Genomic DNA, 70,696 nt, shown 5'->3' on the forward strand with positions numbered 1-70,696 from the left:
ATTTACATAGCAGAGGAAATTAGCCAAGGGAGGCACCAAACATACTTGCGCACAGGTGGTGTTCAAGCGTTGATCTAGTAGGTTTGAAGTCCTGGAGCTACCGTTCTGCACTAGATGTTAACCCCTCATGCTAGTTTGTGAATAGGGGAGTCTTAGGGGAGGGAATTGTCAGGAGGCTTGCGGCAGCAGCTAGTTACCAGCTAGTACAGGAGTATATTAATATTTTAATAGTATTATAACCGGTAACAGTCATACTAATTGGTAACATAGGTAACAGTGCCTATATTGCACATAGGCAATATTAGTCCTTGTAGTCTTACCAATATTCTTTGCCCCTCCCTTTCTTACGCCTTCCTTCCCTGTCTGGCCTGTCTATAGGAGATTATACTTCTTACCCTCATGTAATCAAGTTTAGCCTTCTTTTGATCAATGAAATATGAATAGAAATGGCATGAGCCACTTCTGAGCAGAAATGCAGGCCATTTCTTGATTCTCCCTTATTATTTTTCCTCTGCCATGAGAGCAGCACATCCCAAGTAGAAGTACTTAGCTCTGGTCCCAGAATGAAGATGTGCATAGCCACGTGACATGTAGGAAATAAAACCTTTGTTGTAAGTCACTGAGATTGTTTTAGTTGTTACTGCAGCCTAACCTGGCTAGCCTAAACTGACTAGTTGACTAGTACAGCCCTGAGATTAGCTGTCATGTGGGGGTAAGCCAAGAGCTTGTCCACAAACATGTTCAAAAAACAAGCCAAATTCTGATACAGGTCATGTAGGAGGAATCAAGAAGACAGATGTGATTGTCATTTAGTAAAAGAAACTTTAATCAATCTTGTCAACCAATTGTTCTGTATCCTGTTTGAAGAGAGAGTCTGTGAACCAAAGGGCTTAATTAGCCATGACAGCCAAAAACAAGGCAGTCCCAGAGATGGGTACTAACACTGCCCCTCGGAGCCCTGCCTCCGTAAAGCCAGCCGAGCATTCTGGTTTCCTTGTCCATGCCATGCCTGTAGCGGGTGAGAACATTTCAGGTTGCCTCAGCTAAGAAATGCTTCAGTACACTTTCCTGGTGTGATCTAAGCTCACTCAGCAAATAACCAGAGGGACAGAATTTAGTGATCTGCCACCTAGAGGATTCCAGTTCTTTTGATAACTGCATTTTTTTCATATAAATTAGTCTATTGGATTGTTTTATATAACTATCCGTTTCTGTAAACTTTGTGAATACAAGAGCCCCCGGAGAGATGGTTCCACTCTGCTATGATAAATCAGACTTATTGAGCCCTGGTCGGGTGGCTCCACTGGATGGAACGTCATCCTGTGCAACACAAGGCTGTGGGTTTGATTTTCAGTCCAGGCACACACTACAGGGCAAGTTGACACCCAGTTGGGGTGCGTATGGGAAGCAAGCAAACGATGTTTCACTCACATCAATGCTTCTCTGTGTCCCTTCCTCTCTCTCTAAAATCAATAAACACGTTCTCAGGTAAAGATTAAAAAAAAAAGTGTGCTGGGGTTAGAGCCAGTCAGACCAGCAATTACCTGTCTCTTAGATATGTGCTAAGTTTCTTTCTCCTGGAGGGGGGTCCCAGGTAAGGAGAGATAAGGAACACAAAAATCTCTTAATCCTGGTGGTCTCATGGAGAGCTGAGAATTCAAAGGCACTTCCTGAGTTATAGCTGTAAGGTAAAGCCAGAAAAGCAGAATGGGAAACACTGTCAGTTGTGGGGTCTGGGGCTAAAGATGGGATTGCCTAGACCTAGGAAGCCATGAGGAAAGAGCACCCCACATACATATCTTCATTACGTAGCATTTACTGGGACTAGTAAATTCAAGGGTCAGAGCCTTGTTCCTCTGGGTATTCCTAGCATCTGGGAAATTACTGGCACCCTAATAAGTGCTTAATAACTGTAGAATGAATGAATGCAAGTAATCAGGCTCACTCCCTGGTACACAGTATTCACTTTATAAATGTTAAGGTATTAGAGGGGGAAAGTTCTGCAGTGAAAAGGTGCCAGGGAATTCTTGGCTTAGAAGCTGTAAGGTCCTCAGCATACTGCCTGGCACTGAGGGACTGCTCAACAAGTGGTCACTGCTAATTATTATCAGTGTGGAAGTAAGGTTTTGTACAAGGACGGGGGAGGACCTTGATAATAACAAGAGCTGTGTTGATCTCATTTAATCCTTAAACCCATTTGGTGAGATAGGTTTTAATTAGACTAATTTTACAGATGAGAAAACTTCAAGAAGAAATGTGATTTATCTAAAGTTAGCCAGCTTAGAAATGGCAAGCTGGTGTTGAACTTGAATTTAACTGTTACCAATGTCCAGGCTCAAGCAACAAAGATTCGGAGCCAGTGAGCAGGATTCTCAAAATGGGAGTTTAAGGAAAATAGTTCTAGGGACGAAATTCACCACTGATTTCTATCCATTCACACAAATACTGATGTCTTCTCCTTTTCATACCCACTACTTGTCTTCTTGCCAAGATTCTCATCCATTCTACTGAGTTCAACTCTAGGCCACCCATTCAACCATGCCTGCTCTGGTTTGGCTCAAGGAAGTGGGGGTTGAAATGGAGCCAAAGAGAGCTTTTTGATTGTTGGTTTGTTTTTGGTTTTAAGAGAGAGATTCTAGAGCAATTTTATAAACTAAATATTCCAATAGAACAGCAGAATTTGACAATGCAAAAAAGGAATATGTACAGATGCAAGTTCTCAGGGCCCTAAGCACAGGTTGGGCAAAAGTTTGCCTCCAATAGGCACTTGGACTTTTCTTCAGAACAAAATGAAGATAGAGAATGTGCTTCGTACAGAAGCAGGAAAATTAGTGAAGGGTGAGATGCTTAAAACCAAGAGTTAAGTTTTATAGTAATTGATGATGGCATGGTATATACAGGGCAGTGTTTTCAAATTGTAAATTATAACCCTTTAGAAGATCATTAAATCATTTAGAAGTTTGCAACCAGCTTAACTTTTTTTATCATTTAAAAAAATTTTTACCCAAGGACATTCACTCATTGCTTTTTTTAGAGAGAGTAAGGGAAAGAGAGAAACATCAATAAGAGAAACATAAGTTTGTTGCCTCCAGTACATGCCTTGACTGGGGACCAAACCCGCAACCTAGGTATGTGCCCTGCTTGGGAATCAAACCTGCAACCTTTTGGTTATAGAATGATGCTCCAACCAACTGAGCCACACTGGCTAGGACACTGGCACCAGCCTTATTTTTTTTAATGGAGCAGGATAGAATTGAAAATTTAAATTAAGCCCTGGCTGGTGTAGCTCAGTGGATTGAGTGCGGGCCTGTGAACCAAAGGATCATGGTTCGATTCCCACTCAGGGCACATGCCTTGGTTGCAAGTCAGTTCCCAGTGGGGGACACACAAGAGGCAACCACACATTGATGTTTCTCTCCCTCTCTCCTTCCCTTCCCCTCTAAAGATAAATGAATAAGGTCTTTAAAAAAAAACAAAGATAGATGTCTTCCCTTATAAAAAAAATTAAATTAGGATTGAGCGCAGGCCTGCGAACTAGAGGATCGCAGTTCGATTCCCAGTAAGGGTACATGCTTGGGTTGCAGGCCGGTTCCCTGCAGGCCAACTCCCAGCAGGGGCCGCACGAAAGGCAACCATACATTGATGTTTCTTTCCCTCTCCTTCCCCTCTAAAGATAAATAAGTAAATAAAATGAAAAAAATTAAATTAATTGCACATAGCAAGGGTAAATATGATGAAAACTATTGTGAAACTTGTGTTTGAGTTATATATACAGCTATGTGTGTACTGGTCACACTGTGACATTTATTTTTTATTGAGGGTACAATAAAAAAATATTTAAAAGCCCTAGTCTATGATGTGACCATGGGAAAAGTGGCCGATTCCTAGAACTATCTCTTCCAGAGTTTTCCATGATGCTTGTAAATTGGTCTTTTACCAATTTACAGATAACAGGCATCCCGAGGGGCACAAGCCTGATCAACTACACCAGAGCTTCCTAAGCAGTGGCTACGGGTTGTGGGTTCCATATGTACCCCAAATAAATTTCCTTGTCTTCAGGGCTACTCTTTCTTCCTGGTTTCTGCTCCCCTTACTGCCCCAACACGATTGCCATGAGATCCCAGGGGCTGCATTTCTCCTCATTCATGGTTAGCAAGGAAGAGAGTCTATGTGCAAAAATCCTGAGAGTCCCCTCTGATTGGACTGGCTGAGTTCATATGACCACCCTGAACCAATCATTCCAGTCTGTGGGATTGACTGACTAGGCCCTGCTCTACCCAGGTGCAGTCTGCTTCCTGGAAACCCACGGATCCTGGAAAGGAACTTGGGTTGTTGGAAAGTAGGAAATGGAGAAATGAGGTAATCACCTAATGTCCAATACATATGGCCTCTAAAGTGCCAAAACTAGTTGAAAGGTGTTTTTTTTCACCTTTTCTTGAGGATATATACATTGATTTCAGAGAGAGAGAAAGAGAGAAAGCCGGGTGGGCAGGAACCAACAAATTGGAGATAAACCTGCCATCTGCAACCTGCTGGTGAACAACCTGGCCAGGGCCAATTGAAAGTTTTGGGTTTGTTTTTTAAAGATTTTATTTATTTATTTTTCAAGAGAGGGGAAGGGAAGGAGAAAGAGAGGGAGAGAAACATCAATGTGTGGTTGCCCTTCGCACACCCTGCACTGGGGGCCTGGCCCACAACTCAGGCATGTGCCCTGACTGGTAATTGATCCTGTGACCTTGTGGTTCACAGGCCTTTTCTCAATCCACTGAGCCACACCAGCCAGGACTAGTTGAAAATTTTAATAGCATTTGTTCTGGTCATTTGCCTATTCTAACCTTTCCATGCCCTGCTTTGTACTGGAGAGTTCTGGATCCTGAAAACTACATTTCCCAGACTCCTCTTGCCAGTTGGCCTCTTGTCAGATTCAGCTAATGGGAAGTACTGGTGAGAAACTGGATGGCTGGAGATGGGATGGTGAGAGAAGAGGGGAAGCCAGTGTTCTCTCCTTATCCACCTGACACTCTGGCAGCAGCTGGTAGTTATGGGCTCAGAGACCTTTGGTGTTTCCGGCAGTGGTGGGCTACTGCCACAGGCTCCAGCAGCATCTGTGGTACTGGAGGGGCAGCCGTGGGTAGCTGTAGGCTCCAGTTACCTGTCCGTTCTGTCAGTAGCATCGTTTCAAAAACAGCACTCCAGCAATGTCAGCAGCGAGTGCACTTCTGGGTCTAGTAATACCTTCCATTTGATTGGCCAGGCCTAGGGGTGGTAGAAGCTTCTTACAGCTACTAATCTCTGCATTGCCTGCTTTATCATTTTGCTCCTTCAAGCCAACATGTTTCTAACCAGTTCTCTGAAATAAATTCCCTCCATTTGAAATTCCAGGCACATTTTCTGTTTTCTTGTCTTCACCTTGACTGGCACAGTGGTGCCCTGACCTCGGGCTAGGCCGACTGCCATGACTAATTTCCCAGTGCTGCTGGGCAATGCCACAAGCAAAACATACTATGCTCTCCTCTGGAACATTAGGAAAGGAGCAGGGGTGGACCCTGAGAAAGCACAGATAAAGCCTCCTACTCCTTTTCCTTCATGGCCTACCCCTAACTATTGGGACTATGTGATGGAGAACTTACTGCTTGCCTCCCTAGATAACTTGACCTCATGTTGTGCCTGGGAGGGATAGGCTCCGGAATGACTGGGTAGTAATGAAGCAGTGAATGCAGTTGGCAAAGGGGGTTGAAACAGAGGAACCAGGAAAGGTCGTCCCTGCTGCAGAGCATAGTTTAGGAAGGGAGGAGGGACAGGGACTATGACTTCTGCTTCCTCTTTTCTAGAGGTGCTGATGGAGGGAATGACTGATGGTTCTCCGCCTTCCCTGCCTGCCCTTCCACCAACCACTCTTCAATCAAACAAAGAAAACTGACCCTTCCGGCAGCATTTATTCTTGCCAGTTCCTGGAGAACTATCACCAAATCCTTACATCTAACCTGGCTTACTTCTGTGGGCTCTTGGTACTACCCAAGCCATTAGGGGGTAGCCACATCTGTGTAGGGACTGAAGGGGTAAGATCGTGAATGACTTCTGGAGGCCTCAAAGGGGCAGCAGTGCCAGAATACCATGTCGATGAGATTCATCTTGCCGTGGCCAGTAGCTTTTTGCAAGGTGATCTTAGGCAAGTCCTGCTGAAGTGTGATCCACAATTAGAAAGCATCTGCATCCAACTCAGTCATTAACTTGCTCTGTGATTTTGGGCGAGTCGCTTCATCAAGCTCAGTCTCAATATTTCCATCTGTTTTAAAAAGAGCAGAGAGATCATTTCTCTAGCTTCTTTGAAAATAAATTGTTTTAAGGGGGTGAATGGGATAGAAGAAATGATAGGTATTATCCTCCATCCCTCCTTCTTGTCTGGTCTCCCTGGTTTCTGTATCAAATAAGATAACATGCATTAAAATGCTCTGAAAAATACAAAGCACTCACTATACAAAAGCAAGAGTGTAATATTATCAACATAGTTTTTAGCTTAGAAGGATGAAGGCATGGCACAGGCCCAGAGCCAAACAGCTGGAAGGCAGGAGAGCTTAACACCAAAGAAGGAAACTTTCTTTGTTCGAGTTCTTCCCAGAGGGGCACTTTCTTTGGAGCAGACCTGGCGCTGGTATCCTCTGAAATGCTGAAGTGGGTCCAGGAAAGCGTTAAGAAGGCAGGTAGGCATTCAGCAGCCAAAAGACCCTGGACCAACACCAGCCCTGGCTCCTCAGTTCCTTTGTGCTTCATCAAAGGATGCAATGGAAGGCAGATTGTAGCAGCAGGGCTCAGGTTCAAAGCCAGGTGTGTGTTGGATCCTCCCATAGGCTCTTTAACCAGCTACCAAACTATTTTGGGAGCCAGGATGTCATGACATCCTGTAACTAATACTGAATTTAGTTGCCAACAACCTGAAAATCATGTTCTCTATGTGGTGTTTAAAGAGAACATTGATTTGGAGAAGACCTCAGAGATGGCCTAGTCAAACTGAGGCCCAGAGAAAGGCAGAGACCCACCAAGATAACAAGCAGAATTGGTCTCATTGAGCTGCAAGGAACAGAAACCTCCTCAACCAGCTCAAATAAAAAGAAGTTTCTTGCAAGGGCCGAAACTGAAATGCCAGCTGAACGAGGCAGGTCTAGGACTCACGACAACCTCCCTCTCCTCACACCATTCCCGTCTCTCCTCAGGGTGGCTCCTTTCCCCTGTACCCACTAAGGCTTCTGTTTACTCTTGGTCTCTGCTCCCTGTTATCTTGGTTTACACATGGTTTTACTGGCCACGGCTCACTTGTTTCTGACCTTCCCATTTTAATTCCCTCTGCCAACTCATGATTTCTTTCTGTTCCTTCCTTCAAGAGAGCTTCTAATTGGCCTGTCTCAGACTGTTGTGCAGGGCCATTAGTTAAACGTCACCAGCTAATATGTGAAATGGTAACTCTTGGCTCTGGCGCCAGCCCTGTCCATTTGCTCAAGTCCAGAGACTGGAGGGTCCAAGTGGCCCCAAGCATGGCCCCAACAGAGTTTGTGGTCTGGGCAGCTTTTCTTCCAAGTGGATGTGAGGTGGGCAGGCACTGTGCCATCACTAGGGCCACGTCACTGGAGTCCAAGACTCCAGGTTTTCTGCCCAGAACTTTTCCTATGGAATTTATTATTTCTTTATTTATGCAGCAGACATGTCCTAATGCCGGTTAAATGTCATCAGTAAAGATCTTCTTCCTCCTCTTCCTCCTCCTCCCTGCCCAGAGGAACTTACAGTATAGTAAAGATAAAGGCAGGAGATAATTAGGATATCTGAGTGCTTTAGAAGAGGTATAAACGAAGGAATGATAACTACCATTCATTGAGTGCCCTGCACCAGTTGCTGCTGATCGCTTTACATGCATTTCCTAATTTAATCTTTCTGGCTCCCTGAGAGGTCAGCACCACATTGTTCACAGGTGGAGACAGGCTCAGAGAGCAGTGCACAGATGATGAAAAGCACAGCAGGACTCTGGTGCCACAGCCGACCCCCTTAACCACTGAGCTCTGCAGCCTTTATCATGCTGTTAGTGCCCCACAGCCCGTCTTGGCCTAGGCAGGAGGAAGGGACCGCTGGGAAGAGCAGTAGGCTTCCAGGAGGAAGTGGTAACTGAGCTGAGCCTTGGAGCAGTGCCAGCTTTTACCAGGCACAGGTCGGTAGGGACCAAACAGCAATATGTGAGCACAGAGGAGCACCTTGAAAGTCTGGTGTGGGGACGCGAGCAGGGAGAAGGGTCAGGAGCACATTGCATGCCCAAGAGTGAGAGCTGTCTTAATTTGTGCCCTAGGTGCCTCATTTGCCCCACCCTTATCCAAGCCCTGGCACAGACTGTGGAGTTGAGGTCGTGAGGAGCAAAGCAGACAAGGATCTAGGAGAAGACATTAACAGAGCTTAAGAAATTCAACTACGATTGTTTGGCCCTTTGCACCTGAAGTGGACCGGAGGTAGAGGGGTGGAGCCCAGAGTGAAAAATTCAAGAGGGATAAAGCTCTTTAAAATAACCACATGAGCAGCAACCACACTGACAACCCTCCCAGGCCCAGGTTCCTCACACAGCTTGCTTCTGCCTGACTTTCAGGTCTTGTCTTGGACGTCGCTCCCTCTAGGAAGCATCCCTTGGTCTGGGCACTTAGCTTACTATAGTCACGTGCTGCGTAAGGAAGCCTTTGGTCAACAACTAGGGGTTCAGGAGGAGTATTTTTCCCCGATGGGATCCCTACCTGTAGCGCTGGGCACCCCCTCTCACCCACAGCACCTCACCTGCCAGTGCACAGGTGACGTCCCCGACATGGGTCTGTTTCAGCAGAGGAGCCTGCCCCCTCGGCGCTGCAGCCCTCCCAGGTTTGCCTCGACGGTCTTCGGAGTAGGTTCATTGCATGAGTCCTCTGTTGAAGGCCGCAGATCCTGTGCAAGGACACAGGTCCCCAGGGACTCCCTTAACAAGTGTTCAGTGTCACTCCACGTGAGTATAAAGGGTTTCTGTGGCCGTGTGGAGGCGGCCTGTCCCTCTGCACTTTGGAAATATTTTCAGGTTGTAATGACGTAAGGAAGTGATTTTCAACCCTTTTCATCCTGTGGCACACATANCAGGTTTGCCTCGACGGTCTTCGGAGTAGGTTCGTTGCATGAGTCCTCTGTTGCAGGCCGCAGATCCCGTGCAAGGACACAGGTCCCCAGGGACTCCCTTAACAAGTGTTCAGTGTCACTCCACGTGAGTATAAAGGGTTTCTGTGGCCGTGTGGAGGCGGCCTGTCCCTCTGCACTTTGGAAATATTTTCAGGTTGTAATGACGTAAGGAAGTGATTTTCAACCCTTTTCATCCTGTGGCACACATAAACTAATTACTAAAATTCTGCAGCACACCCAAAATATATTTTGCCAAACTGACAAAAATAGTTATAATGTTGATTGATTTGCATCAGTCATCATAATTACCTACCCTTTTTACTACAAAGTGACTTTAAAAAAATACCAGGTGACTATACTTGTACATAATAAGATTTCCGATACCAAGAACTAACCAATCAGATACAACCTTAGTATGCAGCATGACCAATAAGATGCAACCCTATTTATTATATGACCTATATGTCTATGGTTTAAGACAGGGCAGTCACACCAGATGGCCATCGTGTTGGCTATTGTATTTTATTTTTATTTGACACTCTAAGGGAAAAGAGGTCAGTGCCCCTGACTAAATAGTCAGGTATTATATGTTTTAAAAATTCAGATGGCCCATTGGTTGCAAATCACTGATGTAGAGCATAGATAAGTTTTATTTTGCCCATCTTTTCAAAGCCAGAGAGAACCCTTCATGCAAGATAAGGTCAGGAAGGCCAAAACAAATGTCCAAAGTCATTTATTGAGTCCTCAGTTCTATACCCTCTTTATGTAAAACACAATCTAGCTCAAATACAAAGGAGTGGCTTTTTTCTCCATAAATACTACAAATATAAATATAAATAATACAAATAATAATGTCTATAAATAATACAAATTTCCTTAACTGGTCCACTGCTCCAACATGCAACCACCAACACGACATTGCTATGACAATCCCTGTGCTCCTGAATTGTTGCATCTGGATTTCGTATCCCTGCTGCCCCTCAGGCCACCTTTCAGACTCTCACAGTCAACATGATGATCTACACCTTACCCAGCCAGGTCCTCCTCCCGATAACCTCAGTCGGTCCAGGCCATATCGCTGTTCAGGGAGCAGCAGCATTGACAGCTTCTTTGATGCTCTGTTTCTGACCCTGTCAGAAGGAGGCAGGAGGAGGCTTTTTGGACAGTGTTTGTAAAGTCTACAGTAGTGTTCAGTGATGTTCTGGGTCTTCACATTCACCTGCCACTGACTCACTGATTCACCCAGAGCACCTTCCAGTCTTGCAAGCTCCATTCCTGCTAAATGCCCTATACAGGTGTGCTGTCTTTTATGTGCCATTCCTGTGCCTTCTCTATGTTTATGTTTAGGCACACAAATATCTAGCCTTGTGTCACAGTTGCCTCAGTATTCAGTGCAGTGACATGCTGTACAAATTTGTCGCCTAGGAGCACAAGGCTGTACCATACAGCCTAGGTGCATGGTAGGCTATACCATTTTGGTTTGTGTAAGTGCCGTCTATGATGTTCCCATAATGACAAAATTAGCTAATCACCCATTTTTCAGAACATATCACCATCACTGAGCAGCACATGACTGTATTTTATAATTGCCCTTTGCCTTGTCTGTCTCCCCACCAGGCGTGAATACCCTCCCTGCAAGGGCTGGGCCTTCTTCGCCCTTTTATCCACAGAAGACCAAGTGGCTTATAGTAGCTGCTCAGTGAAAGTCAGGTGAAAGAATGAAAAATAACCTCTAGTGAGTCTCTTCCCAGTTTTTTAGGCCACATGGATTTTTATTTTGTCTCTGTCTCTGGGGTCCTACCAACTTCAACGCTTGGACACCTACACATTTTGGAGCCAGAAGAAACCTTAAAAAATCATTTAGCTCTCTCCTTTCTCTTGTCATTTCAAAGATCAGATGACTGGGGTCCAATGTTCATGTATTTGCCAACAATCTCAATTTAATCTCTGCAGCCATAATTTTTCCTCTGAACTCAAGACCTAATCAGCTGCCTCTGCAGGCCCTCACCCAGGAGGGCCCACAGTTCCTGTATCTGAATGTGTCCAAGACTGGACTCAGCCCTGCCCTCAGGCCTGGTCCTCCCCCAGGCCTGGTCCTCCCCCAGGCCTGGTCCTTCCCCAGGCTTCCCTGACCTGGTAAAGAACATCACCCACCCTGCCGCTGGGGCCAAAACATCGGGAGTCCCTCCTACAGCCTCCCACCACCAATCAGGTACCAAGGCTGATTTCATCCTCTCTGCCTCCTTAGTGTAAATGCCCCACATCTCTTAATGGACTCCTGTAAGAGTCTCCTCATTAGTTCCCCTGACTCTAGACTTTCCTTGTTCCTACCCATGCTCCTCACTGCAGCCAAAGCAACCTTTAAAAAATCCTACTTTGTCATGTAACTTCTTTTCTGATAGGCCTTCAGTGGCTCTCTACTTTAAAAATTAATAAATAATAATAATAATTGTTGTTATAGCTAACACTTATGGAAAATTTTATTATGTCTCAGGACCTATTCTAAGGACTTAATACCTATTAAGTCATTTAATCCTCAGAACTATAAATATCCCCATTAAACAGGTGAGAAAACAGACTCAGAAAAGCACCTTCAGGGCTTTTGTGTAAGCTCTTACCCAATCCTCAGCTCTTTTATCTGGTTGACTGCTATTCAGACTTCAGATGGGATACCTTGAGGAGCATTCTGCAACCTCCCTTACTGGGCCAGGTCCCCCTATGGCAAGAATCCCAGTTTGTAATTGCACATGATTTGGGGAGGGGGTAACTTGATATTTGTCACTCCAACAGGCTTTAAATTCTGTGCTTATCAGTACTCCACATGTGACCAATAGTTGCTCAATATTTGTTGAATGGATCAATGAGAAGCATTTTTAATAGGAGAGCAGTCATAATCAAATCTGCCTTAAAAGGATTTCTCTTGAGCAAAAGTTTGGAAATGGTGAAAGGGAGGCCATCTGAATGGAGAGCAGTAAATGAACCTGGGGAATATGTAGGAGGCAGACGGGGCAGACCCTGATAATTAACAGGATAGAGGCAATGACAAGGGAGGACTCGGAGACTCCCAGACTTCTGGCTTAAGCACCTGATACCTTAAACCCAAATGGGGAGCATCTGGAGGGAAAAAAGCAGGTTGGGTTGGCAGCAAAGGTGACCACTAGACCAAGTGAACCGAAACATAGAAAAAGCACTCAGGGACTTCCGACCAAGATGGAGGTGTAGGTAGACACATTGTACCTCCTCACATAACCAAATTAAGGACAACAAAAATTTACAAACAAAAAAACAACCAGATCCAACATAAAATTGAACTGTATGGAAGTCTGACACCCATTCATCCAGACCGGTAAGAGGGGCGGAGCCGGCATCCAGCAGAGAGGGGTCACTGCAGGAAAAAGCGGTGGCAGACAGACCCCAGGCTTGCAGGCAGTGGCTGGGAGATCCCGGGCATGGGGTGGCAACCGGCAGACCCAGTGAGGCACGCCAGGTGGCTGGCTGACCTTGGACACACATTTGGGCACAGATAAACCAGACGAAAATGGGCAGCAAGACAGAGCATGCAACCCAGGGCCCCAGCACCAGGAAATAAAGCCTAAAAGCACCAATTGAAAACACTTGTTGGGGGGCGAGATGCAGGGAGAGACTCCCAGCCTCACAGGAGAGTTCATGGGGGAGACCCACAGGGTCCTAGAAGGTACACGAGCCCACCCACCCAGGAACCAACACCCAAAGGGGCCAATTTGCTTGTGGGAAGCAGCAGAGGGGACTGAAATCCGAGAGAGAGCAGAGCAAGGGCCATTGTTACCTCTCTGACCCCGCCCCCACATACAGAATCACAACCCAGCAACTGGGTTGCCCTGCCCTGGTGAACACCTAAGGCTCCATCCCTCATATGTAACAGGTGCAACCAACTCCCCCCCCAAATGGCTTAAACGGAAGAACAGATCAAAGCCCCAGAGCCAATACGTCTAAGCGACCAAGAGATAGCCAATCTATCAGATGCACAGTTCAAAATACTGGTGATCAGGATGCTCACAGAATTGGTTGATTTTGGTTGTAAATTAGATGAACAAATGAAGGCTACATTAAGTGAAATGAAGCAAAATGCACAGGGAACCAATAGTGATGGGAAGAAAACTGGGACTCAAATCAATGGAGTAAACCAGAAGGAAGAAAGAAACAATCAAACAGAAAAGAACGAAGAAACAAAAATTCAAAAAAATGAGGAGAGGCTTAGGAACCTCCAGGATGTCTTTAAATGTTCCAACATCCGAAGTATAGGGGTACCAGAAGGGGAAGAGGAATAGCAGCAAGTGGAAAACTTACTTGAACAAATAATAAAGGAGAACTTCCCCAATCTGGCAAAGGCAATAGATTTCCAGGAAGTGTAGGAAGCTCAGAGAGTCCCAAAGAAGTTGGACTCAAGAAGGAACACACCAAGGCACATCATAATTACATTAGCCAAGATTAAAATGAAGGAGAGAATTCTAGAAGCAGCAAGAGATAAGGGGACAGTCACCTACAAAGGAGTTCCCATCAGACTGTCAGCGGATTTCTCAAAAGAGACCTTGCAGGCAAGAAGGGGCTGGAAAGAAGTATTCCAAGTCATGAAAGGCAAGGACCTACATCCAAGATTGCTCTATCCAGCAAAGCTTTCATTTAGAATGGAAGGGCAGATTAAGTGCTTCTCAGATAAGGTCCAGTTCAAAGAGTTCATCATCACCAAACCCTTATTATATGAAATGTTAAAGGGACCTATCTAAGAAAAAGAAGATAAAAAAGATGAACAGTAAAAAGACAGAAATCTCACAGTTATTAACAACCACATCTAAAACAAAAGCAAACTAAGTGGACAGCTAGATCAGGAGCAGAGCCACAGAAATGAAGATCACATGGAGGGTTAGTAACGGGAGTGGTAGAAGGAGAAGGGGGAGAAGGTACAAAGAATAAGTAGCGTAGATGGTGGGGAGAAAATAGGGGGAGGGCAAGAAAAGTATGGGAAATGTAGAAGCTAAAGAACTTATGACACATGGACTTCCGCCAAGATGGAGGCATAGGTGGAAACACTGTGCCTTCTCCCACAACCAAGTTTGGATACAACAAAAGTTTTGGAGATCTAAGACACACCCAGAGGCCAGAAAACCGAATTATACGGAAGTCCGACAGCTACAAACCGTTCACCGGGACGGTAAGAGAGGCAGAGCCAACAGTGGAGCAGGGTCGGGAAGGACAGACCTAGGAGCGCAGGCAGCCCGGACCTAGTCAGGGTGCGGGGCAGACTGACCAAGGTCGCATATTCCCGCGCAGTGAGACAGACCACGCAGGCCCCAGGGGGCGAACCCAGTGGTGGAGGGCTGATGGCGGTGGCACACTCGCGTGCAGTGGAGCGGGGCGCATGGCCCTGGTGACAGTGGTGGCTGCGGTGCTGGTGGGGGTCGCGGCAGCGGCGGGCACCGGAGGGAAGCCATTGTCCCTCTTTGACCCCGCCCCCCATATACGACGTCACAACCCAGCGACTGAGTTGCCCTGCTCTGGTGAAAACCTAGGGCTCCGTTCCTGCTACTTAACAGGCACAAACAACCCAAAAGATGGTGCAAGAACTCAAAGTCCCAGAGCCAATAACTCTAAGCGACCAACAGATTGCCAGGATCTCAGAAGCCCAATTTAAAACACTGTTTATCAGGATGCTCACAGAATTGGTAGAGTACAGTCACAAATTAGAGCAACATATGAAGGCTAAACTAATTGAAATGAAGGGAGATGTCCAGGAAACCAATAGTGATGGAAAGGAAAATGGGACTCAAATCAATGGAATGGACCAGAAGGAAGAACGAAACATTCGACCAGAAAGGAATGAAGAAATGAGAATTCAACAAAATGAGGAGAGGCTTAGGAACCTCCAGGACATCTTTAAACATTCCAACATCCGGATTATAGGGGTACCAGAAGGGGGAAAGAAATAGCCACGAGTGGAAAATGTATTTGAACAAATAATAAAGGAGAACTTCCCCAGTCTGGCAAAGGAAATAGACTTCCAGGAAATTCAGGAAGCTCAGAGAGTCCCAAAGAAGGTGGACCCACGAAGGAACACACCAAGGCACATCATAATTACATTAGCCAAGACTAAAATGAAGGAGAGAATCCTAGAAGCAGCAAGGGATAAGGGGACAGTCACCTACAAAGGAGTACCCATCAGACTGTCAGCGGATTTCTCAAAAGAGACCTTCCAGGCAAGAAGGGGCTGGAAAGAAGTATTCCAAGTCATGAAATCCAAAGACCTACAGCCAAGATTGCTTTATCCAGCAAAACTTTCATTTAGAATGGAAGGACAGATAAAGTGCTTCTCAGACAAGGTCAAGTTCAAGGAGTTCATCATCAACAAGCCCTTATTATATGAAATGCTAAAGGGACTTATATAAGAGATGATGAAAAATATCAACAGTGAAAGGACAGCAAACACACAGGTATTAACAACCACACCTAAAACAAAAGCAAACCAAGAGGACAGCTAGATCAGGAGTGGAACCATAGAAATGAAGAACACATGGAGGGTTAGAAACAGGGGGGTGGGAGGGGGAGAAGGGGGGAGAAGGCACAGAAAATAGCATGGATGGTAGGTAGAAAATAGATAGGGGGGAGGGCGAGAATAGTGGGGGAAATATAGAATCTAAAGAAGTTGAGACACGTGGTTATAAACTAAGGGGGGAGAAGGGTGGGGGAGGGAGTGTGCGGGTAGAGGGGAATGAAGGGGGGAATAGAACAACTGTAATGGTATAATCAATAAACTATATTTTTAAAAAAAGGAAAAAAGAACTCATGACACATGGACGTGAACTAAAGGGGGGAAATGTGGGTGGGAGAAGGTGTGCAGGGTGGAGGGGAGTGAAGGGGGAAATGGGACAACCGTGATAGCATAATCAATAAAATACACTTAAAAAAAGAAAAAAGAAAAAGCTCTCAGAATCTTTTTGCTCTAAACTCTCTGTGCCCAAATTCTCACTTGGTCCTGGTGTACTTGTCCAGCCTCATTTCCAAGTACAACAGCCATAAGGCACATAGACCACCGCCCCGCCCCATAACCCCTTTTCCTCCTTCCCGGCTTGTGAGTGCCCCACACTCCTTCATCCCTCCCTCAAGCCCCACATGATTCAGCTTCAAGCACACCTCTGGGGTTCCTCCCCACTGCCCCCACCCCTTCTTGGGGTTAGCAAGTTCTCTGCAGTCTCCAGGATTCACTGTATCTCAATTGTTTCTCTCTACCTGTGTCCCCTAATGGCTTCAGAATCCCCCGCACCTGGGACAAGGCCTGGATCAAGATTAACCTCCAAAAATGTTCTTGAGTTCCCCCAAGGCCTTGGCTTTCTTGCATTAAGAATGAGACCAGGAATCAGACATTGAATCTTGAGGCCACCACTTAGAGATCGGACAATCACTTTCTTAAAATCCCGTTTCTTTGTCAAATGGACATGATAATACAGTGGACTCGCCTAGGAGAGCCGTTTTTGAGTATCAAATGAAACACTCTACCTTAAGTGTTTAGCACAATGCCTAGAACATTTTTCGCTCCTTCAAAAATTCGGATTTTTTTTTTTATTTTAAGAAAAAAATTGCCGCCTTCACGAGGGGAAGCTGCTTGAGCGGAAACCGAGGACTGCAGTTCTCAGGATGGCCACACGAGGGAAGTGGGGAGCAGCCTCGGGGCTGGCTCCGCTGGCTGCGCGAAGGCACCTGCTGAGGAGCCAGATGGCCTAGCGGGGATTTCCGGGGCTTCCTTGCCCCTGAACAGGTGGGCGCTGGCCGGGGTGCCCGGGGAGAAGCCGCAGAGATGTGCTCAGCCTAGGTCCTCACAATCGTCCCTCCAGCTTGACCCCTTCTTGGTCTCCGAGAAGGACTGGTGGGCCTGAGGGGACAAGAATGAATGTCAGCTGGGTTTTATCCCCTCTGGGTTTGTCACTTTGTCTTTCAAACCTGAGTGTGACCACTTCTTCTCTCTGGACACTTTTAGAGTCATATTTATTGATGTTCTCCCTTTGGCTTCTAGGTTTCATTGTGCCTAGAAGAAAGTCTTGTATTTCCAAGATTATTAAAACATTGAGTATATTTTCTTCTGGTACATTACGGTGTTATTTAAGTATACACTACACAGGGAATTTATTTCCCTGTAAGAAAAGAACACATCTTTCTTTTATTTCCCCCAAATGACTTGCCAGTTATTTCATCCATTTGTCGAAAGGCCTCTACCTCACCCCCCGCCCCCCCCCATTTACCCAAAGTGCTGTCTTCATCAGGCACAGCACTCCTTTGTGCAGCTGGCCATTTCTGTTCTTCACTGTGTCCCACTGTTTCCCTTTGGCCTGCTTCAATGCCATACTGCATTCAACACGTCGACTTCTTAATATACCTTAATATCAGGTACGGTGAATCCTTGTCCATTACTCTTTTTTTTAAAGATTTTTAAATTCCTGAATGCTTATTCTTCTATATGCACTTAAGAATCAGCCTCTACCACTACCCAGCCCCCAACACTTCTGGAAGCCATTATGGAGTTTTGGAGCCCCTGAAATTTGGAGCCCTGGGAAGTGTCCATGTGCACATGTCTGCAGAGGGAAATTCCAAGTTTTCATCAGCTGTGCAGAGGGACCATGATTCCAAAGGGAGCCCCTGGTTTATGTGTGTCTGTGATAGGATGCCTGGGACAAGCACAGCGAAGTCTCAGTTCCTCCCTTCTCTCCCGCATCTTCCCAGGCTCTGCTCTCCAGCTCTCCACATCCTTTACCCTCACCATTGTCTCAGCTACTCCCTGGCCCCATTTCCTGGCCCGCAATCGCATGCTCCTTGCTGCTCCAGAGCAATCATTCTACAACACAGGCCTATTTCTAGGCCTGATGTGGATTAGATGATAATAAAAGTTTGGCTGATACAGGAATAGAGGTGTGAGTCCCAGCACCACCGCTGGCNTGTGTGTCTGTGATAGGATGCCTGGGACAAGCACAGCGAAGTCTCGGTTCCTCCCTTCTCTCCCGCATCTTCCCAGGCTCTGCTCTCCAGCTCTCCACATCCTTTACCCTCACCATTGTCCCAGCTACTCCCTGGCCCCATTTCCTGGCCCGCAATCGCATGCTCCTTGCTGCTCCAGAGCAATCATTCTACAACACAGGCCTATTTCTAGGCCTGATGTGGATTAGATGATAATAAAAGTTTGGCTGATACAGGAATAGAGGTGTGAGTCCCAGCACCACCGCTGGCCAGCTGTGACACCCAGCCTCGAGCACTCCACATTGTTGGGTCTCAGTTTTCCTTTCTCACAGACCAGGTGAGAAAGGGTGAGACAGTGAGAAGTACGTAGAAGATAGAGCTAGCTACCTCAGGAGAGTCATTTAATCCCAGTCATTTCCCTTTCTCCACACCTTTCCACTCCCCATTTACATTTTAATCCATGCCTTCAGCAGGGAATACTACTTGCCTTGCCTGCCTCCAGCAAACAATTAGGAAGGCAAATTCTAAGAATATCGTCCCCTCTGTAAATGAGTGGAGTCAAGAACACTGGAGCCCAGAAGTGGAATTGACCAGCTGAGCAAGGTTAAAAATGGCAAGCCGGGCCCCAGACTGGTGTGCTCAGTGGATTGAGTGCCGGCCTGCGAACCAAAAAGTCCCCAGTTCGATTCCCAGTCAGGGTACATGCCATGGTTGTGGGCCAGGTCCCCAGTAGGGGGCGTGCTAGAAGCAACCCACATTGATGTTTCTCTCCCTCCCTTGCCCTCTCTATAAAAATAAATAAAATGGTAAGATGGGGACACCCTACGAGACACTTCATACATCACCCTCAAGTTCCCAGCTGCCAGGGAACCCAGGACTCAGGGAGCCCACTTGGAAGTTCATCTAGGCGGATCCCAGGTCTTAGAGCAGGGCTCTTCAGCCTTGGCATCGTTGACACTTTGGCCTCATAAGTTTTTGGCATGGGGCTGTTGTGTGCATTGCAGGATGTTTAGCAGCATGCCTCATCTCCTCACTAGATGATAGTAGCAACCCCCAGCTGTGGAAACCAAAGAGGTCTCTCTAGACATTGCCAAATGTTCCCAGAAGTGGAGGCGGGGAGCAAAATCAACTGAAGTTGAAAAACACTGCTCTAGGGGAAGAAGAGAGGGTAGGGGAGAAAGGTTAACTTGGGTCTCAAAGCAGGAAACCCTACAACTTGACCCTTTGTGTGGAAGAGACACCGTAAAGCCTCTTTTCTCATAGCAGGCACTTGGGCAAGTCTTTTCCTTTCTGGGCTTCAGTATTCCCACCTATATATTGGATTCGATGTTTGTAAGTCATTTGCCTCTTCATCATCTGACATTTCTCGATCTAGTCCAGGGTGAAACAGGGGTACTGTGGTGCCATTGAGGCGCCCCAAGGGAAGGCTAAGAAAGAACAAATAGAGGTTGGGGAGCGGACGTAAGGTTCGAGACAGGAAGGTTCTAGGGATGTGAAGAAGTCTGAGGCATCTTCTAGACCCCACCCCCTCCAAGACCTTATCAGCGTAGATGGCCCCCAATCTGGCAAACCCACGCTCTCCGGACTCCACCAGGCCCCGCCCACAATAAAAGACCCAGCCCCCCGGTTCCGCCCACCCACGGCCCCTCCTTCCTCATGCCCCGCCCCCACGAGGCCCCGCCTCCCTCTTCACCTCCCGCCAGCCGGGGCTTGTGCTTTGCACCCCGCGGCGGCTGAGAATCGTGGCGGCTGCGGAGCCGGCAGCGCAGGCGGACGGAGCAGAGCTGCCCGGCCCGGTGACGGGCGATGCCCCCGTGAGCTTCTCTCGCCGCCCCTCCCCGCCCCGCGCCCCTACCTCGTTGGAGTCCACCGCCCGCCTGGGACCGGGCCGCGCCTACCGCCGGGTCCGCGGGGCGGGGTCCAGGGGCAGCACCTGCCCCGCCTTGCAGAGCCGCCTCGGCCAACGGAGACCACTCCCTATCTGGCCCCTGGCCCCACCCCAGGTAAGTCGGTAGGCCTTGTTCGCCTAGGACCGGACGTGGAAAGAGAGCTGCGGAGGTCTGAGGGACCACCCGGGGAGGGGAGGGGAGGGGAGCTCCGGCCGGCAGGCGCCACGTAGGGATCTGAGCGTGTAGGGTCTGGGGGGCGGGAGCTGGGGCATGAGGGCAGATGAGAACTGTGTTTGTGATGGTTCTGGGGTGGGGACTAAGGTATACGAAGAGAACATGGGATGTTTGGGGGAGCCTGGAAAATGGGGTAGAGGGCTCCAGAGTCTTGAGTGTTTTGCTGAAGCTCAGAGCATCTGGGGTCCTGGTCTTCAAAGGCATTGCCTCGCATGGCATTTTTGGAAAGTGCTTAAAATTCCTCCTGGAAAGAAAGCTGGAAGGCAGCCTGCCTTCCTCTGTCCTGCCTGTGCCCTGGTTGACAAGCGGCCACTCTTTCCTTCCAATGAGACACCATTGTGATGCCTAGAAGACACCCCCACTCTGTGAAAGAAAAGGGGTGATGCTCACTCCAGCCCTAGGGTGGAAAGAGGGGGGTTTCTGGGAAGCTGGGAGAGGCTGTTGGTCAACCCATGGTGCGGAATCTAGGGTTTGGGGAAGCTTGGCAAGATCCTTGGTGAGCAAGCTGGGCACCCTCTCATTCAGACGAGGTGTCTGCACCGGCTGGCCTCCAGGCTGCTGGACTCATGCCCAGATCACTTTCTCTGGACCGCCCAGCCTTGAGGAGTGGGTTTCTTCCCAGTATGCTGGGCCTGGAAACCCCGCAAGGGCTCATCGCTCCTGTGGTTCTGGATGAGGTGGGCAGTGCCATACCCAAGGCCAGAGAACAAGGGGTGCTGGTTGGCACTGCCACCTGGGGGCTGTTCGGATGTGGTCCTATGGGGCTGGGGAGCCTAGGGTAATGTCAGCATCCAATCCCTGCTCCTGGGGTGTTTCTGGGTGTGGCGAGAAAAGCTGCTGTCCCTTTGGTCCTGTCCTTGGCCCATGATGACTTCTTAAAGTCTAGAGTCCTTGGGTTTGGGGCCTGAAGGGGCAAGGAGAGGACCTTTCTGGGCTAGGCCTGGTCATTGAGGGGTTAACTAGCCAGCCCCACAGTTGCTGCCAGCCACCACCAATTGGTCTATAAACAGGCAGCTGCCAACTGTCTCTGGGGGTATGTGAGCAACCTAATGGGGCAGGGGTTAGGGAAGGGGGTCTGTGAAACCTATGTTTAAGCCAAGCACCATGCCTTTCAGAGCCTGTTTAGGAGCCACAGACCCCTTCCCTGCTCTCTGTGCCAGGCTACTTGGCTTAGGGATCTCCAGCCCTAAGGTTTGAACCCTACCTGATCCTCTGCAGGATACGAAGCCCAGAATCGGGCAAACTTGGCTTCAGACCCAGGCTGTGCCACTTTCTGGCTCTGCACTATTAAGGAAATCACTTTCTTTCTCTGAACCTCCTTCAGTAAAACAAACCCACCTTCTAGGTCTGCTGGGAGGAGTAAATAAAATGGTGGATTTGAGCTGCTTAGCACAGTCCCTAGAACCCAGGGGAGCTCAGTAAGATAACTGCTGAACTCAGGAGCAACTCTTGTGCCAAGGACTTGATGGGACAGGCAGGCAGGAGTCAGGTGCTGAGGACCCAGCAGGGACCAAGGTCCCTCCCTCAGGGCATGTGTTCTCCTGAGCCAAGCACAGTCTCTGTCTCATTATCTTTCCCTCCCTTCTTGCTCACAGACACTTCTGGCCTCTGGACATTAATTGGATTTTACTCTGCAGAACTCAGGGCTGAGCTATTCCTTTCTGGGCTCCCCCTACCCCTAACCAGGTACCAAGCTCTAGGAAGTCTGTCAGGGGTGAAGGTGATGTCTTCAGCTGCAACAGCATCTGGCCCTTTAAGGGGGGAAGAAAACAATTATCTGGCCTGGGCATTGCATCAGCTGGAGCCTAGAGGGTCCCTGGGGAGCCTTGGGGGGCGGGGGGGCAGGCTGGTGGTTGATTTCATTAGTGCCATGTGAGAACTCTCACCTCAGGCTGCCCCACTCCCCAGCCACACGCAGCCTTCTCCCCCAGGCAGCAATAGCAGCTCCAGCTACTTTGCCTTCCCACACCCCAGGAGCACTATCTGTGCACCCCTAGCCTATGTCATGGGCCCAGGCAGACGCTGGCACAGGGAATTGCCTCTCACACTGGCCTTTTGTTGGTGTGCCTCCTGTACCTGTACTTTGCTGACGATGGGGGTGTCTCCCCCATTAGTGTTCGGCTGACCTGGGGGGTATTTCTCCCACACTGGTGTTTCGCTGACCCAACAGAGGAGCTGTATTACCTGGGGCGTGTGTGAACTGAGGGCATGGGTGGGAGATAGTTGCTCTCTGGCTGGAGGTGAGCTGGCTGGAAACAGTGAGTCCAGGGGCAGAGAGGACACTGAGTATTTAGGCAGCAAACAGACCTGGGTTCAAATGCCACGTCCTCCACTTCCAGACTCTTTTACCATTCCAGGCAGGTGGTCTCAGACACACTGGAAAATAGGAATAATTTTCACTCAGCCTGTCTCACCCCCATCTGGAAGGTTCTTGAGGGATGAAACGTACTAACTGGATGTTCAGCACCCAGGCCAGTGCTGTGTACTGTACGATGATCCTCTTCCCTCTGCAAATTTGAGCTCCTCACACCTTGGGCTCGAGACACCTGGACAAGAAAAGGATGGCTGGGGAGGAGTAGAGGGAAGGGCGGAGAGTGCAGGGGGATGCATTCAGATACCTGATGTACCAAGTGCTACAAGCCACGGGCCCCTGCCTCCAGGAGCCTACATTCCAGCCAGGGGAGGGCCCAGAGCAGGTGATGTGTATTGAAAGGAGGGATGCGGGGAACCTAGGGTGACAAGGAGTTGAGGAGACAAAGAAGAGACGAGGAAAGGGAATGGTGTGTGCTACAGCCTTGGTGATGGTGGGAACAGGGCTGGTGTGGTGGGGGAGAACAGCCGTGGAGAGAGGGCAGGGAATGGGCGGGTGTTGGCACAACCACACCAGAACTCCCTGGTCTAGCAGGGTACTAAAGACTTGGGAATTATCCTGTAGTCAAGGGTAGCCCCTAAATCGTTTTGAGCAGAGGAGGCAGGGTCTGATTTCCAAAGACTGTGGGCTGGGGTCTATGGCCCTCAGGCAAAACCTTCTCAAGAGTGACCTTTTGCCCTCCCCTACCCCTTTCCCTGTGCAGCAGCTCCGGTGCTTAGGGAGCTGGTTGTTTATGTTGCTCCTCCCAGGAGAGAGGAGGCCAGTCTCAATCCCTCCAGGTCCCTCTCTCTGGGCCTGTTGACGAAGTTCATCCCTTGGGGTCAGGTTCTCCTGACCTCCCTGTGGAGCCAGAGGGCATCAGGCGTGGCTTTCGAGCCAACGGGCCTATGCTCACACTCCAGCTGGAAGGCACACCTGTCTTTGAACCTCAGTGTCCACGACTGGAAAACGGGATCGATGTTATTTCTCTATGGGAAGTATAAAACGAAATTCAGATGGAAATCACAAAACCCTCTTTCAGTTGTCGGCTGTCATTTTTACTCTGTTGCATGGAGGTTGACACCTACCTGGACCAGGCCTAGCCCCACGGCTGGCTGAGGGCGAGGACAAGGTTGGTTGTATGAGTCTGTGGTTGTGCAGGACCCTCCATGAAGAAGGATCCCATGCTTGGTTTAATATTCTGCTGTCACCATCTTGAAATTCTTAATATTGAACAAGGGGTCCAGCATCTTCATTTAGCACTGGGCCCTGCCTACCATTTAACCACACGAATTGGGGAGGGGTAGGAAGAGGTAGGGAGACACACAGACCTGCAAACAGTTCCTAAGTGGAGGAGGTATAAGGTGGAAGACGTGACTAACTGCCCCAAGGTGGGTGGGATGTTAATAATAGTAACATTTATTTAGTGCTTACTGTGTGTAAGGTTCTCTGCCAAGCACTTTGCATATTCATCTTCAAACAGCCCAATGACATAGGTACTATTATTATCTCCATTGCACAGATGAGGAAAGTGAGGTTAAGTATCTTGGCAGAGTCACTCAGCCATCAAGTGGCAGCGCTGGGATTCAAACCCAGGTTGTTAAACTGCAGAGCACATGCCTGAACCAGGGCAGTCTTCACCTAGGAGGAGGGGCCCCTGAGCTGGGTCTGAAGGATAACTTGGAGTTTGCCAAGGAGGAAGGTGTTACGGGGAAGGGAGAGCTGTCTCAGCTGGGAAGTGCCCGTGCCAAGGCGTCACACTTGGCCAGGAAAGGTGAGGCCAGAGCCACATGCCTCCCAGGGCTGAGCGAATTACCTTTTGGGTTTCATGGTTCTGATTTTCCAAGCTCAGGGATTGGTCCTTCTGTCCCAGGCCCTGCTGCTACCCTGATTTCTCAGAGCCACCCAGGCCTCTGTTCTCACTCTGCTGCACACTTTTCCCCACCACCAGGGAAACTCACTTACTGGTTTGACTGTGGCTTCTGGCCTCAAGACCTGCAGATATAACTGCTTTAGATGTCTTGCCGTGAACCTCAGGTCCAAACCTAGGCCCCCAGCTCCGCCCACAGGCACCTGCTCTGCCTCCAATGTCCACAGCTCTTCTCTGTCACCGCCATCCACCCACCTGCTCAAGCTGGAAAGCTGGAAGTTCTCCTGGACACCTCACCCCCACATCTCACAGCCAATCCTCGGCAAGCCCTGTTCGTTCTCCTGACTGTCTCATGAATCTGTCTCTCCTCCCTCTGCCCACCGCCCTGTTTTAGCCATTAGCCCTCAGCCTTCACCTGGACCACTGCGACAGCCTCCTACACAGATCTTGTTATGTCTCTGTTCTTGCTTCACTTCATTTTTCACACTGTGATCTTCTAAACATAAATGTTTATATCATTTCTGTGCTTAAGACCCTTCCAAGACTTCCTGAAAAAAGAGCCAAACTCTGACGTCATCTACAAGGCCCTGTGTGATCTGGTCCCTGCCCATCTTTTTGTGTTATTCGGCACCATTCTCCCTCCCCCTCAGCTGCAGGACTTCAGACCTGTTCCCTCAGCCTGAAATATAATCCTCCTCCTGGTGCCCTGTGAACTCCTACTTATCCTGTGCGCAGATACCAGCTCAAACCTCATTTCCACAGCAAAGCCTAAAAACCAGAAACTAAACACCACCCCCCTCCATAGGACCTTGTGCTTCTTTGTGATACTCATCACACTTGAATTGCTTTTTCCTTGTCTCTTTCTTGCTCAACTATAAACTCTGTGGGGTCAGGAATCCCGATTTGCCTAGCCCCAGCACATAGTAGGTGTGCAGTGAGTTGTTCAGTGAATGAAGGAATAGATGAGTCATTGCTTGGCCTCCTCACTGGCCTCCCTGCCTCCCTGTCTGCCTGCCTTCTCCAGTCCTTTTTCATTATGGCCCCAGAGCCATTTTTCTAAAACACAGAACTGACCCTGTCACCCCCTGCTACTTAAAATACTTCAGTAGCTCCCCATTGCTGACAGGGACGGCTTCAGTTTCTCCGAGGGGTATTCAAAGAAAGCCCTTTGTGATCTGCGTGACTGCCTCTCCGGGCTCGTCTGCCCTGCCCCCCTCCCACCGCACTTTGAACTCCCAGCGGTTCCTCTAACGTGTCAGGCTGTTCTGGGCCTCTGGGCCTCAGCACTTGCTGTTCCTTCTGCCTGTAATGCCTCCCCACCCCTGCTTTGTCTCCCTAGAAAGTCCTTTCTTCTTCAAAATTAGCTCGGCTGCCACCTTTGCTGTGAAGCCTCTGAGGAGCCCTCCCGGCCCCCAGCGGGGCTGACTTAGCTCGCCTCTCTCAGCCAGGTCTGCAGTGAGTCCATTGTCTCCCGTTAAACTGAGCTCCTCTGGTGCAGGCACAGTGGCTGTTTTTCCTCAGGATTGTTCATCTTTGAGCCTCCAGCTCTCAGCTTCTCCCTGTCTTAATTAGGTCTTTGCTTGTATACAGAAACCCCCTCAAGCCAGCTTCAGTGTCCTACGGAAGGGATTCCTGGAGACTGGCGGGCAGAAAACGCCCTCGCCTCTGGGAAGTGGGACCTGTAGGCCAGGAGAAGTTGAAGCAACCTTACTGGCCGTTTTTACCTCTCCGTCTCTCAGACTAGGCTTTCTCGGCTTTTCCAGACGCCCGGCCACCTATAGTTCCTATATCGTGTCCCTCAATTCCAGCCGCATCCAGAGATAAAACCCAGGGATTAACAGATCCAAGTCCAAACTTCCAGAAGAAGATCTGATTGGCTCTGAGTGGGTCAGGTGCCCATCCTGGTCCAATCAACTACAGCCAGGCTCACAAAGTCAGACATGCAAACATGGCTCTTGACCTCCCAGGAGAAAGCAGGGCTCTTGATTATCAGGGCAAGCAGTTCAAAAGACATCCGCTAAAACCCTCAGAGTGCTGGGCAGGTCTGGCCTCCAACCTTCCATTTGGACAGCACCTGGGGGAGAGAGACTGGGCATTGCGCCTTGAAAGGGTGTCTTCCTGGGGCAGCAGTGCCCACCCAGGGCAGGCTCTGAAGACTATGTCAAAAGTCATTCAGAGGCCTGATCAGAGAGATGGGGAGATAAGACTTTGAATTTCGGAGAGGGAGGAGGAGGGCGTGAACAGTCAGAACAGTTCTCCTGACCAAAATCATATTTATCCTCTAAGACTTAAATCATTTCCTCAGTGAAGAACCATGCCTTGCCTACTCCCCCTGCCCCAATCCCTTATTCCTTATCTGCATTAATTCTGTTCTTTGTACGTCCCTAGCAATAAGTATTTTTGAGCACTTTGCACCAGACATTATGGGCATGTCCTGTAAGATAGGTACTATTATACCCATTTTACAATGAAACCGAGGTTCAGAGAGGTGCCATTTGCAGACTAGGAACACACAGCTGTGTGATTCCAGAGTAAAAGCTCTTGATATCTCTTAACCTCAGCTACTTACTCACTTGCCTGTTTGCCTTTCGGGATTGCGAGAGCCTCAGTGCCAGGCAGACACCAGGATCCCATTCTTCCTCCACCCCCCCCCACCCCCCCCCACCCCCGCATAGGTGAGCCTAGAGCCAGGGCTCCTGGCTGTGGGATAGATGGACGCAGAGGGAGCGGACAAGGCATCTGGATGGAAGCGGAGGTCCCCTATTCATGGACCTCCCTTGTGGAACTGTGTGACTCTGGACAAGTCTCCACCTTCGAGAGCCTTGGTTTTCTCATTAGAAAATGGGGATGATAATTCCTTCTGTGAGTCTAGTACTTGATGTTCCCTATTACAAACTGTCCTAGTTTGTAATAGGGAAGAACTGAGCAGTTTCTAAGGACTGTCATGACCAGAAAGGACCGTGGCAACAGAGTGCCAGCTGGCCATTGTGCCCAGACCCCTACAGGAGGTGGAAGCTCCCCCCCCAGAGCTTCCTAATGTGGGGAGTGGTACCTTCGGTGAGACCTGAGATGACTTTCAGTGGCTCATGGACCTGCTATGACACAGCATTGCTCACATGGTGAGAAGGTTGGTTCCCTTTCAACTTCATCGAGTCCAAGGCTGTCGCAGGGAGAAAGTGTCAGCGTAGTGCCAGTGTGTCTTCACCAGCTTCCCAGTGCTTGCTGCCCTGCCCTTTTGAACGGGGAGATCTTGACTGGCAGCTCCGTGTAGCTGAACTTTAATAATAGAGCCTTGTTGATACTGTATTTATTTTACTATATTTTCTAGTTATTAAAAAAGTGATACTGACTTTCTGTGTATAGTAGTAACACAAAGTTTCTAATTAAAGTACATGCTTTTAAGTTAAAAGTGTGAATTTGAAGACAATAGTAACGAGCACCTCAGAAGTGTGTAGACTTGGCAGATACCACGGAGTGGCACCTAGTGTTATGGGGACGACGCAAAACTGGGGCATGGTGCGGATGCACCCGAGAGTGGACCATTGGTCTGGACAGTCTTGAAGGCTCCTTCCTCCTACCTAGAAAATTTAGGGATCTCTTGCTGCTGTGCCAGCTTGCATCCCTCTCCTTATCCTGTGCTCCGGCTTGGCTTTCTTTCAGAGAATCCTGCCGTGATTGTGCCTGCAGACAGGAGAATTTGTGCCACTGTTCCCTCAGCCTGCTTGGGGGTCTCTTGGAGTTGGGGTGGCAGGGTGTGGATAGGATGTCCCCCTGTCTCTGAGTCAGGGCTTGGGCACCCCTGGGGGACCAGGAGCTGCAGTTTGCACAGTTCTCCTGGTCTTCACACAGAATACAGGTGTCGGGGCCACCCAGAGGTCTGGAGTCCCAGGGAGAGCTGAGGCTGTCCCCAGAGCCTCCACCCCAAGAATTGGGGCCTAGGGACAGAGAAGCCAGGAGGATTTGGGGTCTCAAAGGTCTCCTTTAACTTGGTCCCCCATTCCCCACCTGTTTGTGCTGCTGACTGCCTGCTCCTGGGGATTGGGCATCGACCTAAGGAGGAGGCCTTAGAGGGTACAGGATTTATCCACAGGGCCTGAGGTCTGCCTGACCCCGCCCTCCAAGGTTGGAGGGCAGGCCCGAGCTCTGGGAGGGTGGGGGGCCTGGGTAGTGTGGCGCATGTGCCATATATCTAGGTGGACATCCGAGGGTTCCTGTGAAGGTATATTGTATGTGTTTGTATGTGTGTGAGAGAGTTTAATTTTTCATGAATGTGTGCATGTGATGTGTGCATGCCTGGTGAATATAGTAGCTCTGGATGACATGTCCGGGGGTCTCTCTGACAGCATATAGTGCATGTGTGTGCATTTGCACGTGTGTGCGGGAGTGCATTTGCTCATGTGTGTGTGTCTGTGGTCGAGGCATCTTTGTGTCATATGTGTGAGGTTCTCTGTAGCATTGTGTCTCCTGTGTCTGTGTGTGATCTGCATGTGGGTGTATGGTGAGTGCATCTCCACATAATGTGACTGTGAGGCCTGTGGTGTGTGTGCTTGTGTGTCTAGGTGGCTTGCTTGCTGGGTGTGGTGTGTGCCTGTTGTTTCATGTATGTCTTCGTCTTTGTACAGCACATATCTGGCTGTGTGGTGTGTCTGAGTGGCTGCGTGAAGGTGTGTGCTGTGCACGCGGGTCTTTGTGCCCTGGAAAGGGACGGGGTGGGAGGGGCCAAGGGGTTTTCGAGAATGCGGAGTGCACTGAGGGCGGTGTCTGTTTGGCTGGGGCTGCGGGTGTGCTGAGTTCCCGAAGAGGGTCCCTAGAGCTGGTGGCAGGCGCAGGCGGCGCCTTCCGGCTTGGCGCGGAGCTGGTAACCTGAGCCCCTATCCCCATGAAATATTGATCAGGCTAGCGGTGGCAAAAAAAAAAAAAAGCCATGGCTGGCCGCTGTCCTTGGTACTCCTGCGTCTCCCCCAGAACGGGGTGGAGGGGCGGGGGTGGGGGCGGCACTGAGCTCGGTCTGGGGCGGGGCTGGGAGGGGGAGAGACTCCCCCATCCACCAGCATCCTCAATGGGGCTCCAGCCTCTGAGGATGAGCTAGTCTATCCCTACCACCTGTTTGTTAGTCCCACCACTTCATCTAGAGGGAACAGGGACCAAATGGGTATTTTTATTGAGATCTAGCATTTCCCAGGGCTAGGGTGACCACACAGCTGGATTTGCCTGGAATAGTCCTGATTTCCACCTTCGGCCCCTGTGTGTTGTTAGTAGTGTCCCTGCTCACTCTCAGAAAAGTCCCAGTGCAATGACAATTTATGTGGTCCCCAGCCATAAGGCTTTGTTCCAAAGACCTCTTTCCCCACCTTCTCTCCTCTGCCCCCTCATGGAGGGGGAGGAAGAGGGTTTCTGTAGGTGTGTGTGTGTGGAGGGGGGTGCAGGGATAGTCCTTCCTGAGCTTGGGCTGAGCTAGGATAAGTGCCTGGGAGCCCCAGAACCCTCAGGGTCCTGCTGCAGGCTAGACCCCCCCAGGGAATCTCACTCCCTTCTCTAACTGACCCAAGTCTGCTTTCCATTCAAGCTGTGCTCTCATCAGACCTGGGCTCCCCCTGCCCCCTACTGACAGTCAGGGTGCTCCCAGCCTCCCTCCTGCATCCTGGGCTGTGCAGGCCTCGGTCTCCGTGTCAGGGTGTGGTGGGGTCTCCAGGTGGACCGTCTGTGTACTCACGGCACCTTCTCTGAGTCTCCCCACTTTTAACCACGGATTCTCCACCCTTCAGTGGATTCCACTGTCCTCCTTCCCCTAACTATGGGTGTCATGTCTTGCCCTTTCCACACTCTATACTCTGGGCATTCTCCTTCCACTCCAAATCCCACTTTCCCCCCAGGGGAGCACGCCACATCCTGCACACTCACATTGCTCTTCTGAGCTGCAGTGAATCTGCTCACCTGCCCGACACCTCCGTGTGGGAGTTGCAGTATTATCTCAGACTTACCATATCTAAAATGGGGATTCGTCTTCCTCCTAAACTGACTTTTTCCTCTGGGACTTAAGGCTCTGCTGATGGCACCTCTCAGTCCCCACCCTCCCTGTAAATCACTTTGGATTCATTTTTTTCTTTTTTTTCCTCCTCTCCCCAGCCTTGTCCCATCACTAACTCTAGTCCGAGCGCGCCCATAAGCCACGCCTCCCGGTCACCTCTTCCTCCACACTCGCACCATGGGAGGCAATGCAGCCCTTCCTCCCTGCCCCCTGACTGCTCTTCCCGCTATCAGTCTTTCTTCTGGTTCTGCGCTCAGCGTCAGATTGATTTCTGTAACGCATTACATCTAAGGCATGTCGGATTTCACTCCCTTTGGGATTAAAGCCAAGCCTCAGCCCTCCTTTGGAGTCCTTCATTGGCTGTCCCCAGCCTCGCTTCCCAGCCCTCGCTTCCCAGTTGTACTTACCTCCTGCTCCAATTGCGCTGCTCTCTCCCCCAGGCTCTGAACATAAAGTTTTCTCTCTGGGCCTTCGCTCGTAGTTCTCACTTCTTTCCTGCCACCTCGACCTTTCCAAATCCCTTCTCTTGTTGAGGTGTTCTGTGAGGCTTTTCCGCAGGATGACTTATCTGGACTCCCCATCCTGAGGAGTTCAGTCCTTCTGCAGAACAACCAGTTTATCTCTCAATGCCTTGGTCGGGCCATGGACCAGCAGCACAAGAGCCTGTAAGAAACGCAGAATCTCAGGCTCCACCTGGGACCCATGGAATCAGAATCTGCATTTCAATGATGTGCCTGGGGGACTTGTGTGCACATTTAAGTTTGAGAAGCACTGGACAGCGCACTCACTGAGGACAGGAACTTGCTTTTTTGGGGAGTGGTCTTCAGCCAGGGCTGGTGGTGTTCTCACATGTCAAGTCAGGTGACAGCTGCCCCGTCTGGCCAGACCCCATGAGCTTTGAGAGACACTGGGCAGTAGAGATGGCCGACAAGCACGCAGACTCCGCCTGGACGATTCCCACCTGGACTCCATGCCCCACGGGGCCCCGAAGCCCACACTCTGTACTTCTGACTCCAGAAGGCACTCTGGCCACATGAGGAGGAATTGATTAATCAGTAAAAATGCAGTTATCGAGCATGCAGCAGAACCTTTTCCCTCTTCACAAAACACACAGTGGTTAAAAGTGCCTGTTATTTTAATGTATGCTTTACAAAGAAAAATATGTATTTGCTGTTTTCTTTATGACAACATTAGTACAGTTCCTAAAGCGGTAACTCTAGAAAACACAATATGTCGCATGAAGAAAATAAAAATAACTCACAAGTCTACTCCCCAGCTATAAATACTATTAATTTCATATTTATTATAGGTCACCATTCATTCATTCATAAACATTTACAGAGCCCTGCTACATGCCAGGCCTGTGCCGGGCACTGGGGATTCAGGGTGGAGAAGACCACAGGGCTCCCGATCCCAGGCAGCTCACACCCAGGGCAGGGTGTGGGGGGCAGGCTCTGAACCAGTCGGGAATGGCAGTGTGTCCGTTTCCTAGGGCAGCCATAACAAAGTGCAACAGACTAGATGACTTAAGCAACATAACTTTATTTTCTCACAGTCCTGGAGACTGGAAGTCTCGGTGTTGGCAAGGTCGGTTCCTTTTGAGAGCTCTGAGGGAGACTGTCCCATGGTCCCCTGGATTCTGGTGACAGCTGGCTATCTTTGGCATCCCGGGGCTTGTTGTTGCATCACCCTCATCTCGGCCTCCATTGTCACATTGTCCTCTCTGTGTGTCTCTGCCTTCACACGCCAGCTTCCCACGGCAGTCATAGTGGATTAAGGACCCACTCTATTCCAGAGTGACCTTGATTTAACTGAGAAGGTCTGCAGTGACCCTATTCTGAGGTCAGATTCTAGTATCCCAGGGTTAGGGCCTCAACGTGTCTTCTGTATGGGGACGCAGCTGAAGTTGGAACAGGCAGAGACAGTGCAGAGTTGGATGACTCTCCCAGAAGACGGCACTCAAGCTGGGACTGAGTAACGGGCAGGGATCGGCCCCGCGAAGGTGGCGCAGCGCACGTCGGGGTCTCAGGACTTGAGTGGGGAGGCAGGCTGGAGAAGAGCATTCCAGGTAGACAGCTGACAAAGTGGCACTTTTGAAGAAATGAAAAGGCCGGTGTGACTGGAATGTGGAGGAGGGGCGAAAGCATGGGGTGAGCTGTGTCACTGGGCCTATGGGCCTTCGTGAGAGCTTTTTACTCTCTCCCACGGGTGATGGGAAGCTGCGGGAGGCTGTCACTCAGGAGGGATTCATTCTCCTTTGTGAGCTGTCTCCTCACAGGACCGAGCTGTCTTAGGGCTGTGTTGTTCCTCTCTGTCCCCAGTTCGGAGGGAAGGTGTGTGGCCATGTCCTCATGAGCCCCCTGTCTCAAAGAAGACACGTGGCAGCCTGTCCAAGGAATGAAGGCACAGCCACACCCCCAGCAGCCCCTAGTCCAGGGTGGGAGCGAGAAGCCCTGCACTCAGGAACCTCATTCCGAACAAGACACGGGGCTGTCCTAGCTCTGAGACCCAGGTTTGGGCCTGGCCACCCTACCCCAGCCCTGTCATGAGGACTGTGTCTGAGCGTGTGTCTAGGGAAAGCATATGACCCATGTGGGTCTCTGAGGCCAGAGGCCCCAACGCTGGTGGAGACCAGGGCTTAGGTCTTGCAGGGGACCTCTCTTCAGCATCCTGCTCTCCCCAAGGGATGCCTGGATATTGCCTTCCTGGGCAGGACCCAGCCTCTCTGATGCTCAGCCTGTCCCTTCCCATCCCCTCATGGCTACCCCTTTACTGTGCATGAGGGGAGGGGACCCTGTGCCCAAAGCTGCCTGTCTGTCCTTTCCAGGGCTGGGTGGGCCAGGCTGGGTGGAGGAGAAGTGGGTCAGCTTGGTAGCCATGGTGACAGCCGCTGCTCCCTGCCAGCCTGCTCATCTCACCACGAACCTCACCGATGAGCTCCTTTGTCCAGCCTGCTGGGATGGGGGCCAGGAGGGTGAGATCAGGGGCTGGAGTGTGTATGGGTGTGCGTGTGTGTTCCAGCTCGTGCAAGTGCCTGCTCAGAGATGGCGTGTGTGTCTTGGCCAAGGGAACCCAGGGACATAGGTGGGACACTTCCCAGTTCCCTGGCCACTACAGAGATGGGGCTCTTCCTGCCTCTCTGGGCCGGACAGGGCTAAGGGAGGGGTGTGTGTGTGAGTGTGTGAAGGCCTATGGCTGTCACTGGGGCTGCCTTTGTGGGACTGAATATCTCAAAGGTGCGTGTGCATATCTGCACACGTGTGATTGTGTCTTCAAGTGTGTATCATCTGTATGGGTCTGTGTGGTGTGCGATCACACATTTGGAACACTGTGTCCTGTGTCCTGTGAACTGTGTAGGAGCCTGTTTTGGGGGAGATAAAGGTTGCACCATCAGGAGAGGAGCTGGCACTGTGTTCCCCACTTGGGCTAGGTGTGCCCCTCTGGCCTAGCCTACCTCTCCGACCACGTGCCAGCCTTGTCACCCACCTGTACGTCCCCGAGGGGGGGAAGAAAATTCTAGAAACAAGGGGACTCCTCTCCCCTTTGGTGGATGGTGGCACTGGCCTCTGACAGGGGCACAGCCTGGCACGGGTGATGCGGTGGGCAGCCCTGGTGCTGGATCTGGGTGGGGCAGGGACCTCAAATGCCAGGCCCAGCATCCAGCGAGGAGCCAGGAACTGAGACACTGGCAAAGGAGGGCATAGCCTCACGTGGCAGCTCCTAGCCCAACTGAGAGGTGCAGGGACCAGATCCCACACTGGTCCTGGGCTCTGGGTGGAAGCACCGGAGCTGGCGTGGGAGGTGAGCCTGCTGGTCTCTGAGCCTTCTCACGAAGTGGTTGCGCCTGGTGTGTAAGCCAACAAGCACTAGCACCTGTACAGTCCTTCACCATTTACAAAGAAAGTCACTGCTATGAGTAGTAACAATGCAATTGCCCAAGTGAGCATTTAGCACATATCAGTCCTTATTTTGTAATATTTCATCTAAGAATTCTAAGGCTGTCTTTATTATTCCCAGTTTAGAGATGAAGAATGGTAGCTCAGGGGGCTTGTTAGGGAAGTGTCCCTGTGTCACACAACGTGTAAGTGGCAGATCTTGAGGTAAGTCTGTCTGCCTCCAAAGCCTAGGGTTTTTTTGGTTTTTTTTTTAAGATTTTATTTATTTCTTTTTAGAGGGGAAGGAAAGGAGAGAGGGAGAGAAATATCAATGTATGGTTGCCTCTCATGAGTCCCCTCCTGGGAACTGGCCTGCAATCCAGGCATGTGCCCTGACTTGGAATTGAACCATGATACTCTGGTTCTCAGGCCCTTGCTCAATCCACTGAGCTACACTAGCCAGGGCAAAGCCTAGGTTTTTAATCGCTGTGCTTTTCTGTTCCTCATCATCTCACCTGCTCCCTAGTCCAACCTGGAGCATCTGGCTGGTCCAGGTGCCAGTAGGTACATTTTATAGAAGAGGAGATGGAGGTTCAGAGAAGCTCAGTGACTTGCTCAGGGTCACATGGCTGGGGGTGGAGCCAGGAGCCAGGAGCCTGGCCCCGCCCCCACCCCCAACACTCCTGAGTGCTGGGCCTGTCACAGAGCATCTGGGGAGGCACACAGACCTCATCAGTAAGGGGGAGCACGGAGGAAGGAAGAATAGTGTCTAGAGCGGATTAGCATTTGGACATAGATGAGTCCTTCAGGTTTTAAGTCTTAAGGTTGTGGGCGGAGCTTTAGCACCAGCAGCTTGAAGTTAAAAGTTCCCAAAGGCCCTATGGGGGACCCAGGAGTTTGGACAATGTTATGAAGGAGGAAACAGAGAATAAGAGAGTTGAAATGATTTGCTCAAGGCCACATTGCTGTGTCCAAAGTCTGTCTGTTTACTCCAGAAGCTACTGGAAGCCCTTGAGGACAGATGTCTTCTCTAGGCCCTCCTCTAAGCTTTCTTCTTTCCTTCCAGAGTCTTATCACATCACCTCCTCCTGGGAGCTACCCTGATTGCCTTTGCCTCCTTTCTTGGGAACTGGTGTCTCAGAAGTTAACGGAAGCCTGTGTCAATGCCCTAGGGGAGTGCGGTTGGGAGGGGCACAGCCCCCTGTGATGCGGAGCACCACGCGCAGATTCACCAGTTTGGTGAGTTTGTGCTTTCTTCAAAGTGGGAGGCAAGGAGGCATCTGACAGGTGCTGTGGAGTCCGGAAGTTAGGAGGGTTGGGTTGGAGCTCTGATTTCGTTGTCAACTTTCTATGAGCCCCTGGGAGTGTCTCCCATTCTGGGCCTTGGGTTCCTACCTTGCAGACAGAAAGGTTCAGGCTGGGATAAGGATGGGAAACCCATTCTCACTCCGGAGTTGGTTCTCATCAGTTGGTTCGGGCGCATAGTGTCGAAAGGGATTTGGAGGTTAGACCTGCCTCGATGGGAGAGGGATGGGTTAGCCATGTCCACTGTGGGTGGGAGATTGGGAAAGGCGGTAGGAGCCTCAGTTATTTGCCATCCCTTTCAGACTAGCAGCCCCTCATCCTGTGGCAGGTTCCTGGGTCTCTCCTGTTGAAGGGTGGGTGGCTGTGTTTACCTTGGATGGTCTCATTGAGTCTCAAAACAAAAAGCTCATTATCTGGTTAGACATATAGTCAAAGGGACCAAGGGGCTGGGGTGGCTTGGCAGAGCCCTGAGACCTGCTGTTGTCAGCACTCGGCAGGCAGTTGTGGGGGCCCTGAGGGCACTGAGACCTCAGGGTAGAGGCCAGACTTCAAGGGCTGGAAAGAAAAGGTTTGTTCCTTGAGGAGCCTGGAAGGTGTCTGCTGGTCTGGGGCTTTGGCGGGAGTCGGGGCAGCAGCCAGGGCAGCCGCTTCCTCCCTAGAGGGTAGATCTGAGCTGTGGTCGTAGATGCTGCTGCAGCCCTGGAGCAGGGTCAGCAGGGAGAACTTAACAGTGAGGCCCCCGGGACCCAAGGACATCGGGGGAGAGTTCCCTTTTTGGGGCCCGGAAAGGGACAGTCCTGCTCAGAGGCAGGACATTGTTGAAGGATTTTTGTGAATTTTTGCCATTCCTTTAGCAATCTTTGAGAACCCCAGAATGTGTGGTGCCATGTTCTGTGTCCTGCTGGCCCCTCTCCACCTCCTGCCCCTTCCTGTCCTGTGGTCTGATGGCTCAGGGGCTGCTGCGTCGCAGGACTTTCCTCCTCAGGGGGGCCGGGTGGCCAGCTCTGCCTGTCTTCCTGTCGTGTTGTTTTTGAGTGTAGACTGGCCGCCAGAGCAGCAAGTGGAGCCCTCGTTCCGAGCCTGCTAGTCCACGGACTCTGCTCTCCCAGGCGAAGGGACTTTTAGAGCTCACCTAGTCCAACCCCTTTGTTTTACACGCAGAGGAGCAAACCAAGGCTCAGGGAGGGTAATACAAGGAATCTATACATTCTAATCCTCCCTCCCGATTCTTAGTCCTCCTGGCTACCTGCCCAGGGCTCGTGTACTGGGGGTCAGGCCCTGTGACCTCAGCCCCGTGCTTTCAACCTGGCTCCTCCTATCCCCTTGAGGACGACAGGCCTGACTGGCCCTCCCAGGTGCTCATCAGGTCTCTAGGCTCCCTGGGTAGTTAAAGATGAGAGTGGCCCTGGTTGGTGCCGAGTCCTGGATGTCAAGCCATCCGCTTGTTGGTGCCATTTATTATTCATGAGGAAATATGAGCCCCTGGGTTGGCAGGGTCAGGAATTTTGTCCCTTACCCTCTTTCCCTCTCGTCCCTTGGGAGTAGCGTTCTTGAACTTCCTGTAGTCTGGCTACTCTGGGGCAGCGTTCTCAAAGAGCCCAGAGACTCGGGGCAAAGTGTGAGCAGGAGGGTTGGGTCCACATCTTCGGGCGGGATCTGGGTTGGAGGGGCAGGGGCTGCAGAGTGCATCTGTCTCTTTGCTGAAATAGGGGACCTGTGTTTGAGTGCAGGCCTTACCACTTCTTAGAGGAGTAGAATGGGCAAGGCCTCGCTGTCTTTGAGACTCAGTTTCCTCATCTGTGACATGGAAATAAGTACACACCTGGCAGAAATACTTTCAAGAGCAAGCAAGGCTTCCACTGGAGCGGATTCAAAGGATCAGATAAGCTCTCTCCCACCATTCAGCAGAAGACCAGGCCGATGCCCCCAAAGCACCCCAACTGGCACTAGAATTGGAAAGTGAAGAGAAGAGATCGTCATAGGCCCAAGTCCAGGGGACTTTCCATCAGTCACGAGGCGGATGGGGGGTGGATGGAGAAATAGAATCCGGGGCTCTGCACACATCACAGGGTGAGCAAGAACAGTCCCGACAGCCACAAAGAAGGCAAGGCGCAGCTGTGACTCATCCCCACTGTCAGCCCTAATTCTCCGGCCAGCGGGAGCCACCCTGCATTGTCAGCTGTCTGGGGACTGTCTTCCTCGTTAGCTGGAGGGGTGCCTTCCCTTCCCCACCTCTGTTTTCCCACCCCTTTCTTTGTCCTTTTGAAAAGCTGGGTTTCCTCAGGGTGACAGGCCTGAGGACAGAGGGTCAAGCAAAGTGCCCCTGAGCCTGGGGAAGGGGGGCTGCCTGGGAAAAACACTGTGGGCCAGGAAGGGCTGGGTGCAGAGCATGCTGGAGGGGCCTTCTCTCCGATACATGGCCTGAGCATCGCACTTTCAGCCAGGTAGAAGGGCTGATAGCCAGAGGTTCCACTTCCACATACAGAGCCACCAATTCCTGCTGCCTGACTCCCCAGAGTGGCTCTCAGCACCCTCTGTCCTCTTCCCTAGCACTCATCAGAGCTATCATTAAATATTTAATTACATAATTAGTTACTTACTATCTCTCTTCCTCCTGGACTGGAGGCTTGAGGAGGGCAGGATGAAGGTGGATTGGCTCAGTACTGTGTCTTTGGCACTCAACACAGGCCTTGGAATTTTAAGGGCTTAAATGTTTGTTGAATGCAGCTAATGGGGAGAGTCCATCTGTATACTTTGGAAAGAAATTTAGCAATATATTCCAAGAATTGAAAAAACGTTTAGGCCCTTAGTATCTGGTAGGATGCTTTAGGATGCAATAGAGAACCCTGACTCAAACTGGCTGAAGCGGAGTAAAATACATTGTCCCACACAACGGGAAGGCCGGAGACAGGCAGGCTCCAGGGGGCCCGAGGTCCTTTCTGTCTCTGTGCTGTGCTGCCCTCAACGACACTGGCTTCGTCCTAGGGCTGGGCACTCCCTGGGGGAAGAGTTGAGTCAGACAGACAGACAGACAGACGGATGGACACCTCCGCCTCTCTTGCAAACATGGAATCCAAATCTTTTCCTGAAGTTGGATTGGGCCAGCTTTGTCACATGCTCATCCTTGGAGGAGACAGGGTTACCAGGGTGACTGACAGTCACTGATTGGCTGAAACTAACAGGATGGGGTGGGGCTGGGTGAAACCTGTGCTGTGTCAGGAAGCAGGGAGAGAGGATGCATGTTGGGGAAGCTACCAGCAATGTCCACACCCCGTTAAACCAGTCACTCTATTAATGGGAATCAAGCTAAGGAAATAAGCAGATAAAATCAGTACAGAAAGATGTTTATTGAAGTATTATTTAAGACAGGAGGGAGATGGAGAGACAGACCTGATCTAAGAGGTAACTGTATTGAAATATTTAAATCAATTATGCTACTTCCATACAATGGAATATTATGGTGGCATCAAAACTTTTATACAAAGTGTTAATGACATTGGGAAGTGTTTGTGATAGAATGTTAAATGAAAAATACCAGGATATAACACTAATTCAAAAGAACCTATACACCATGTTCATAGCAGCACAATTTACAATAACCAAGTGCTGGAAGCAACCTAAGTGCCCATCAGTAAATGACTGGATCAAAAAACTCTGGTACATTTACGCAATAGAATTCTGTGCCGCAGAAAGGAAGAAGGAGCTCCTGCCCTTCCTGACAGCATGGATGGAACTGGAGAGCATTATGCTCTCTTCACTTCTCCAGTGAAGAAGTCAGGCTGTCCAAGACAAATACCATATGACCTCACCTGTAAGTGGAACCTAATCACCAAAACCAACAAGCGAGCAAAATAAAACCAGAGACATTGAAATAAAGAACAAACGGACAGTAACCAGAGGGGAGGGCAGAGGGGACTAAGGAGAGAAAGAAGGGAAAAGGTCGTTGAGGAACACGTATAAAGGACCCATGGACAAAGCCAAAGGGGGGGGAGGATTGAAGGTGGGAGGTGGGGGTGGGTGGGGCTGGGCAAAGTGGTGGCGGGAAAATGAAGACACCTGTACTTGAACCACAGTAAAAAAAAAGAAAGAAAGAAAGGGAAAAAAAAAACCCAGGATATAAAGTTGTATTTGCAAAATGAGTTCAATTATTTTTAAAATACATAGAAAACAGATTGGGAAAAAATAGGTTAAAATGCTCATAGCGGCCCCCTCACGGGCCTGCAGTTACCAGGGACTTTGACCCTCTTCTTTAGGCTTTTCTGAACCAGCCCCCTTCCAGCAGGAGGGCCTCTTCCACAGCCCGCACAGGCCGGAGCCAGTTGTGTGCTGCCTGTTCTTAGTTAGGCTGGGAAATAAACGCTAACGCTTACTGAGTGTTTACTCTGTGCCTGCTGCTGTTCTAGGCACTTCCATGCGCACTGGTTCAATCCCTACAACACTCCCCTGAGGTAAGTGCTTGTATTTCTTGTTTGGCTGAAGTGTTCACTGAAACCCCAGGATGCTGGGTCACAGGGTCACACAGCTGGTGTGCAGAGGCCTTAGCAATTCGAGAATGGGCCATTTGACGCCGCAGCTGCTGCCCTTCCCACCAAACCCGGCCACTTGCCAGGGAAGCCATGTGCTAATAAAAACAGTTCCATTTATTGAGCCATACTCTGCACCCACTTTTGAATCCTCACAGCCTCAGGGAGGCCCAGAGACTTACCCAAGGTCACACAGCTCGGAAGCTGCAGCAGAGTGGCCCAGTTTTTGATGTGGGGCCCGTTTGCCTCTTCGTCTCTCCCACAGAGTTGCCTGAGGCCCTGCCGCCCCTTCGGACCATGTTTAACGGGGAGCCAGGCCCGGCCTCGGCCGCAGGTGCCAGGAATGTGGTTCGGAGCTCCAGCATCAGCGGTGAAATCTGTGGATCTCAGCAGGCGGGGAGCGGGACCGGGACCACCACCACCAAGAAGCGGCGCAGCAGCCTCGGCGCTAAGATGGTGGCCATTGTGGGTCTGACCCAGTGGAGCAAGAGTGCACTGCAGCTGCCCCAGCCTGGTGAGGGGGTGAGGGAGTACGGGGGTGCGGGGCGCCGAGGGCCACAGTAGGTTGCCTTCTGCCCAGGAGTGGTCCGCATGGGTGTACATGTCCATAGCCACAGGCTCTTAGGTAGCACTTACCATGCACCAGGTGCCATTCTGGGTCCAGTACATGCCCCGACTCATCGAATTCTCATGTAACTCTGAGGCCAGTGCTGAAGCACAGAGAAGGGAAGTGAGTTGCCCCAAACTACATAGGTAGTAGGTGGTGGAGCCCGCATTCGAACCCCAGCCATTTGAACTCCTAACCATTACCCTCTGCTGCCTCCATGCACAAATGTATACGTTATTCAGGAACTGTCTGTTACATAGCCGCCGCATTTCTGGCCCTGTGCTAAGTGACACACATCCACAAGTTGAGTCTCACCAGTAATCTCCAGTTTCCTTCGCACCACAAAGAGCCACACAAATCCATGACAAAGTCACAAGAGAGACAAACCCACACACAAAGATACATGCCTTGCATAGTTATATAAATAGCATGCTCAGTTGCTTAGGTGAGTCGCTACCCTACTTCCAGGAAAGGACAATATTGTTATTCGTACCGTACGTGGTCATAAACAAAGCCAGTCTTGCAATTCACACAAGCACAGCCCTCTGGAACTGACAGACCCAGATCACAGAAGCACTGTCTGTCTGTCTGTCTGTCTTTCTCTCACATACACAAAGTGGCCCATGGTCACAGAAACATGTCACACGCACATATGCGCATACCTCACAAAACCCCGCTTTCACACACCGTCTGAGCTGCATCTTAACAAACACATTATACTTTCTCAGACATCTAGTTATGGAATCCCGGCTGTGCTCAGAGCGGTGGGTGACCCACCTTATCACACACAGTCACCTGGACCCTACCTCACAGACCCCACAACCCAGACCTCCTCACTGTGGCATCAGCCCAAACACCAGCTGGTTGTGTATTAAAATCTCTTCCTGGTTGTTTTGCTCAGAGTAACAACTTCCCCAAGAATCCTTCAAATAGGCAGCTGGATGGGGGTGGTGAGGGGGCGGGGGTGCCAGAGGATCTGGGGAGAATGCTCATCAAGAGCCCCAGTTGGGGCTGGGGGTGGGGGACTTCTCCAGGCCTTAAAATAGCTTTTTACAAAGCCCTCCCCAGGGGGAATGTAGGATGGCCTTTCCCAGCACTCAAGCTGCAGTGTGGTTTCTGGCTTGGGGAAATGCTAAGTAAGGAGGGGGCTTGCAGTGATCAGTGCCCCCCCCAGTGGGCACGGCCGCTGTGAATATGCAGTGTAGGCCTGACATGAAGCAGTCGGGAAGATGGGGACCTGGAGATCCAGGAGTTGGGTTGGGACAAGACCAAGGGTGGCATTAGAGTTAGGAGGTTGAAGAGGTGTTGGGCCCCAGGAGTCGCCTTGGGAGACCAAGCACTGCCGCTGACCTTCAGTGGAGTCTGCTTTGGGGCCAATGGCTTCTTCACGTCCAAAGCAATTTGGAGAAAGACTTTTTCAAGGCCAGGGAAGGGGTTCAAGTCACTAGGAGATGTTCCGGTGACCTGCCTGGGGCTGCCCACCCACTTGCACCACCAGTCAGCAGGCAGGAACTGGAGCGGACACCAAGGAGACCTGCAGCCTCAAGGGAGATAAGTGAGGATGGGGCTTCTGGACCACTTCTCTCTACAGTGTGTGAGGGGGTGGCTGGTGGCTGGGGCTGAGCCAGGGGATCACACAGATGCCCTTCCAGCTGAAGGTCCCTGTGACTCATCAATCACCAGATGTCAGAGCAGGAAGGGCCCCTTGAGATCATCTAGTCTGATGCACTCATTTTATTGATGAAACATCAGAGCCTGAAGAGGGGAAGGCATTTTCCCAAAAACAACTTCAAGATGGTCTTTAGGGCCACACCCTGTTGTTTTCGAGCTGGGTGATTCAGGCAAGGTACTCCGTCTCTGCACTCACCACCTCATTTGTAGAACAAAGACAACAATCTGTACCTTGCAGAGCTGTCAAGGGGGTTTCATGACATAGGCAATGCAAAGGCACCAGGCTTGTACCTGGTAGGCACTTGGTGCTGTTGGTGTTATTGTTATTACCAAGGGCCCAATGGTAGGGCAAAAAATAAGGATTCTCTGGCCTTTACAGCTCTGCCCCTTGCTGTAGCATACCTCTCTCCCAGCTATAATTCTTTGTTCCCCTTTTTTCTCTCAAGCCTTGAGGTTGCCAGTGCCCATCTTGAGGTTGCCAGTGCCCATCTTGAGGTTGGAATCCCATCCTGGGTTGGACAGTCTGGCTCCAGAGGGATGTATGGGGCTAGCTCAACTTGGGAATGGGCCCTGGAAACTCTCTTCTGGGAAGAGATCCCAGGAGAGTGTTCCCGGTTGCCCCCAGGTGGGATGGCCTAGTTCCCCGAAGGGCCAGGCTGGGTGAAGTGNTTCCCCTTTTTTCTCTCAAGCCTTGAGGTTGCCAGTGCCCAGCTTGGAATCCCATCCTGGGTTGGACAGTCTGGCTCCAGAGGGATGTATGGGGCTAGCTCAACTTGGGAATGGGCCCTGGAAACTCTCTTCTGGGAAGAGATCCCAGGAGAGTGTTCCCGGTTGCCCCCAGGTGGGATGGCCTAGTTCCCCAAAGGGCCAGGCTGTGTGAAGTGGCAAGGAACCCCTGTCTTGGACCCAGTCTTCTGGGTCCTGGGTCTGCCTTCCCAGGGACCTCCTACCTCCTAGCTCATCCATACTCAGCATTGGCTTGAGCTCCTCCTCTTTGTCTCAAAGCCTGGACTGTCACAGCAGCCTCCCCTTTGGTTCCTCTACCTCCTGCCTACCCCTTTCACATTGCCCTAAGGTGGCTTCTAAAAACTGGTCTTGGCTCTAACTCCTCACGGGACCTTGGGAAAGTCACTTTCCCTTTGGGCCTATTTCCTCTGTAAGATGGAGCTAAAAAGACACTCTCCCAGCTTTCTTCTAGACCCAAAATTCTCCAAGTAGTGGGTGCAATGAGATGGGTGGGATAAGAATTTTGGGGTCAGGACACATGTGGGTTCTGGTCTAGCTTTAGACTGGGTCCACACAAGGCCGTCCTGGGGCTGTCCCAGCCCCTGTCCAAATGGAGCTCCTCTTTTCAGCACCAAGGACAGCACCCCCTCTCTCAGCATCATTCCAAGAGATGCATGGCAGCTCTGGGGGAAGCTGTAACTGCCTCTCCCTCATAGATGCCGAGACAGATGGATGGTCCCTGGAGTCTTTCGGTCTCCAGGGACCACAACATTATTGCAAGCAACTTGGCTGTATTCTCTGGAGAAAGGGGCTACCTAAAGTTACTCCCCAGATCTTCAGGGTTCAGAGACTGGATAGGTATAGAACAGTAGAGGAATTTTCTCTAAGCTTGCAAGACCTTGCTCCACACACAGAAGACAAGAAACTTAATCTCTGCTGAATCACATCTCTAACCACATGGAGTTGGAGGAGAAGAGTGGGGAGTAGCACGTCACAGACTGGGGGTCAGCCTGGGCCTGTGGGCGCCCGGACCTCAGGCCCCAACCTGTGAAATGGCAGGGCCGGGGGGCTAGCTGAGTGTCTCTGACATTTTAGAATTCTGTGATTCCCCTACCAGGGGGTCACAATGGAATGGGCAGGTCTGATCAAAGACGGTAAATTTTCTTCTAAATGGGTCAGAGCTTTCCTGAGCTCTAGAAGAAAGGGACTGGGGTCATGAGTGAGACTCTGGCTTCAGCTCAGGATGTGTGTTGGAGGGAGGGGGTTCAAGGGGAGCGAGGGTAAAGTGCAGATCCCACAGACCCACCTGTCTTCTAATCAGGTTAGAGGGCGTTGGCAGTGAGGACAAGGGACAAGCCAAGTCCCTCGACACCCGCGGTTATTGCCCGGCCCCTCTGCATGTGGTGGGTCACACACCATCTCTGAGTTTGCATCTGTGTATGTGATTGAGTGGATAGGTTCAACTCCAAGTGTTACGGTATGAAGGTCACACTTATGGAGAGCATATCATGTGTATGTATGATTAAGACCTGACAGGACCATTTGTTACTGTTGTATGCACATACACATGACTTGTATGTGAGACCACTGTCTTCATAAATATGATCATCAGCACTTGTGTGTGTCGGCTTATGCCTGTCGGTATGAACGAGCTGATGTGACCGTGTGTGCAAGACAGAGAGAGAGAGATGTATTCCTGGGTAGATAGCTATTCCAATATCCCAGAAACTGTGATGGGTTCCAGGAGGACATTCCTCCTCACCACGGCCCACTCCCAGCCCCCGGTCCTGCCTGCCATGGTGCTAGCCCTCTCAGCCTTCCCTCTCCCAGTGGGACTTCCTGAAAGATAAGTAGGACAAAGCAGGAGGAATAAACTACCCCCTTTCCAGAGCCATGGTCTTGAGTGGCCAGCTCCCCCTCCCCAGTGCTTTTGAGGGCGCTACACTGGCTGTCCCACCCCCAGCCTCTCCCCAACCCTATAGGTAACTTCACTCTTAATTTGCCTGGATCTCTAACCAGAGATAGCAAATGGCTCCTTTGGTACAGACCCTACCAGAGCGCCACTTCTCTCCCCGTGGGGCTCCTCAGGCAGCCAGGCTTCAGCAGGGGAAATCCCTGTAAACCCTCAACCCATCTTCTGTGCCCTCCACCCCCGCCCCAGGAGGAAAGGGTGTCTAGAGGGACCACACTGCAATGCTGAAGAGGTTGCCATGGAAACCCAGGCAGGATGGTGCGCTGCTAGGAGTGACAAAGTGCCCCGTGTTCCCTGCAAGTATGAGCATGGGGCAGGATGGAGGCAGAGGGTCCTGCGAACAGGGGTCACAGAGACATGGGCCCGGCTCTCACTGCACAGCATCCAGGGCAGTCTGTAGACTTCTCTCTCAAAGCCAAAGTCACTTCAGGCCAACCTAGCTGCCCCTCCCTGTCTTGTTTCCTTAATCACCTCTTGTTAGTTTGAGAGTGGCCAGGCTTCACATGGTCTTTTGTAGGACCCGTGAAGATATCAGTTGGGCTGTGAGACGTGAGCAACATAAGGTGCAGGAGGGAGAACAAATGTGGCAAAAAGCAAACTTTCCAGAAGAGAGAGGCAGGAACACAACCATTTGGAGCAAGGGCCGAAATTAGCTGGAAAGATGGCTGTCAGGGCTGGGCGGAGGGCGGAGGGCAGGGACTCTGTCTGGTGACTTCACACCCCACCCACATCCCCATCATCCTGACTCTGCCTCCAGCCATCTTTCTAGTCTGCTTTGACTGTGTCACTGCCCTGAGGTCAGGCTGCAAACCAGCTCTGGAGGTCATCTCAGCAATGCCCCTGCCTCCAGCCACAGCCCTGCCCAGCATGCCCCTTCCCCAGCAGGGTGACTCTGGGCACGCTCTCAGAGAAGCCTCATTCCTGATCTGACCTTGTTCCCTTTCTGTGCTTTTGGGGGTCACAGAAGGGGCCACCAAGAAGCTGCGCAGCAACATCCGGCGGAGCACGGAGACGGGCATTGCTGTGGAGATGCGGAATCGGGTCACACGCCAGGGCAGCCGGGAGTCCACCGACGGGAGCACCAACAGCAACAGCTCAGACGGCACGTGCGTGCAGCCCGCCCCACTGTGGGCCTCCCCATCCTGCCTGGTGCTCTAGTCACAGCGCGAGGGGCAGGGCGGGAAAATTTCCAGTTGGGGTTTCAGGCCAGATGTCTGGGATCTTCTGCCCCTGCCTTCCTCCATTCCCCTCCCCCATGTCAGCTGCCTGGGCCCCATCTTCCTATGGCTCCAGGCTGCTGGTTTTCATCCCCACTGTTTATTTTCATGCCTCTGCCTCCCAGCACCTGCACACTGTCTCACTCCAGGGGAGAAGGTTCAAAAGGAAAATGTGATTCGAAAATCCGTTAAATCTAAAGCCATTGTTGTGGCTCAGACAAATGGAGTTCTCACAAGCGGCCTTGCGTGGGGATTAGGGGCTACAGCTGTGTTTCCCAAACTGAGCGGTGACACAGAGGCAGGATGGAAACTTGGTTTAGTGGGGTAAAACCAGCAGTAGAAAAAGAAACAGAAATTTAATTGTATCATAAGAAGTAAGGATGCATTACCTTGTGAACTTGTGTTTTAGTTATTTTTTTTAATATATGGGTATGCATAGGTCTATGACATGTATCTCATACATTTGCGTGTGGGTTGCAGCCAAAAATTTAAAAGTGCCTCAAATCTCTTCTAAATTATGAAACTATGGTCACACCATAAGATTTCCTGATGTGGCCTCATTAGGGAGCAGTGATTTCAGGGTTCCTTAGCTCTGTTGTATAAGAGTCTACGACCGTGTGTCTCATGGCCTCATTCAACACTCACAACAATCCCGAGGGGTGCTGTCCCCCCGGCACGACTGAGGCAGCAGAGGACGGTGAGGCACCTGGCCCGAGGTCATGGCTATTAAGTGGTGATGGAGTCAGGATTTGAATGAAGGCCTTGGCTCTATGGCCTTTGTTCACACTCCCTAGACTCTCTATACCGAGCTCCTGAAGTTCTGTGGCCTCCAGAGCAGATTTCTTTCTTTAACCTTCTCAGAGCCTGTTGTCCTCAGGATGCGACATTAGGCCATCACTTACTGTGGCCAGTAGGAGTGGGTGACCCTCAAAGCCTCTTCCTGGGAGTGGAGGAGAGACAGGGGCCCTCTCTGATAAGCCTATGCAGCCCGCTTCCCCTCCCTGCCTGTCACTGGCCAAGGGGCACTTGTGGCCAAGCCGTCCGACAGGGGATTTGTTCTGGGACAAACTTTGATCTCCCTAGCCAGCATCCTGAGCGGTGTCAGATCTTAGGGCTTTCTCTGGTCCATTGCAGCATACAAACAGACCTGAGCCAGCCCGCCCCCATCTGTCCTTTCTCTGCTGGCACACCCAGGACACCGAGGCTTGAGGACATGAGCAGGGAACACTTTCCCTCCACGATAACAATGGCAGCGATAACTCCCGTGTATTGTTTGTCCGAAACTTTTCATGCGCCATCTGTCCTAATTCTTACCAGAAAAGTGCCTGAGTTGGACATCTCCTTGATTTTGTGGGCAAGTCACTAACATCGTGAACCCTCTGTTTTCTCATCAGTAAAACTGGATAATAGGTCCTGCCACACAGAATCATTGTGAGAATTAAACGGTATGATGCATGCGGAGCAATCAGTGCGCTCTCGGCACCTGGCCAACTTTCAAGGATTGTCAGCTTAACTTGTTGCTATTTCCCGGCCCCCCACAAGCATGGCACACCATTAATCGTCACCAACCACGTTATTTTGGATTCAGCCGCTATTTTGGCCACCACCTCATGTTCCTGACTTGATTTCCAACTTAGGGTCAACTCAACCTCAGGTCTTGAAACTTGCTTCAGGCATTAAATTTCTGTCCTGTGTCTCTGGTTCTTGGCATTCACATCCCCTGGTGAGGACACAGCTGCTCAGCAAGGCCTGCCTTTTAAGAGTCACCTTAGAGCCCTGACCGGTGTGGCTCGATGCCTGGGCATCATCCTGCAAAGAGAAGTGTCTCCAGTTGGATGCATGGTCGTCAGTCCCCGGTCAGGGCACGTGTGAGAGGCAACTGATTTGCTAATTGAGGTTTCTCTCTTGCATTAATGTTTCTCTCTCTCTTTTTCTCCCTTTTCCTCTCTCTAAAAGTAAATAAATAAAATCTTTTAAAAAGTGTCACCTATCGTTATGTTAGGTTCATTAGTCTCTATTCTTAAGTAATATCAAAGTATTTTCTTTAATGTACAGAGATGAACAGTTCTCTCTGTCCCCAGCCAAAGGAGCCCACTGCCCCCCCCCCCCCATGGGCAGGGGATATCGAGGCGCAGGAGATCTGCCTCAGAGGCAGAGCCACTGCGTCCCACCAGCCAGATGCCCTCGTGTGAGCCTCTGCCTTCTTCCCCAGGTTCATCTTCCCCACCACCCGGCTCGGAGCCGAGAGCCAATTCAGTGATTTCCTGGATGGGCTGGGACCAGCCCAGATTGTGGGGCGACAGACGCTGGCAACTCCACCAATGGGTGAGTCTTTTGAGGGCAGAGTGAGTAGGGTGATGGCAGCCACACAGCAGAAAGGGTGAGCTCAGCGGGGGCCCTAAGTGAGTTCAGTGGGGGCCCTGCCTGACCCAAGCAGCAGGAAGGAGCCCTCACTCAGGCTTCTGAGGAGTGAGCATGGCACTTGTACACCCCTCCCTCCTCAGAGGAAGGCCACCTGCCGCAACCTTGCCAGCACACTCCCTCCCTCACTTCACCACACTCCCTGTGTGCCAGCACCACCCATGCTGGATGTGAAATGGTGGATGGAGACCATCGTGACATTGACTTTCATGGGGTGTGTTCTGTCACCAGTTCTCTGGTGGCCTTGGGAAGGTCCCTTCTTTGAGGCTGTTTCCTCATCTGTAAAATGGGACTAAAGATACCTGCCTTCTTTCTGCAACCTATTTATTGAGTTTTGTTTGTTTGTTGTGATGCTCTGCACGAAGTATTCCATTGACTCCTTAGGAACTGTGTCTCATTTGACTTGTGACTCTTAACAGTGTCTGGCACCTAGAGCCTTCTAGTAATTTCCTCATCCCCTTTCCTGCTGCTAGGAAGGACTTCCCGAAGTCTGCACTTGGTCATCTTAGCTGCAGTTCTGGCTGCCTCCTCTCTCTCCCTTAGATATTGGATATGTTGGCTTCAAGCAATGCCTCCCAGGCCCAGCTTCCCCAGAGATGCTGCCTTGCTTCCACCCTCTTTCCCATTAGTCTGACTTAAGCAGTGTCTGACCCAGACATCAGCACTGACCTCACAGCAAATGAGGAAGCTGAGTGCAGCCAGTGCCCAGCTGTGAACCATACAGCGAGCTGGGTTTCATTCCAGGCCAGGACTCTTCCCACTGCACTGCCCTGTCTTCTTCCTCCATGTGCTCACACAGGAGCCTCTGTCTGCTGGAAAAGGGGTCCATGGAGACCCTCAGAGAGTGTGCATCAGCTCTCATCAGACCTGGATAATTGTCAGGCCTTGCTTTCAGACACCTAAGGGCCTGGGGAGTCTGCTTTTCCCAGCCTTTGGCCCAGGCAGAGAAGGGAGTCAATCACTTCCATAAGCCAAATGCGCCATCACAACCTAGAACTGTGTGTGTGGTGCCCCCTGGTGTCCCAAACTGGAAGTGACAGTTTTGTGATTGCCCATCTTGGGGATGTTATAGTGAGACAGGGAGGAGATCAATTCCTGAAACATCCCCTCCCACTTCCCTGTGGGAGGCCAGGGGTACTTGGAGGGAGGGGGATGAATGAAAAAATGTCTTTGTTTGTATTTGCATCTTCCCAAGTACCAAAAACAAACAACAGCATAATGGCTCAGAGAATCTAAAATGGGTGGCTGAACCCACAGTCTGGCCTATTTTAATTTTTCTGCACCAGGCGTCTGAGTCTACAGTCCCTTGAAGGATGTTCCAAGTGACTAATGCATAGTTCCAAATTCCAGCAGAATTTGAACAGAGCCAAGAGTTCTGGAAATCAGATAACTGACGAGACTCCACCATAGAACTTGCCGCAGCTGGATAACCCGTTTTGCACAGCACAGTGAGGAGTTCTTAGTGCTCTGCCCCTGGGAAACCTGCTGGCCTCCCCTCGTCCTTCGGCAAGGGCAAGGGCGCAAGCCAGCCCTCGTTCCCAGGGCGTACCTCATGTCCTGGGCAGGCTCATATCTCAGCCTCTCTTCAAGCTGATACTCTTTGTTTGTTTGGCTTGTGTTTAGAGGGTGGCTGTGGAGAAGGTATGAGCCTCTGAGCCCACCGCCTCCCTCTGTTTTCCTGACACAGGAGGCTCTGGCCCCAGACTTGCCTATTTTGCTCAGTAAAACAGAAGCCCCTCGGTTAACCAGACTTAAATGGGGCTTTGGCAGCCATTTGTGGTCCCCAAGCGCATCCCTGGAGGGTCTGGCCCTCACCCTGCCCCAAGGGACCTTTTAGACTCAGAGCCTCCCCCAGCTGCATTGAAGTGGTCTCCGGAGGGCCGTTCTCACCCTCAGTTTTCCTCACCCTCACAGTTTTCCTCACCCTGTGCCCCATCCGGGGTTGTAGCGTCCTCTGCAGACCGGCATTCTGCACAGCGCTGGCTGCTCTGCCCTGGGCCTACTCTGCCTGGACTGTCCCTCTTCTCCCTTGCAGGGGACGTGCATGTTGCCATCATGGACCGGAGCGGCCAGCTGGAGGTGGAAGTGATCGAGGCTCGGGGCCTGACCCCCAAACCTGGTTCCAAATCCCTCCCAGGTGAGGCTGAGCAGCTGGGAGAAGGACTTTGGAGATGGGGTCCTGCCGGGGAGGGCCACGCAGCTGAGCACTAGGTCTAACGAGTCCTCAGTTCCCCGTTGGTCTAAATCGGTCTTCCGGACACTGGAGCCACGGCTCGCCTGGAAGGCCAGTGAGTCAGGGCAGGGTAGGAGAGGATGGAGGAGTCAGTGTTTGAGTCAGTGTCTTTGACCTTCCGTCCACTGGTCAGCGCGCCCTACTCGCCCTACTCACTCCAGGGCCTCCTGGAGGTCGGGGATGGGGCCGGGCATCGTGGTTTCTCCTGGACTCCTCCCCGTCCTGTTTTCTCCCGTCCTCAGCCACCTATATCAAGGTTTACCTGCTTGAGAATGGGGCCTGCTTGGCCAAGAAGAAGACGAAGGTGGCCAAGAAGACCTGTGACCCCCGGTACCAGCAGGCTCTGCTCTTTGACGAGGGGCCGCAGGGCAAGGTGCTGCAGGTGAGTGTGACTGGGCAGCTCTCAAGGACTGTGAGTCACAGTTTGAAATGTGTTCCACTTATGATTCATCCTGTGCAGGTGCTTTGATACGCATTGGCCGTTCATTTTCACCACCCAGTAAGGTGTTACTGCCCCTGGTTGATTCATAAGGGCACCAAGGTTTGGAGGGTGACTCGATTGTCCCCTGGCTCCCACCTGGTGCTGGTGTTCATTGCATGTTGGCTCCACACCAGGCTCGGTGGTAGCTGCTTTCTACCTGTGACCTCGCTTCAGCCTCGAGATGATCCTGTGAAGCTGGTGTGATTCTCCACATTTTACAAATGAGGAAACAGTCTCAGAAAGATGAAGTGCCTTGCATGAGGTTTTAGCTAGGGACCTAGGGACAAGCCCAGGTCAGGGTAACAACTCTCACCCCAACTACATGAGAGTGACAAACCCTTCACCACGGTCCTGGGAGGAAGGGGTCATCAAGCCTCTTTCATAGATGAAGTGACCCAGGCGGCAAGAGGTTACATGGGGGTAGAGCATAGTCCTGGGTTCAGTCCTGAGTTCAAGTTCTGGCATGATTGCTTACTGGCTGTAGTGTGATGTGAAGGTAAAATGAGAGATGCCCATAGAGGGCCTCCCGTAGTGCCTGGCGCAGACAGCTGCTCGCTAACTCTTAGCAGCAGTGGGGTTAGGGGGCTGTCAGCCTTGCCTGAGGCCACGCAGGTGGGGAGGGGAGGCTTGCACCCGGGGCTGTCTGGGCTATGGGGTGCCTCATCTAGGGCTGTTCCCCTGGGCTGAGGTGGTTCTTTAGCAGGGGCGCTTGGAGTGCAAACGGTAGGAACGATGAACCCCAGGGTTCTGTGGGGAAGTTCAGTCTTGTTTTTTTTGTTTTTTTTATATATACTGGGATTCCACTTTGAAAAAGGAATTCACCGCCCTGGGTGGTGTAGCTCAGTGGATTGAGCGCAGGCCTGCGAACCACATGATTGCGGTTCGATTCCCAGTCAGGGCACATGCCTGGGTTGCAGGCCAGTTCCCAGCGGGAGACCCACGAGAGGCAGCCATGCTTTGATGTTTCTCTCCTTCTCTCCTTCCCTTCCCCTCTAAAGATAAATAAATAAAATCTTTTTTTAAAAAAAAGAAAAATGAATTCACCAATAAAAATACTTCAAAAAGCACCGAGCTAATCTATTCTCCTCTCCGTTTTATGGATGGATGGGAGCCCTGAGGTCCAGTGAGGGCCAGGGGCTTGCCCAGGCTCCACTGTGAGGCAGGGGCAGAGCGGGAGCCGTGACGCAGGTTCTGGAGTCTCGGTCTGCTCCTTCCTGGGGAAGACTGTCACCTGGGGTGCTGGGGGGCTCCACAGGGCACCCAGTGTGCATTCCCAGCTCTGCCACCAATTACTGGGTATCTTTTGGTTCGTTAGTAACCTCTCTGAGCAGCAGTTTCCTCTTTGTGGAAATAATACACGGTGCCTCTACCTGAACAGTTGCAGCAGTTGAGATGATATATATAAAGTCCGTAGGTTGGAGCCTGGCACTCCTTAAGTGCGCAGTGAGCTGTTGCTTGAAATCAGTGAGCTGCAGCTCTCTCTGTCCCATCTGTGCCCCGGGGAGACGTGTGGGCCCCTGGGCCCACTGCCCAGCCTGGAGTTGGGGAGGCGGCTCAGCTCCTCTCTCTTCCTCCCCACTGGCAGGTGATCGTCTGGGGAGACTACGGCCGCATGGACCACAAGTGCTTCATGGGCATGGCCCAGATCATGCTGGACGAGCTGGACCTGAGTGCCGCCGTCACCGGCTGGTACAAACTCTTCCCCACGTCCTCCGTGGCAGACTCCACACTCGGATCCCTCACCAGGCGCCTCTCCCAGTCCTCCCTGGAGAGTGCCACCAGCCCCTCATGCTCCTAAGGACCTCAGGAAGAGGCTGGGGTACGGTGTGGGAAGGGGTGCCTGCTGGCGCCCCTCCTCCTCCCCTGTACATAGTCTCACGTCTTTCTGGCCCCTCGCCCTGCTGCATGCCTGTTGGCTACTGGGCATGCCCCAGCTGGCAGTGGAGAGTGTAGTCTGTGTGTGTGTGTGTGTGTGTGTGTGTGTCCATCCATGTGTGACTGTGTTATATCTGTTCACTTGTCTGGGTACCGTCAGTCTTGGTGACCACATGGGCTGAAATCCATGTCCCTCTGTGTCTCATTGTAAAGAAACCTACGTGAGTGTTGTGTGGACATGACTCCCCCTCAGGCCAGGGGTGGAAGAGGGAGACGTGGCCCTGCCTGGTCCTGGGCTGGGGCAGAGACCGCCTGTGCCCGCCTGTGCCTCTTGGTAGTCCCTGCTGAGTTTCCTGTCTTGTTCTTTGTTCCACCTTTGCGTCTCCCAACACTGCTGCTTTTTTTGAGGAATGTAGCATCCACTGCAGCTGGGCACACCAAGGCCCCTCTGGGAACCATGATGCCCCTCCTCCCACCCAGCGCTCTGGCAGCTTTTCCCACCGAGTGCCCCTGCAGCATGAGGCATGCTTGTCTAGTGCCCTGGCCAGGGCCGGGGCCGGGGGGGGGGGGGGGGGGGAGCCAGAANGGCGGGGGGGGGGGGGGGGGGAGCAGAAGATGCCCGGGGAGCTGAGGGCTTGGAGACCGCTTCCTCCCTCGGGCTGGCGCCAACTCCTTCCTACGAGCAAAACAGGAGGAGGCCTTAGTTCCCAGGGTTGCTGGCCAGATACCTTAGAGGGAAGTTCCACTACCTCCCTTTGCACTGCCCTTCACCTCTCATCTCCCTCCTCGCCAGCTCACCTCTGACATGCCATAGGAGTGCTCCCAGTGGACCCCAGGAGGTGTGGGCGGAGCCTCTTAACATCCAGGAGGTGGCCCTCAGAGGGGATGTAATCTGCCAAAGCAGACAGTCCTCCCCAGGCTGTGAGGGTGGCCCTGTCCCCAGCAGGTAGAGCCTGGCCTGTGAGGGGTCCTGAGGGGGGCTGTCTGCTGGGATAAGAAGGTGAGGGCTGACAGGCTCTGAGCCACTGCTGAGAATCCTGTCTGACATGTGGGGATTAGCTGCCTGAAGTTAACCGTTTAGGGCTCTACTTTTTGTTCGTGTCTAGGCCAGGGTTGCTGTCTGGGAGACTCATGTGGGCCCCACTCATGTGGGCCACAGATAGGCTGGCTCTGGACTTGACTGCCACTGTCACCAGCTCTGTACAAGCAATACTCACCCCTCCTAACCTCCCCGCCGCCTTGCGCTCCGCTGCTGCCCTCTGGACAGCCGTCTAGGCACCTGCCCTGCCTCTGCGTTCATTCCACCCACCCTGATGGAGCGTTCCGAAGCCGCTCAGACCCTGACTTAATTTGACAGTAGAGCCCCGTGGGTGGGGCCAGTGCCTGGACCTTGTGAGGTGTCTGCTGGGAACCCTGGAGTCTGGCTCAGGAATGCTTAATTCTGGTCCCTTTCCCCACCTCAGGCCTAGGGTGAAAGGTGAGAGGCAGCCCAGGAGATGGATACAGCAGCCCTGGGGTCCTTGCGGTGGGGGGGCGAGCTCTCTCTGTCTCTTCACCAGGCGTCACCCCCAGTGCTGCAGTGACTTTAACCAGGACACCCGCCAGAGGGGCTGCCCAGGGACAGCCCAGAGTCTCAGAGCCAGAGTGCTCGAGCCACCTGTGACCAAAACGGAATAGGCCTGGAGGTGGACTGTGAAAGGGGTAGGGGGGCAGGGCTCTCTGGAGACACAGCTATCACCACCAAAGGGCCTCCTGTTGGGGCAGGATCTACATTAGGCTGAAGCTGGAGCCCAGTGCCTTTCCTCCAAACACCGAGGGGCAGAGCCTGGGACCCCATCGGTCCTGCCCACAGACAGAGTAGGTGATATGATGATCTCCTGGGCTCCTGTCTCCTGCCTGAGCCTCAGGTCTTGTATCAAAGACGAGAAGCGTCATGTGTGTGGAAGAGAGGGAGGAGGCCACAGGGCCCTTTTTTCTTTCTGCAGAAATTCCCTCCCATTGTTGTGGCTGGCTGGTGCACGCATTTCTCATGTTTCTCAGAGTGAAGCAAAGGGCTCCGTGCTCTTGGGTCCGAGGGTGGGTGGGGAAAGGGAGGCACCCTGTTCACAGGACATTTTATGTCCTGTCTGTGATACATACACCTCCAGAGAGGTCACCCTTGAGAGGGTGTGAAAATACACCCAGGGTGGTGGGATTATTGGTGATAGTGCAGGCATCAGCTGATGTCGCACTGAATGGTTGATCCATGTGGCCACACCTGGGCTGGGGAGGAATATCACCCTCTTCCTCAAGGGGGCCCAGAAAGACCTTGAGAGAAGGTGGGAGCTGCCGCTTGCCTGGGAGACAAGGGGGGTTGGTTAGCACGGGGAATTTCCAGCCAGAGGCGGGGCACCATGGGTGGCTAACGGAGCTGCCCACAGTCCCCAGCTGCCAAAACTGCCCAGGGGTTGGGCTGCTCCACAGTTCCACCTCTAATGAGAAGTAATTTCCCTGCAAGTTGAGGTTGGGAATGAGTCTGTTTAACCCTTTGCACCAAGTAAGTGACTAATCCCCATTGGATTTACCCCCATGAGTGTGAAGTTGTGTAAGGCTGCTGTGTGTGTGTGATGGTGACTGGCTGGATGTAAGGGTCTGTTCCTCAGCATCCCGGATGCAGGGGGCCTGCCTGAGAAGCTGCTCTGGCGTGAGCCTGTCCTGGAAGAGGGGGGAGCTCAAGTGTCGCTTGCGGCCATCCCTGGGGTGGGGAGCATCTCTTCTTTGAGGAGGGGATGGTGGGAGAGGAAGGAACGTGACCTCCCAGAGTTCTCCCTGACCCGGGACCCAACTCACTGCCGGGACAGTATCTGGTCCAAATGCCCCTTTAGCCCAGGTGAAACCGGAGCTGATTACAGGCTGGGGCTCTGTTGTTCCATCTTCCTCTGCTCTGGCAGGATTCGTGGAAGTTACGGCAGAGACAGAAATGGCCCTGCAGCGATGCCGGGCCGTAGGCAGGCCCCGTGACAATGATTCAGAGCATCTGTCTTCACATTTCTTCTCTGTTTGATCTGCCCCACTTCCTTCGTAGACTGCTTCCCTACAGGGAAGTCTGTGATGGGCCTTCGGTATGAATCAGGCTCCGCTAAATGGGCCAGGTCTCGGTTTGACAAGGGGGATGTGATCCTTCAGGGAAGAACCATCTCCAGAACTGCTCCCCATGCAGTCTCCTCCCCCTGCCCCCAGCTCTCCTAGGGAAGGAACACTCTGAGGCTCTCGGAGTGCAGCAAGTCCCAGGCGTGGCCAGGACCAGCCAAGGCAGAACCTAGGAGCTGCAGAGAGGGGGCACCTGTGTACCTCATCACTCGTGGGATCACTACCCCTTGCAGCGCTGAGGTCCAGCCCCTTCTCCCAGGGGCATGACGCCCACCGGGGCAGGCATGCCTGAGCTCTTCTTCACTGCCAGCCTTGAGAAGAGCAGAAGCGCCCCCTTTTGAAGACGACAGGACACTCCAAGAGTACTTCTATGGAAATAAAATGTAGCACAATCTGACTGCGTTACAGGAGCCCTGGCACCCGACCAGGGTTCTTGCTCTTTGCCCCGCTGCCCAGGAGACCTGTGCTCCTCGCCCCTATTCCCCGTCCCCCAGGCCTCCACAGCTTCTAATACCTCTGATCCCCCATCTTCCTTTGCCCAGAAAGTAGCAGGGCTTCAGTAAGGCTGCTGTTCTCTTTCTCTGATTGCTCCCTGCACTGTGCAAACTCTGCAAAAAATTGCTGCCTTTGTTTGATATTGTAATGAGTTGTCCTTCACCTGGGTGGAGAGAGATGGCACATCATTCAAGGCCGGCGGGTGGTCCTGCAGTATTTCTGCAGTGGCTGCAAGGAGACGGAAGAGGCCCGCTCCCCTGCCGACCCCTACCTTTCTCTTCCTCTCCTCAGTGGTTTCTCCACTCTCCTGACATGTAAAGAGTGTCTTTAACATGCTGCTTCCTGTACTGCATTATCTGTCACTGGATGATCAGGGGGCAGATGGGAATGTGGACTCTTGTCCCCCGTGTTCTCCCTCTAGTCTGCTTTCACTCAGGTCAGAAGAGATTGGGGCAAAACAGCAATCACGAGTCAAGGGCAGGGGGAGCGCCTCCTGGTGAGGCGAGGCCTGATAGGGGCTGGACTGACCTGGTCTGGCTGGGAAAGGGTCATTCTGAAAGTGTGCCTGAGCATCTCAGAGCAATGTCAGTGATGCCAAAGAGAGCAACTTGGCCTCCTTGGGCACCAGTTCTGTGGGCCTGCCCGAGGGTAGGGCCTTGTTCTCTGACAAAGGGCTTAATCTTTCCATGTAGCAAAGCAACTCCCCATCCCCCCAACCCTGAGCTCGGGCTTTTGTGGGCCCAGTGTGGCTGTGTCTGTGAAGGGAAACAACACATCAGAGAGAGAAACTGGCCTTCTCGCAGGGGCCTAGACAGGGCGGTGGGGCCCCCGGGAGGTGTTCACTGAAAAGCATAACTGCTTTGGCAAAACCTCCCGGCGCTCTGGTTGGCAACTTGGCCAGTGAGGATAGGGTCTTGGGCTTCCTGAGGAGCTCACCCCAATGCCAGGAAGGGCCCCTGGGACTGGGTTCCAGAGAGCTTGCCTAACAGAAATGAACCCTGGGAATCCCAAGGACAACAGAGCATCCACCCCATTGGTCCATGGCCTGGACAGCTGGCGATGGACCGTCAAAGGCTGTTACATAAAGTTTTCCAGAAACTGCCCATGTGCAAGACTCCTCACTCTTCTGCCTCTGCTTTCTCGGCTGCAAAGTCAGCGTGTTTGCTAGTTGTTCCATGGTTCCCTCTAGGATTTAAAAGTCTGATCTGGAGGTGATGAGGGTTGCGAGACTGGTGCACCTGGCACCTGGTTCTGCGGGCTGGTTTCTTCCAGCCCTGGGTGCCCACGCTGGGTGCAGGTTTTCATCTGTCCACGCCCAGTGCTGCTTCTGACAGGAACTCTCGGAAGCCTAGCGAATGCTCCCACCTCTTCGTGGTTTATTCTCTTATTCTTGTGTCCCGATGAGAAATAATTAAGAAGTGTCTGCAGTGGACAATCTTCAAGGTGCTGATGTGATGTTACAACCTCAGCTGCATCCTGTGTAGGTCAGTATCCCCACCAGCAGATGAGGCTGGGCCGGTCCTCGCTGCTGCTTCTCAAATAACATCAGCGGGAGAGTTGGACATTGGAGAATTTTAAAGGAAATGCTCTCTGATGCATGGAGGGAGGGAATTTATTTCCCGTTCAAGTATTTTGCTTCTTAAACCACCCCTCTCCAGAACGCCTTTTAGCAGACAACATCTCAGTGGGCAGAGTGGCTGCTTCCATAGCAAAAGTTGGCCTGATTGTTCTATCCACTCCTTTAGAATATAAATTCGCAGGAGGCAGGAACCCTTTTTTTAGAATATCCAAATGCATCCTGCAAAAACATAGCTGATAGGGACTGACAAGCACACTGTTCAGGTAAGAAGCAATTGGCTTTTTACCTCTGTGCTCTATATATTTCCTGTGTGCAGCATCTTTCTGAACTGGTTGTGGCGCCTGGGGGGCAGGTGGACAGCTGGGAAGGACTTGCTGGCCGTTCGTACAACGTTCTTGCCAATTCCCTTGAGGAGAAAATTCTTCACATGGCTTCTGCATGTACAGTATTTGAGCAGCAAAAAAAAAAAAATAAAGTCGGTTTGAAAACGGTTTCGAGTGTTGCTTTCTGAACATGGTCCTTAATGCTAGGAGGGCAAACACAGGGCTCCAGGGGACTAACGGAAGGAGGAAGGGGTGCCCTGACTGAGAGGAGGGAGAGAGCAGTTCCTCTCAGGAAAAAGGCCTGAAAAACATACAACCAGGGCTTCCGACTCCAGCCTCAGAACTCTGTTGCCCCTGTGGTGCCCTGGGGCCGTGGAATCTGACTAGTGCAAGCAGCTTGCAGGCTCTGCCTCCAAGGGTCCCTGTTTGTAGGCCCTCAAAGCCTTCTCACCCCACAGACTGCACACCCCAGGGATGCCCAGAGCCAAATAGAGGCGAATGTGAGATGGAGCTAAGGGCCCTGCGTGTGACCCACTCCCACTGTTCAGTCCTTTCAGAGTTCTTGTGTCTAGCAGTGCTGCTCAGGCTTGTGACTGGGGCCGTTTGGCTTTGTTCACAGCTGATACAAGTGGTAAACATAGCAGCTGACCTCCAGGGCTGTGAACTGCATCCATCATTGATCCCTGGAGCACCCTTGCTTCAGGAAGGGACAGGAAGGTGTGTTACCATTTAGCTGCTTCTGGGTAGTGCCATTTCCTCCTCCGGTTGGGTCTAGGGGTACAGCAGATGGGTAAAGGGAGTGTAGCGGTCAGAGCTCTTGTTTGCTAGGAAAAGGCTGGCATTCTCCAGCGCAGGAGGCCTCCAGCTGGCCTCTGCTGTGGTGGTTCTGGCCCTTGGCTTTGCAGTTCCAGAGGGCACTATCTCGAGGGAAGGGTCGCGAGACCTAATATGAGCTCTGATGCTCCCCAAAGTTGGGTTTTTTCCACGTTTGCTTTCTCCCTGAGATATATCCCACACACTCAGGTGTTTAAGAGTTTCCAAGCTTTTAGACAGCAGTGTTCCTCACCACCACCAGCCCCCCCGCCCCCGCCAAAAGGAAGGAATGGCAGACAACAAAAACAAGTCCAGAGGAAAAATTCTAAAGGATTTTCTTTAGACAGAAGGAATATAGTATGTACTCCACAGGGTTATTGGGGGATTGAAGTGAGAGTATGTTGAAAGTGCTCAGAACAGTACCTGCTACATAGTAAATGGTCTTCACTACTATTTAGGAAAATTATCCTAGATGGGAGAGCTGAGATGCACAAAGGAAAAGTGAGCAAGGAAGTAGATTTTTTAAATGAGCAAATATTAACATATTGTAAAACTATAATGTTTGATTTGTAAAATGAAAATATATAAGCATGTACTAAAATATTACACAGTAATAGCATAGAAGTTGCTCCTTGGAATGTTCTTGAGGATAATAAAGACACTGAATAATCTAGTAGATGCAAAGATCCTATATATAAACTCTGAAATCCAACAATGTATTAAAAACCATGATAATCAAGTGTTATTTATCTCAGGAATGCAAGGATGGTTCATTATTATCACAAAAATGTATTGCTGTAATTCACCACATTAATAGACTAAAGGAGAAAAATCATTATTATCCTAATGTAGAAAGGCTATCAATAAGGTTTAATCCTATTTGTAATAAAAAACACTTAGCAAATAGAAGGTAACCTTCTTAATTTGGTAAAAGTCATATACCAAAAAATCTACAGCAAACATTATGTTAATGGAAACACTGTAGACATTCTCTTTAAAGTTAAGGTCATACAAGGAAGCCCGCTATCATTGCTACCACTGGGCATAGTTCTAGGATTCCTGTACAGAGCTATAAAGGGAAAAAGAAAAGGTGTCAGAACTGAAAGAGAAGAGATAAAACTGTAATTAATAGATAATTTGATCACTAGTTGTTTAAAAATATTTATTTATTTTTAGAGAGAGGGGAAGGGAGGGAGAAAGAGGGAGAGAAACATCTATATATGGTTGCCTCCCGTGCGCCTCCTGCTGAGGACCTGGCCCCCAACCCAGGCATGTGCCCTGACTGGGAATCGAACCCACTACTCTTTTGTTCACAGGCCAGTGCTCAATCCACTGAGCCACACCAGCCAGGGGACTACTTAGTTTTTAAAAAATAGCAAGGTTGCTGTATACAAGATCACCTTACAAAAGTCAATTGAATTTTTCTATAACAGCTATAACTAGTAAACAATACACAGATATCAGAGCTGATGATCTGAATAAATGAAGAGACATTCCCCATTCTTGGGTGAGACAGTCTAATATAAAAATATTAACTTTCCCCAAATTAATCTATAAACTCAATGTAATCTAAATAAACTTTTAATTTGTATATTAAGAACTCTACTGAACTTACTCTATAACTTATATGCAACAATATAAGTCCACCAATGGTTAAATCAACTTCTGTTGAAACAAAAGATGAGCAAACTCGCTGACTGACACATGTATATATGAGAAATTAATATGTGACAAAGGGAGCATCTTAAAACAATGGGGGAAATAGATTGTTTTCCTAAAATACATATTAGAACAACTGGTTCATTATCTGGACAAGAGAAAATCCCTATCTAAACCAAAATACAAAGAGAAGTCCTGGGAATCGAGGGAGGGAGGCGGGGATGGATGGGGTGGGGGGGATAATGCAGACAACTGCACTTGAACAACGTTAAAAAATACTTTAAAAAAAGATAAGTCCTAGATGGTTTAATATATTCAAAGGGAAAGGTAAAATGTAACATTAATACAAGAGAATATAAGAGGAATATTTTTGTGAACCAAGGGCAAGAAAAAACTTTTAATATCTCAAAAGCACAAATTGTACATTAAAAGCTGTGTAATGTGATTAGATTAAAAGTAAAGATTTATATTTAATGAACAGCATCATGGACAAAAGTTAATGAGCAGATTACAGAATAGTAATTTACAAGGTCAAAAAATGGTGAGAGATTAGCAGCTACAATATACACAAGGAAGTCCTAAAGAAACCATAAAAAGACAACAACTTCCACGGGAAAAGTGGGCACAGGAAATGATCGAGCAAACTTCAAAGGCTAATAAGCACATGAAAATGGCTTCAGAATCATTATAATCAGAGAAATGCCAATTAAAACAATATAATAATGAGATATCACTTTATGCCTATACTAGATTGGCAAAAATTAGGAAACTGAATGATGTTCAATGATGACAGGGACCTGGAGATGCAGTTGGTGTGGCCGGTTTGCAGACCAGACTGACATGACCCGGTCCACCTATGTGCAGACCCTGTCCTCTGTTGCAGGAATATAAATCGATGCACCCACTATGGAAAACATTATGGAGGTTCCTCAAGGAAAAAAATAGAACTACCATATGATCCAGCCATTCCACTTCTGGGTATTTATCTGAAGAAAACAAAAACTAACTTGAAAAGATGTATGCACCCTCCCCACCATGCCCATTGCAGCCTTATTTACAAAAGCCAAGATACGGAAACAAACTAAGTGTCCACTGATGGATGAATGGACAAAGAAGACATTATACATAGTATATACAATGAAATATTTTTTTAAAGATTTTATTTATTTATCTTTAGAGGGGAAGGGAAGAAAAGATGGAGAGAAATATCAATGTATGGTTGCCTCTCGTGAGTCCCCTGCTGGGAACTGGCCTGCAACTCAGGCATGTGCCCTGACTGGGAATCAAACCACGTTCGTCTGATTCTCAGGCCCGTGCTCAATCCACTGAGCTACGCCAGCCAGGGCTATACAATGAAATATTATTCAGCCATAAAAAAGAATGGAATCTTGCCATTTGTGATAACATGGATGGAGCTTGAGGACATTATATTAAGTGAAATATTTAGATAAAGAAAGTCAAACACCATATGATCTCACTTATATGTGGAATTTAAAAAACAAAACAAACAAATGAAAGACGAAAACCAAGCCCATAGATAGAGAACAAATTGGTGGTTGTCAGAGGGGTTGGGGTGGGGAGTCAGGGAGTGTGGGGTGGAAAGAATGGGGGAAGGGGGTGAAAAATTCCAGTTATAGAATAAGTAATCATAAGGAAATAATGTATAACCTGGTGACTATAATTAATAATGCTATATTACATTTTCGAAAGTTGCTAAGAGAGTAAATCTTAAAAGTCCTCATCACAAGAAAAAAATACTTTTCTGTAACTGTATATGGTGCTGGATGGTAACCAGACTTACTGTGGTGGTCATTTCACAGTGTATACAAATGTTGAATCCTTATATTGTACACCTGAAACTGGTATAATGTCGTATGTCAATTATCCCTCAATAAAAAACACTAACTCTAAAATAAAAATAAAAAGATAAATTGGATTTCATCCAAATTAAAATTTCCTCTCTTTGGGCACTTCCGGCCAAGATGGAGGCATAGGTAGGCACATGTTGCCTCCTCGCACAACCAAAAGGATGACAACAAAGTTAAAAACAAACAAACAAACAAAAAAACAACCAGAACTGACAGAAAATCCAACTGTATGGAAGTCCAACAACCAAGGAGGTAAAGAAGAAATATTCATCCAGACTGGGAGGAGGGGTGGAGAAGGACAGCCGGCGGAGAAGGACAGTCGGCAGAGAAGGACAGCCGGTGGAGAGGACTCGCAGCAAAGCAGCGGTGGAGGACCAGGGCAGGCAAGGGGGCGTCTCGGGGAGCAGGCGGTCTCACATTTGTGAGCAGATAAACCAGCAGATAAACCAGGGCTCCAGTGCGGGGAAATAAAGCCTCAAAACCGCTAACTGAAAACACCTGTGGGGGTTGTGGTGGCGGTGGGAGAAATTCCCAGCCTCACAGGAGAGTTCATTAGAGAGACCCCCAGGGTCCTAGAATGTACACAAAGCCACCTACCTGGGAATCAGCACGGAAAGGCCCAATTTGATTGTGGGTAGCGGGGGCAAGTGACTGAAATCCAGCAGAGAGAGGAGCAAGCGCCATTGTTCCCTCTTGGACCCCTGCCCCACATACAGCGTCACAACCCAGCGCCGTGAGTTGCCCCGCCCTGGCAAATACCTAAGGCTCCTCCCCTTATACATAATAGGTGGGCGGAGACAGCAGAAATATGGCCCAAATGAATAAACAGATCAAAGCTCCAGAAAAAACAGAAGTAAGTGACAAAAAGATAGCCAACCTACCAGATGCACAGTTCAAAACACTGGTAATCAGGATGCTCACAGAATTGGTTGAGTGTGGTCACAAATTAGAGGAAAAAGTGAAGGCTCTGAAAAGTGAAATAAGAGAAAATGTACAGGGAACCAACAGTGATGGGAAGGAAACTGAGACTCAAATCAACAGTTTGGATCAGAAGGAAGAAATAAACATTCAACCAGACAGAATGAAAGAACAAGAATTTTTAAAAAATGAGGAGAGGCTTGGGATCTCCAGGACATCTTCAAACATTACAACGTCTGAAGCATAGCGATGCCAAAAGGAGAAGAGGAAGAGCAAGAAATTGAAAACAATGAAGGAGAACTTCATTGTTGCAAAGAAAATAGACTTCCAGGAAGTCCAGGAAGCTCAGATAGTCCCAAAGAAGTTGGACCCAAGGAAGAACACACCAAGGCACATCATAATTACATCAGCCAAGATTAAAATGAAGGAGAGAATCCTAGAAGCAGCAAGAGAAAAGGAGGCAGTTACCTACAAAGGAGTTCCCATCAGACTGTCAGCTGATTTCTCAAAAGAGACCTGACAGCCCTGGCTGGCGTAGCTCAGTGGATTGAGCACAGGCCTGCGAACCAGACGATCGCGGTTTGATTCCCAGTCAGGGCACATGCCTGGGTTGCAGGCCAGTTCCCTGCAGGCCAACTCCCAGCAGGGGACGCACAAAAGGCAACCACACATTGATGTCTCTCTCCCTCTCTCCTTCCCCTCTAAAGATAAATAAATAAATTAAATCTTTAAAAAAAGAGAGAGAGATCTGACAAGCAAGAAGGGACTGGAAAGAAGTATTCCAAGTCATGAAATCCAAAGACCTACATCCAAGATTGCTCTATCCAGCAAAACTTTCATTTAGAATGGAAGAGCAGATAAAGTGCTTGCCAGATAAGGTCAAGTTAAAGGAGTTCATCATCGCCAAGCCCTTATTATATGAAATGTTAAAGGGACTTATCTAAGAAATAGAAAAGATAAAAAATATGAACAGTAAAATAGCAAACTCACAACTATCAACAACCAAACCTAAAAAAAAAATTGAACTAAGCAAACAACAAGAACAGGAACAGAATCACAGAAATAGAGATCACATGGAGGGTTATCCGTGGGGAGGAGAAAGGGGGGAAAAGTACAGGGAATAATTAACAAAAATGGTCAGTACAAAATAGATGGGAGGTTAAGAATAGTATAGGAAATGGAGAAGCCAAAGAACTTGTGTGCACAATCCATGGATATGAACTAAAGTGAAGGAATGATGATTGGAGAGAGGAACAAGGAGGAGGGAAGTAAAGGGGGGAGGGGGATGGAACAATTATAATAGCATAATCAATAAAATATTTTTTAAAATTTTCTCTCTTTGAATGGCACTATCAACACTCATAATAAGTTGACGGCTTAATAAGAAAACCCAAGTAAAAGATTTGAACAGATGTCACAAAAGGAGGCACACGATTGCCAATAAGCACATGAAAAATGCTCATCACCCATATTCATCAGGGAAATGCATGACCACTAGAATGCCTAAAATTAAATATTGGCAATTGATCAAGCGTTGGTGGATTTTTGTGCATTTTTAAATGGAAATAAAAAACGATACAGCCCTGACCAGTATGGCTCAGTTGGTTGGGCGTAGTTCTGCAAAGCAAAGTGTGGCCAGTTCAACTCCTGGTCAGGCACATGCCTGGGTTGCAGGGTGCTTGCTTACCAATGGCAATCAATTGATGTTTCTCTCTCGTATCACATGTTTCTCTCTCTCTTTTCTTCCTCCCTTCTCCTCTCTCTAAAAATAAATAAATAAATAAAATCTTTTTAAAAAATGGTATAACCACTTTGTCAATTTCTTGTAAATTTCTTATATACTTACTACATGGTCTGGCAATCCCAATCCTAGGTGTTTATCAGGAAAACATAAAAACATGGGTTCACCCAAAGACAAGAATGCTCATGGCAGCTTCATTCAAAATTACCCCCAGCTTTATTCATAATTACCCCAAATTGGAAACAATACAAATGTCTAGCATGTCTGGCAGGCTTCAATCAGAATACAGAAACCACGCAGTACTTAACGTTAAAGGTCATTAACACTGGCAGGGGAGCACTACGAAGGTGTAAAGAGGACTAGAGAATGTTCGAGGAAGGAACAAACTGGGAGGAGCCCCACTGCTGTAAGCTGGAGTCAAACCTTGTTGAAATAGTATTATATGATGTGAAGTGTGCTGGGAGCCCAGGCCCGGCCCGGCCGGGTCCAGGCTCCGGATCAGCAGGAAACCCACCCCCGGAGAGGTGCTGGGCTGAAGCAAACAGGTTGGCAGGTGCGCGCCCAAGGGAGTCAGTGTCAAGACCCTACTCACCAGCAGGCAGGCTGATGCAAGCCTGAGGTGCGCAGGGTCCACGATGGAGTGAGGTGGCACTGGGCCAGGCTGGGGCTGCGAGGTCACAGGCATTGCTGGCCGGGGACACACAGTAGGGGTAGAACGCTTATGAGTGGCCCCATGCACGTGCGTCTGGAAGCAGTGCGGAGGGAAAACGAGAAGTAAAGCAAAAGCTTTGGACCGCGATGTTTCTTCGCCGGCAGTGTCGCTCCAGCGCCATCTACTGACAAAGCTCAATACTGTTCTCACCGCAAAGGAGAAACGTTTAAAGCGCCTATCCCACTGTGGCAGAGCAGGTAAGGAAGGGTAGATTTGGAGTGTGAGAGGCAACAAGTTCATAACTGTCACATCGATCTATAGGCACATGGGAGAACAATTTGTGGTATGTTAATATAGTGGGACACCACTCGGCACTAAATAGAATGAAGACTGATATATGCAACAACATTGATGGATTGCAAAAACAGCATGCTGAATGAGAGAAACCAGACAGCGGGGTAAATACTGTGATATAAAATTCTAGAATACACAAGACGAATCTACAGGGACAAAAATGTCAATCAGTGTTGCCTGAGGGTTGGGGGTAGGTGGTATCTATTGCAAAAGATCACAAAGGAATTTGGGAGGATGACTAAAATATTCCATATCTGGTCTGTTGTAGTAGTTACATCAGTGTATACATTTACCAAAGTACATCAAACTGCACCCTTAAAATTGATGTATTTTATAGCAATCATACCTTAGTAATGTCTATTCTTCAAACATCGTCCGCAAATGAGACGACTGGGAGCATGTGGGGTCTAGACCACCACCGTCTTCCAAGCCCTGGTCCCTTGTAAATGCCAGGGCAATGGCCAGTTGAGAGGGCACAGGTTTGGCAGAAACAGTGGAAAACATCCATCTTTATTCTGGATTATTCCTGAGATGCAGGTGAGGTGGTGCACCTGAAAGAAAGCCACTCAGGAAACTCAGCTCAGAGGGTCTCGCAAAGGGCAGGCCCCCGCATTTTTCTCTAGCTCAGCCACCATTACTTCTGTGTCTTCCACGGTTTGGCCATGGGCCCAAGCGGCGTAGGGGACAATCCCAAAGGGAGCTGCCCTTCAGGACTGGCCAACCAACCAGGCAGGATAAGGGATGCAGGAGGAGCCACCTGCTGAAGGAAAAAGAACTCGCCAAAGACCAGACAGCTTCTCAAAGTGCGAGGCATTATGGGTTGACATAAAACAGTGACAACTGTAATTAATAATTCCAATAATTACAAGAACAGGTTGGAAGGAAGGTGGAGAAGAAGCCCGACAGGCGGCTCCTTTCTGAACAAAGCTTAGTGGCGGGCACAGACCCGTGAGCTAGTGTTTGCTGGTGCTGGTGGTTGAGAGGAGAGTCTCCAGTCTTGACTCATATGTGTATTTACTTGCATCCAGACTCCAGAGAGTGAGTGATAAAGAACACTGACTAAAATCCAGGAAAATCTGTAAACTCTAGGCTGGTTATGAAAGTCTTCACCTCAAAAAATCTGAAAGATATCTTCTAGGTTTGAACTTTTATTTCACTTCCTAGGTCTCGGGCATATCAATGGCCCAGAGGGAGCTTTACCGAACTTGCCTTAGGAATATGGGTGATGAGTGATTTCTCCTTTCAGCAAGAACACCTGCACGTGAGCACTGGAAGGTCGGACTGGGCACCCTTGGACTCAGCACTCCCAGTGCTGGGGACCTACCCAGAGAGCTCAAACACGGTATCAAAAGTGGGCATGGAGAGGGGTGGTCAGTTCAGAATTGTCCACAAAGGAGGGGGGTTAGAGGAAGTCTGGGTGTGTGCCCATCACTGAAAAATGGGTGAGTACCATATGGAGGAGATGCTCGGCAGGATCGAGTGAGAAGTTAGAAGCACAGACAATATACACGCACATAGATAGGTCTTAAAATAGAGTGCTGGTTGAAAGGAATGAATAGAGTCAAGTCTAGTACATAATATGTATGAAAATTTAAAATAGGGCTCACTAAATAACACTACATATTTTGGAAGAATGCATGCACATATATATCAAGATATCTTGAGAGGTTTTTAAATGAGGGGACTAGAAATGAAAAGTGGGCATAAAAGAATCACCTAATAGAACAAGACTGGGGCCTTGCACAGTCCCATGATAAAGCATGCTACGAACTGAGAAGAAATATGAACTCAGTCCTCTGTTCCTAAGGTTAAAAAAACAAAAAAAGTTCTCCATCCCAAGATAAATGTACCCTATGTACAAACAGACCTCATCCGGTCAACATGTTATGAAGGCAAACCAAGACGCCCAAACCAGGTTTCCGGATTATACAAAAGGACTGGGAACACAGAACATCTCGGGAACGTTCCAGTCACACCGTCGTCAGGCGGAAGCAGTCTCGCACTTGCATGGTGGTCTCTGCACAGGATGACGGTGGCCGAGACAGCTAGCACAGGACGGCGTGTCTGTGTGTGCATTGGCATCCAGGATGGAAGTGTTGGCACAGATAGAGGCAATCAGAATTCAGAGTTCACTTGCAATTTGCCCTCAGCTTTACTCCCTGTGGAGTCTCTCTCTCTCTCTTTTTTGTAAAAGCAAGTCACCATTTATCTTTGATGGGAAAAGTGGGAAAGGAATTATACCTTAAACTCAGGCAACAAGGTAACCAAGATGTGGGGGTGGCTGAGAACCCCATCTTGGGAAAGAGGCCCTAACCTGAGGGATGGGCCCCTCCAGGCCACGTGCCTGGTGGTCATCATCCAGAGTCTCCCAAGTCCACCAAGCCACCAGGATGCAGGGTACCAAATTCTCAGGAGTTCTGGGTTGGGCCAGGTATCCCACAAGGCAAAGATGTTACCTCCATTTCAAGGAACAAGAAACTACATCCAGATAGGGGTAGACACTTGCTCAGGGCCAGATAGCCCTGGAGGAATAAAACCAGGACCAGAACTCCTGCCACCTGGTTCTGCGCTCTTTCCATGAAATGACTACATTGGAAACCGGGATGGGAATATAAGGGGATGTGGATGTAGTGACAGCAGCCACAACCAATCCTTCAGCCTGGAGTGTTTTTAGTCTCTAGAATCTCACTGTTAACATACCACCTTGCTCGCCCTATCTTGGCCCCTCTTCTATGTGCCCCCCACCTCCATCATCTGCCCTGAGGCCCTTCAACAGCAGAGCCTGTAGGCAGAGTGGTATGTTTTTCAGTGGGCAGGTCCTGCTTCTTTATCTAGCAAGCCCTGAACTCTCAGTGGCTCTGTATAATAAAGGCTTATTTACATTCACGTCCTATTTGGATAAGGGTCCGGTCACTGTCCTGGGCGTTTGTTCTCTGAGCCGTGATGTAAGAACATCTTGTACCCATGTCCTAAGAGACACGCTGCTTCCAAGCTCACTGAGAGAGGGAAAGTAAGAACTGGAGGAGCCCTGGCTAGTGTGGCTCAGTGGACTGAGTGCTGGCCTGCAGACCTAAGGGTCACCGGTTTGTTTCCCAGCCAGGGCACTTGCCTGAGTTGTGGGCCAGGTCCCCAGTTAGAGCTGCGTGAGAGGCAACCGATTGATGTATCTCTCGCACACTTTTCTCTCCCTCTCTTTTCCCCTCCCTTCTCCTCTAAAAATAAATAAATAAAATCTTTGTTTTTAAAAGAAGTGTGTATAGAGTGTAAAGGGACAGCAGCTAGGAACAAGGAATAGCACTTATGGCCAAGGTAGACTGAGGCACCGCAAAGCAGACTGGAAGGAAATGAGCAGCCCCAGAGGCTGCAGGAAACTCAGCAGCCGGGGAGTCACCAGAGCCTAGGCAAGAGCGTGTGGGAAGGTGAAGGGAGCAATAAGAGGGGTGTGAGAGGACTTTTTGCATTGAACCAGGAGATGGTGAGAGCAATTTCAGTGCATAGTTAGCTGGTCAGAGGCTACGAGTGACATGTCTAATAAATCCTCAGAGTACCTGTATCTTGTCGCCTTTCTAAGGAGAGCTGAGGGAAGCTGCCTTGCACTTGAACCCATCCTGCACTGGTGAGTTAAAGAAAATTCGCTCAGTGGTTGAAAACCCCACTAAGCTACCCAACCTCATGGGTACGCTTTAGGAGATCTGGAAGACACCTATAACTGAGTCAGGGTACTGTAACCAGATCCAATCCAGG

At 50.2% G+C, this 70,696-nt stretch overlaps 1 protein-coding gene across 2 annotated transcripts; it reads left to right on the forward strand.

The window, feature by feature from the left end:
- Positions 1-19,852: 19,852 nt before the first annotated feature.
- On the forward strand, positions 19,853-53,971 carry RIMS3 (regulating synaptic membrane exocytosis 3). Of its 2 annotated transcripts, XM_037032626.1 has the most exons (9): positions 19,853-20,147; positions 35,457-35,629; positions 40,099-40,143; positions 40,484-40,732; positions 46,159-46,300; positions 48,624-48,736; positions 50,868-50,969; positions 51,308-51,447; positions 53,132-53,971. In XM_037032626.1, the coding sequence occupies exons 4-9, from the start codon at positions 40,516-40,518 to the stop codon at positions 53,342-53,344; spliced, it is 927 nt and encodes a 308-aa protein (XP_036888521.1). In that variant the 5' UTR covers positions 19,853-20,147; positions 35,457-35,629; positions 40,099-40,143; positions 40,484-40,515; the 3' UTR covers positions 53,345-53,971. The 2 variants fall into 2 exon arrangements, with proteins under 2 accessions (XP_036888521.1, XP_036888520.1); XM_037032625.1 differs by lacking the exon at positions 40,099-40,143.
- Positions 53,972-70,696: the final 16,725 nt, after the last annotated feature.

The sequence above is a fragment of the Sturnira hondurensis genome, unplaced genomic scaffold (assembly GCF_014824575.4).
Source record: "Sturnira hondurensis isolate 20B ecotype Veracruz unplaced genomic scaffold, ASM1482457v3 Scaffold0021490, whole genome shotgun sequence".
NCBI classification, from domain to species: domain Eukaryota; kingdom Metazoa; phylum Chordata; class Mammalia; order Chiroptera; family Phyllostomidae; genus Sturnira; species Sturnira hondurensis.

What these genes read in the sequence shown, in the direction of transcription:
- RIMS3 (XM_037032626.1), top strand. Translation starts at nt 40,516, where the DNA reads ATGTTTAACGGGGAGCCAGGCCCGGCCTCGGCCGCAGGTGCCAGGAAT. An exon ending in ACTGCAGCTGCCCCAGCCTG is followed by an intron (nt 40,733 to 46,158) that starts GTGAGGGGGTGA and finishes TGGGGGTCACAG; the next exon opens with AAGGGGCCACCAAGAAGCTG. An exon ending in AGCAACAGCTCAGACGGCAC is followed by an intron (nt 46,301 to 48,623) that starts GTGCGTGCAGCC and finishes CTTCTTCCCCAG; the next exon opens with GTTCATCTTCCCCACCACCC.